Source organism: Coffea arabica, chromosome 8e (assembly GCF_036785885.1).
Source record: "Coffea arabica cultivar ET-39 chromosome 8e, Coffea Arabica ET-39 HiFi, whole genome shotgun sequence".
Classification (NCBI taxonomy): domain Eukaryota; kingdom Viridiplantae; phylum Streptophyta; class Magnoliopsida; order Gentianales; family Rubiaceae; genus Coffea; species Coffea arabica.
In genome coordinates this window covers 14,790,860-14,862,948 of record NC_092324.1, presented here as the reverse complement: position 1 = coordinate 14,862,948, position 72,089 = coordinate 14,790,860, and the positions used below count along the sequence as shown (strand labels likewise).

Here is a 72,089-nt window from a genome sequence, read left to right as displayed (position 1 = left end):
TTATAATGTTACATGGGATACCAGTAAATATAATGTCCGATCGAGACCCTCGATTTGTTTCTTGATTCTGGCAAAAGATGCAAGAGATGCTAGGACTAAGTTGGAGTTTAGTAGTACCTACCACCCACAAACAGATGGACAGTTGGAGAGGACAATTCAAACTCTTAAGAACATGCTCAGATCGTGTATTTTGAATTTTGGAGAAAGTTAGAGTCAGTACTTAACATTAGTGGAGTTTGCTTATAATAATGGCTTTCACTCATCTATTCAAATGGCTCCTTATGAGACTCTTTATGACCGAAAGTGTCGATCTCCGATTTGTTGGGATGAAATAGGAAAAAAAAGGTCTTAGACCCAACTACAGTACCATGGATTGAAGAGGCGTACGAAAAGGTTAAGTTGATATGCCAAAGGATTCAAATGACTCAGAGCCGCCAAAAGAGTTACGCAGATAATCGAATGAAAGATTTGGAATTTGCGATTGGAGACCAAGTTTTCTTTGAAATCACTCCCTTAAAAGCAAGTTTGATGGCAGGAAGAGAAAAGAAGTTGCAACCAAAATTTGTAGGATCCTATAAAATTCTTTAACGTGTGGGGAACGTAGCCTATAGATTAAAGTTACAACCAAATTTGTCTCAAATCCATAACATTTTTCATGTATCTATACTAAAAAAATACCATCCGGATCCATCCCATGTACTTCAGTCAGAGAATATTGAGATTGATGAGGCATTAGCCTATGAGGAGAAACCAATGGAGCTTCTAGACAGAAAAGTGAAAGAACTGAGAAATAAGCAATTTCCTTTGGTAAAAGTCCTATGGAAGAATCACGGAATAGAGGAATCAACTTGGAAGGTAGAAGAAGAGATTCGAAAGAAGTATCCAGACCTATTTTTGAATCAAGGTATGAATTTCGCGGACAAAATTCCTTTTAAGGAGGAGAGGATGTGAGAACTCGCACTTTTATTCTTAATTTCATCTATTTTAAATCATTTGCATTGGCATGTCATTTAATTTTATCATTTTAGCATGAATTTTACTTAAATCATATTTTTATCGCTTACGCGTCAAAAAAAAATTTCTGCAAAAGTCGCAGCAACGCGATTAATTGGTGAATTGGGGAGTTAACCTTGGACTAGTAAGAGTGAGTATTAGTGGAGTAAAAGAAACTATCTTGGGAGATTAGTATTTAAGAGCAAGAAACAAGAGAAAAACTAGTGAATGCATAGCACTATTTGCAACTATTCCTAGTTGACTTCTTAAGCAACTAAAGTGCTAACTTTCATTTCATTTCAAATCATCATCCAAGCATTCATCTTCCTTTCTTCTCCCTCTCCTTGGCCAAATCTTGAGGTTGCAAAAGAGGGGAAGAAAAAAACTCCTTCTCCAACTACAAAATCTTGCTCCAAAATCTCCCAAATCTTCACTCACTTGTGGAAGTTGTTCAAGTTTGAAGAAAGGTTTTGTCTTGTGGTGGTTCTTGGTGGATTTGGTGGTGCAAAACTTGAACTTAGCTAGGGTTAAAGAAGCTTGGAAGAGGTAATTAACTCCACTCTACTTGATTTTTGATTCCATGCAAGAATTAGTAGTAAATGTTGGTTGCTATGAAAGGGTCTCTTGAACCCTAAAAGAAATTTAGGCTAGATGACTTGAGAATCTTTCATGTTTTGTGATGGAAGTTATGGTAGATTTTGATGTTATAAGATTTGATATATGTTGGTTTGTGTTTATTGTGGAAATCTCATACATTTGATGAATATTGGATGTGATTTGTTGGAGGACAAAGTTCTGAAAATTTTTCCTACGTGCTAGCCGATCTGATCAGCTGGTTTCCAGCCTTGATTTTTGAATTTTGAGATGAAATCTAGCTCAATAATCTTTGTTAGATGTTAATTTATGAAAGTGTGAGTGGGTTGAGCAAAAATTTTGGACTTAAGAAATCGAAAGAGAGAAGTTCTTGCTGCCCTATTTTTCTGGAAAATTTTCGCAGGTCTTACTGACTAGTTTAAAAAAATCTCGATATCTTGGTGTAAAAAAATCCAAATCGAGTTCCATTTGTGGTGTGGAGCTAGACATAGAATTCTTTCAACCTTGTAAGTTTCAGACTCAATTTCTACAAGCGCCAGAAATTTCACAAAAGTGACTAAAATTCAAACCTGATTTGCACTTAAACTTGGTAAAGCTGTAACTTGATGCCAAAATTTGACCTACTTGTGGATTGAATCTTACAAAAGTATCTTCGAGACAATTGTAGTGCTTTGAATCTTATTTTCAACGGTATAAATTTTGCAATTTTTGGACTTACAGAACTCAAGATATGATTTTTCAAATAGCGTCGCGCAAAGCTGAATTTTCTGATTTAAAACAAAAATGTTCTTTTAAGAACTTCCACCTTTCCTTTGAAATTGTTAGTCCGTTTTAGGTTTGATTTCAGGGATGGATACAAGGTCTCTTGTGACTTTAATCACTCATTTTGAATGGTGATTTTCGAAGGATTTAGACCTCTCTCGATGTATTGCCTTAGTTGATTAAGTGAATGAATTTTTTCTCCTAGCGTGCTAAGTAACTTAAGGTGTACATGAGTGCTGGTTTAAAGGGGGGGATTTGGCTAAAGATGGTTTGCATTTGGTGATTGTTAGTTGAAATTGCTTCAGGTGTCCAAGAAGATTTTGCAGGGAATCCCTGCACGGAACCGTAAAGGACTTGTTTGCTCGTTTGCTTTTGGTTGTGATGAGTGTCAAGTGCATATTTCTTGATATCTTGATTTGAACGATACCATGTGTTATGTGTTGAATATTGAACTTGATGAGGCGAGGGTGTACTTTATCACACTCGTCCTCCCTTTCTTGAATAATCTTGTACTTGCTTGAACTTGAGTGACCTATACTTGTGCTTGTACTTGTGCTTGACTTGTAAGTACTGAACGGCAGCATATACCACACTCAATTTTAGTGAGAGGTGCCTCTCATCCCGTCTCAGTACCTCTATTTTGATGAAGTCGATTGGAGAGTTATCTCATCGACCACATTTGTTCTTGCTTGGATATTGTAAGTGCTGAACGGCAGCATGTACTATAGGAGGTGCCTCTCATCCCGTCTCAGTACCTTTATCTTGATTAAGTCGATTGGAGAGTTATCTCATCGACTATACTGGTTCTTGCGTGGGTATACTTGAATATTACCAAAATTCTTATGGACGTTCGGGCCCGGTAGAGGGTGAAACGGTGGATTGGGATTCGTGTCAAGTGTATTCTACGGACTTGTTACTTGCTTTGTTGATGGAATGTCAACATTGGGAAATCGTGGTTCACAAGTACCGGCATAGCATGAATTGTGGATTTAGCTCCTGAGAGTTTCTATATCCTTTATTGATAGTGCTTTTGTTTTTCTTGTGAAATTTTACGTCAATATCATTGCTGTCTTTCTTGATTTACACTTTATCAATGCTAGTTGTACTTGTTTGCTTGCATGTTTTTCTTGGCCTCACTGAGCGTTAGTTCTCTCCTTTAAGTTTGATTTTCTTAACAGGATTTTGAAGTGGAGAGACGTTTTGAAGACGCTGGCCTTGACTATATTTTGATCTAGCCATGGATGTAAATGATTTAAGTGATCTTCTGATAGTTGTAATTTGGGACGCTTGATGTATTTTTAGAATATTATGGTGTAGTTAATGAATGACATTTTGAAGGAAGTGACTTCTTCTATATATTAGTAACTTGTTGGTTGGGTAGTTCTAAATTATAAACTTGGCTCGTAGTGAGTTCTAGCGTGAACTAGGCAGGCGGCTCATCGAAACCCTAGGATTCGCCCTAAGGAGAAGTGGGGTCGTCACAAATACACATTAGCATTGACACGTCACTAGCAGCATACATATAGTGGTAGAATAAGAAATAGCTTGTCATCCCAACTGCCTATACCCACATCCTACATCCTTAAGTATCTAACCCAAGTCATTATCGAACCAACTGATTCTATTTCTCCCTCTGCTATATTCACTTGTACTACCTCCTCTACAAGCATCCCATATTCGATTAAAATGTTCTCCATTCGGTCTCTCGAGTTAGTCAAGGTCAATGCTCCAAGGATTTGGTGACAAATGGTCCTCCAAGGTTAATCCTCATCTCTTTGGCTTCAAAAGGCTAAAATATCTAGTCAACCCCTAATTATCCCTTAACATCTTAGAAAATAAAATTCCTTTGCACAAAACTCCTCCTACTCTTCAAAAATTTAATGCATGCAACTCACTAGTGGATCCTACTTCCATAATGCAGTACGAGCTTAACATGTGCTAATTTATACAAGGAAAATAATTTAAAACTTGACTTACTTATAAAAAATATCTAGAAAATTAAGGCAATAATTTAAAGTAAAGACAATGCATTCAAAGAAATAAAATAAAACATAAAATAATTTTTCAGGTCCTCACACTCTCTCTCCCTTAAAAGAATTTTGTTCTCGAAATTCTCACATTCAATGGCCTCAGATGACTTTGGAGCCTGTTGCTTGTCTATGGCATATACCCAGCTAGCACTCTTGATCTATTCCCTCTTTCGTTAGCTTGTTTAGGGGTAGTTTTATTCCCTTGTTGAGCATTATTCTCCCGTTGCTGCTTCTTCGGGCAGTTGCTAATTAGTCCCCTGTTTTGACTCTCGGTCCATGATCTGGTTCAGCCGCTGCTTCTCTTTCATGCCTCGATTCCTGACGATTGCCTAGTCCCACGGCCATGACTAACCCCACGTCCATGACTTTGTCCTCCCTCCATACCCTTCTCTCTCTCTCTTTCTTTTTTTTTTCAAAATAGGCTATGTACTATTGGAGTTTGGGAATTGTTATTATTTTCTGAGATTCGTAAGTGAATCCTGACGAAAGTTGGGCAGGCGATCCGTCAAATTCTTGGGTACTCCTTAGGGTGAGGTGGAGCTGTCACAGCTCCCTCCTCCATGACCACCACTACTGCCACCCCTCCTCTCTCACCTTTTTCCCTCTTTATCCTCCTCCTTTCTTATCCTCCCTCTTCTTTTTTTCCCTTCCCTCCCTTCTTTTCCCTTCTCCCTTTTCCCATCCCTTCCTTTCCCCACTCCCTATCAATCCCTCTTCCCCCTTCCCCCCTTCTTCCCCTTCTGGTTGTGACCATTTCATCATGACTAAAAGGGAAAGATAGAGGGGAAAAGGGTTTGCAGGAGGCTAGAAGAGACAGAGGAAGAGAGAGGCGGGAGGGAGAGGGAGAGGGAGAGAGGAGAGAAGAGAAGGTAAGAGTGGGTGATGGTGGCGATGGAAGAAAGAATAAGGAAGGGTGGCAGGTTATTTTAACAAATTTATAAAAAAATACCCAAAATTTTTAAATTCTAAAACACCTCAGTATACATTTTCAAAAATACCGAATCCAAGTGAACGATCTATGGTAAAAAATTTTCACAACACCGCAATTGTAAAATTTTTGAAAAAAAAGCCTAAGAACACCTAATCAATATGAAGCATTAATTTAAAATATCATCAATTGAAATGTAATAAGATGATAGATGACTTGGGAGAAACACATACACAGGATATCATATTTGAGAGAAGTGTTACACCACGGTTCAACATAGTTATATTGTAACCTTGACTTGATATACTTCATTTTTTAAACATGAATAGACCATCCTAACATGACAAATTTCATTTGGTGTATTCAATTTTGGTGTAGGGCACCAGAGTCATTGGATCATCACCAGTCAAACTATAATTTATATCTCTATTGCACATACACATTTAAATGAACTATAGGTTCAAACTGTACATTGAGCACACATTTGTATTTATTCATAGATTTGGTTTAAAATGTCAATCGTTGAAATGTGGTAAGATCATAGATGACTTGGGAGAATCATATAAACAGGAAATCAGATTTGGGATAAATGTTACCCCATAGTTCATCATAATTATACCGTATGTAGACACCAAATTTTGAGTGAAATTTCATTTACTATTTATTTTTTTAGTTTTTATTTGTCGTGCTAGGTTTATTCACTTTTTTAGTTTTTAGTTTTTATTTTATTATTTTATTTTTAAGTTTTAGCATAGAATTTCTCGGAAAAAAGGAAAAACATTCAAAAATTATGTTTTAGTTGTTTTGATTTAAATTCAATGTTTTCTTGGGAAAAATATGAAAAATGAAAAAAAAAAGGGGGAAACCCGATTGCGGGTTTTGGGATATTTAAGGGAAAAAAAAGGAAAAAAAGGAAAAAAAGAAGGAAAAAGAAAGAAAAATTAGCATTTCATTTCTATCTTTTTATGCCTAGTTCCGCTCATTTTATTCAATCTTTCTTCATTAGTTATTTTTCTTAATTAGTTATTTATATTGTGTTAAATTATTATTAAAAAAAATAAGAAGAAAAGAAACCGCATGCAGCGGCACCTTCAGCAAAAATGTGGTTGGCATCGGAGGGCTCTAAGATGCCCAGTAAAACCTCCACTCTGATCCTCACCTTTTAGGTGAGGGTTTAGGGGTATGATTCCCCATATAAAAAGAAAAGAAAACAGCAGAGAAGGGAGAAGTTTTTGGACGGCTGATGAAAGAAAAAGGAGAGCGGCTGGACAAAAGAAAGGGAGAGGCTTCACGTGAGAAACAGATGGAGATTTCATTGAGACGAAGAGAGAGGGACAACTGAGATAGAGTGAGGGGGGAAGCCAGCGAAAAAGAACAGAGCAAAGGAAAATTGGGGAGCTGGTGTGACGGCGGAAACAAAAAAAAAGAAAGGGAGGGTGGCGGAAAGGAAAATAGAGCAAGAGGAAGAGTGAGAGAGGGCCGAGAAACGGAGAGATTATCGAGAGTTTTCTGGGAAAAGAAAACAAAGGCAACGGGACAAGAAGGAACCAAACGAAAGGGAGTTGCAGCTAAGCAAGAGTTCGGTGACTTCAGGTCAAATCCAACAAAGGAGAGGAGCTTCGCCAGGGTGTATCTCTTCCGGCAAAACCACTGTAAGGTTTCTTTTCAGCCTCTTTCTGTAGATAATTTCTGTTAATAAAAACACAAAACTCTGATGCATCATGGGTTGTTTGGTATTGAATGGTTGTGTGTGTGAGTTATCGTTTGGTTTGAGCCTATGTTAAGAATCGTGATGGCTGTTTCCCTTGCACTAGTGTATGATTATAGCCCAAAGTTGGGATCTTTTGCTGTTTGTATGCATGTTCACTACGTTAATACGGGGGATTTGTTTGGTGCTGTTATTAGACCTTGTTATTAGGTTATGGTTAGCGGCAAAATGTTAACTTTAAACAAGGAAATGACATTTCCATGGCTAGCTCATTCGAGAAGGCATCTGGGTTCATATGTAGCGGAAAGCTCCCATGTTGGTGTTTTTTTTATTATTCTTATTTTTATGCTGAAATCTCAAGGTTTCATATTAACAAAACGGGTAAAAAGCTACAACATCGAGCTTTGGGTCATCTTTGTTGCCTTAGTCTCGCCCATGCAATGCTTTATCATCGGATTTTGTTAAAAATAATAACCTGGAATTCTTGTTTGAAGCTAGAAAAGCTGCATTTCATGTTGCACTGCTGCATTTTAGTGGTTTTTCTCGCTTCTTGGCCTGGTTTCTCTCAGTTGATCAATGAGTGAGGATTATGTGGGTAGGGGCTGATGAGATAACAGGTTGTTAGAGTTTTTATACGGACCCAACCGCATGAAATGCGCTGCAAAGTTCACGGCAGAAATTCTGCTGCAGTTTTTATCTATTCGGCCAGACTGCATTTTTCTTCTTTTTGCTGTTGTTTTTTGAACTACCATGGCTATGGCCGTTTAGTTTAGGAAATGTCTAGTCTTGTGTTACTTTGCATGAATACCTCTGAACTAGGTAAGGAAGAAATGAAACTATTTGTTGCAGAAATTGTTTGTTTGTTGCCCAAGATCTGCATGCTCGAATGTTGAATTTCTGTGGTTTGATGTTTGAAACTATAGTTTTGCTGTTTGGATGAGAAGCTGGACGTGTTTGGATGAAAAGTTACGTCTGATGAACACTATAAGTGTATCTAATCATAGCTGGAAAATTGCAGCAGTTTTTGTTCTTCAAATGTTAACATGTTTTCCAGATCATTTTGTTGCATTCCCTGAGTTCAAAAGCCTACTAGATTTCCTCCCCCTACCTTTGTTTCAATGTCTTTGCATGTTGTGTTTGAATGAATGGGGATGTGTTTGAGTCATTTGCGTGAATGTAGCTAGGCTGGGAAAAGCAGGAACAGCATTGGAATGGTTACCGAGAGCATGCAAGTTTCATTGCCGAAAGTTCCTCCATGACTTTGCATGAAGAAGCTGCATTTCGTTTCATATGTTTTGCTAATTTTCCTTTGCCCAGTAGCAGCCCAAAAGCTGGTTTTCTTTACCTTGTTTGTGATGATCACCATGGGTTTTGCTTATAACTTTGGCCATTTTTTTTTCTGGGTCACTACAAGCTATGAACTTGCAGCAGAAATAGCAGAAGTAAAGAAAGCTTGGCATTCGTTGCATGCATGCAAAAATTTTAGGAAAAGTTACATTACAACCACTCAAGTCTCCCCTTGTTCTACTATGACCCAACCAATTGAATAATCTCCTCAATTTTGTCCTTGATAGTTTTAATTTTACAATTTCATTGCTTGTTTGCTTCAATTGACTACTATGCTTTGTTTCAATTGCACTTAAGTCATGACTTTAGGGGCTTTATGATCAAGTGAGCTTTGTATTTGTGCATTTCTTTTAATTTTTCTCAATTAAAGTGGTACCTTGACCCTTTTATTATTTTGAAGCTATTTTCCCTTCATTTGCTTACCGTTGCGAGGGAGGTACACTCTATCCTTTATTTCTGACTTTATTTGACCCTACGTGCGTATATGTGCCTTATGTGTGCAATTGCATGACTTTAAGTGTTTATTTCATTTTCACTTTATTTATTTCTTTAGTTGCGTAGTTGTTGCTTCAATTTTAGTTCAATTTTATCATTTGGGAGGCACTCGAATGCCAAAATTGTAATAGTTAGGGATTTAATTATTTTATTCCTTCTTATTTCCCCTTTAGATTGTAGTAGGCCTTCCCCCTAAAAATGTAATAGTTAAGGCCTTAATTGCCTTATGTGTCTTGCATGCTTATGTGCTATGTGTTTAATCGCTTTCTTAGGTTTTGGCATCTAGTCGAGCATGCTAAGTGTTATGTGCTACGTGTTTATGGGTGATTGGCATGTCTACTTGCTTTCTATAGTCATAGATGAATGTGTGTATGATGAATGCGTCACCGTGGCTAGTCCAACGCTGGTCATGGTTTTTCCCTCGAGCTCTCGCAAGTCCAATGCTTGTGAGAGAATTTTAGAAAAGGGCTAGTCCAATGCTAGACCCAATAGGCCATCCCCTCTCGTTAGTACATACTTGCATGTTTCACTACATTTCATACATTTTCCTTAGTTTTCTAGCATTTGGCATGCTCCTCCAATCATTTTCCCTTCATTTTAGATTTTTGCATCCTCATACTAGTTATATGGTACATTTGCTTGAGAGTCCCCTTTCGGTAAGGGAAACGAGCGAGTGTGGCTACGAAATAGCCTTAGCACGCTAGTTCTTCCTTCTAATCAAAGGGAAAATTAAAATCACGACGTTAGAAGTCATTCCCGTACCCGACTTGATGCACTCCTCTAGGTTCATGCACCCCCATTTTACCATATCATTTTTTCATCTACATTTTCTCACTACTTATATTTTTACTCCACATGCCATGTTCACACACTTTCTCTTCTGTCCCTATCACTTATTTATTTTCTACCTCACAAATTGCACCCAATTGTACTTAGATGCATTTACTACCATTATACCATATTTTGATCCACTTGCACACATACACCTTCATTTTCTCAATTGGCACACATGCACTTTTCTTACATTTGTACACATGCACTTTTCTTACACTTGCACACATGCACTTTTATTACATTTGCACACTTGCACTTACATTTGTATTTTTATTTTGCATTCCTCTTACATTTTCACACTTGCATTCATGTTTGGGTCTTCATTTGCATTACCCGTGACCTCTATGAGAGTTTTCCTTATTGGCCATCACAACTCATGTGATTGGGACCAAAAAGCCTCATAAGAGACATTTTAGATTTAGGATTGCATTTTTTCCATATCCATTAGTCACATCCACATGCAACACATATTTTGGGTAGAAGAATTAAGAAAAGAAGGGCTAAGTCACGCAACTAGCTTTGGCTAGGGTAAGGGAGTGCCTTAGGCTTTGCCTTTGCCTTCTCCCTTATCAAATGTGACCCCCGATCCCTTTCTTTGGTTACGTAGACCTAAGAGTTCTTTAAAAAGGGTTTGTTTACTTCTTTTTTTTCCAAAAAATCACTTTTTGGGTGACTTGGTACACCCTAACTCTATACCAAGTGGCGACTCCATTTTCCATTCAAAACCCTTTTTGAACTTTGTTTGGCCAAACCGTCGCATTTCACAATCCCACGGCCTTTTACTTTTCATTTTCACACACGTTCACATACATATCCCACACACTACTTTCATATACTCAAAAAGTGGGGCGCGACACCGTAACCTTGATATGGTACACCCCATTTCTTTAGTATGAATAGACTATCCAACAACCACTAGCCCAAACCCCTGCCTCCCACCAATTTGCCACATTTTAAATGTGGCTTTGCTTAAAAAATGTAAGCGGGTGTGTAGTGCACCCGTCTGGTCTGGTGGTGGTTCAGTCCTCTCCGGGTTACCCCAGAACCTCTTTAGGTCCTCCTCCTCCCCATAGTGTTGGGGGCTATCGTATTGACAAAAAAAACAGAATAGACTATCCAACGTGGCAAATGTCAATTGGTGTATTTAATTTCGGTATGGTGCACCACCAACAAACTATAATTTATGTAATCTATTGCACATACATATTAGATGGATTATAAGTTCAAACTATAAATTGTGCACAGATTTATATTTCTTCATAAACTTAGTTTAAAATGCCATCCTTTGAAATATAGCAAGATCATAGATGACTTGGGAGAATTACACACAGAATATCGGATTGAAAGAAGTGTTACATCATAGTTTAGCATAGTTACACTGTGACGACCCCACTTCTCCCAAGGGCGAACCCAAGGGTATCGGCGGGCCGCCTGCCTAGCTCGCGCCAGGACTCAAAACTTAAAGCTAATAAAACTCTTCTAAGCCACAAGAACACGATTCATAATATATACAACCACCAAAAGTCTATTTACATCTTCAAAAGCATCAAGCCAAACCGCTCTAATATACTATAACAAGAACCAGCAAAAGGTAGACCCTAAAAAGGGTCCTTATACAAACCACCAAAACAAAAACAAACATCCTAACTGTTCAACTATTACAAGCCAATCTACCTATACTAGTATACGAGCCAAAAGTCCCCGCGTCGGCCCCTGCTAAGGAAAACAAAAGGAAAGGGGTAAGCTAAATGCTTAGTAAGTAAACAGGGGCGAAAGCATAAATTCACGTAGCAACAATTACACAATAAGAGTAAAGCAAAAGCAGAAAAGAACAACATCATATAATAAGGATACGGGTGGCTCCAAAGCCAATTCATGTGCCATGGATGATCTCCTGCCGACACTCCGTCGACCGCAAATAATAGTCCGTAGAACTTCACTTATACACCCACCGACACCTTATCACCCTCACTGGCCAGTCACCTCACAAACTTGCCCGGGCGAACGAAATCACAAACTTGAGCTTGAGTCACAAGCTCGAGTCACAAACTTGGTCACCTTCTCGGTGAACCGGATTCACAAAATTGGTTCATAACATGAACCTACAAACTTGGTAACCTCAGACTAAGTTGGACTGACTTCGACCAAGCCCTAACCGGCTCGAATAGTCCAAACAGGTCCTAGATCGGGCCCACGAACTCACAAACTTTGCAAACTTCACAAACTTTACTCGAAAGTCACCCCGAGCCACAAGCTCAAGGGTTTTGGCTCCAAAAGGTTCATATACATATGCCAAGTACAATTACACATTCAAATTAGGGTTTAGGTCGAGTGCGATAAAGTACACCCTCGCCTAAGTACCCTTTTCACATATCTCAAACACATAGCAAAGAAAACACACCAAACTGGCCTGAATACTTACTCAGAAACTGAAATAGCAAAAGTACGAAGTCGGATCGAAATGAACAACTAGTAGTGGGCTCCACCAGTTCCGCCCAGCTCACCACCGTCTGAAATAGAAGATTGTGTCACATAATATCGCAAACGGCTACTATCGTGCCTAAAACAAGCAAAAAGGCAAACACGACACGCGCGCACGTAAATATGACGGACGGAAACGGAAACGGCCGTTAGCGGAAACGGCAGATTTGACACTCGTTTCTAGTTTACTCATAAGTTGAGCTAAGAATACCGGATTAAGGCGTATGAGATGCCATATTGAAGCTTAAAGGATGAACAACAACTGTTATGAAGACATCCAGAACTGAAACTGGAGGCTTCAGTCCCAAATGAACCAAACACAATCGCTTACGAAATCTGGCCAATGCACAAATGGTCAGTTTTGAGTGCAAACTGTTTTCTATGCTACACATGGTCAAAAGAGCTGAAAATTGGCAGTTAGATAGTTCATTCCAAATGGAACAACTTTTATGAAGGTCGGAAATCCAAATTTGGAACGGAAATTGGTCATCAGGACCAAAACAGATCTGACCAGAAAATGGTCATTTTCACGGGCAGGCCTTGTTTGTTCGGCTATATCTCAGGTTTTATAAATCCGATTCATGAAATTCCAAGGGCGTTAGAAAGCTCTGATATAGAGCTATAAGTTTGGTGTTTTGGTCGTAAGCCCAAACAGCTTGTAACCTAGTCAAACGTGAAGCCAAAGTTCCAGTCGTAAACTGTCCGGATATAAGAACATAACAGAATTTGACGGTCAAAACAGGTCTGAGTATTTCGTTTATAACTCAGGTTATACCACTCCGTTAATCCTAAAAATTTACAGGGATATCCAGGACTTAAGGGGCTACAACAATGTAGAAGGCCTCTCAATCCAAATCCTAGCACAACTAAGTCAAAAATGCAGAAAACCAACCCAGAACCGTAATTGCAGGTTCCCAAATCACACAAAACTGTAATCAGTCCAAGTCAGTCTATACAGGTCCAAAAGCATTTATTCCAAAGGCATATGAAAGCTACGACATCAAGCTACATTTCATCAGAAGACACCAACAACAAAATCCAAACAAATTCCAGTCAAAACAGACAATTACTATCGCAGTTCGGACATTCTGTTCACCAAAAACAGCAACAGTAAAAACGGCATATCTCACTCTATACTACTCCAAATGCCCTGAAATTTTGCAGGCACTTCAAACTCATCAATACCTACAACTTTCATGTTTTGAGAAAAGTCCAATTCGGCCTATATCTATGACCTAAAATTTCGGACAGAATGTTCAACCAAGAACCCTAATTTTCCAGAAATTCTTCCACATTCAAAATTGATTGCATTTATCAACAATTCACACCTACTAGAGTCAAAGCCCCTTATTACCAATCATCAAAAACAACCACACCATCAAGATCATATGAAACCAGAAAATTCCTCAAAAAATAAAAAACTCAACCAAATCACTTCAAACCAAGAAATAAATCACATATACCATCACTCAAGCTACTTCTAAGCATAACATAAACATCATTAGGTGTAGTAGGGTGTTCAAGCAACACTTACCTAAGAAACAAGAGATGTAGAGATGTTGGCCACCTAAGACCTTCAAACAAACTTCAATAGACCACTCACAAGCACCCAAAGGATAGATTTTATGGAGTAGAATCTAAGTTATGTGGTTGGTTTTGGAAGATTGAGTGAAATGGAAGCTAGAAAGTTGAAGAATTTTGTCTTTCTTCTTGCTAGAGAGGTTCGGCCATCAAGAGGTGAAAATGGTGAATTTTTGTGATTTTTTGAAGATATTAACCACTTAGTCAAAATAGTCAAGAAAATGAATAGTAACTCTTAACTTGGAACCACTAAGAAGGTGACACTTGTCACCTCTTAAATGAAATCTTATCTTTTCTTTTCTCTCTCACATCAATCAAATCACCTCCTCTACTTATCTCCTAACACCCGATAAATTTTTCACAGTATCCGAAATTTACTCTTATTGGCCGAATTTTTCCGAACTTTTCGCACTAGTGGGTCCCACGTCCGAAATCCGTTCTTATTTTCTCAAAATCTAACCGATACTAGAAAAATCATCTAAAAACTATATTTACTCATAAAAATTATCTGGGGAACTTTTCTAATACGAAAATGTGGAAAAGCGGCGATAAATAATCTCCACTGAAACTTTCTAATATTGCAACACTAGAGGTTTGCTAATCATTCAAACTTACTAACCTATGTCAAGGCACACACTAGAATACCGAATATAAATTATAGCTTGAACCTTATAATCATAATACGTAAACTAGGATTTTCCAACTTAACCGAACTAGGGTTTCCTTCCTAGCCATAAAACCCTATTTTTCCAAACCAAATATCAAATAACCCTAATATCGACTTACGATCGGACTGGGGCCTCACATACACCATAACCTTGACATGTTACACGTCAATTGTTAAGTATGAATGAACCATCTCAGAAGGACTGATTTTAATTGGTGTATTTGATTTCGGTGCAGGGGCATTATAAGCATTGGAGTACTACCAGTCGAACTATAATTTATGTATCTATTGCACATATACATTTAAATGAACTATAAATTCAAACTGTAAATTGTGCACACGTTCTTATTCATTCATAGACTTGGTTTAAAATGTCATCTATTGAAAAGTGAGTCAACCCATTTATACCTATTTAATTAGATGGGTATAAATGAGTAAATCAAAAAATGAATTAGGCAACCCAATTACCTATTTATAACCAATTTATTTTACCTTTTTGTAAACTCATTTAAAACTTTTTGTAAGTTACAGCATCCCTTTCTTGCTTTCAACTTAACACCGATTCTTGAGCAAAAAAACCTTGACACCGATTACTTCAACGACCCAACCAGCATAACCACGGACCTTCTACTAACTTGGTTAATCGTTATCAATGATTACAAGGGAACATTTATTATCCAGTTGCCAAGGTACACTGATCAGAATGAAAAGGTTAAGCTTTTTGTGATAAGAAAGTATAGTTTAATAGAGAGAGTGTAGTTAATAAGGCATTAGGGTAAGTGACAGAGAAAAAGATATGCTATTATGGTGGTTCTCTTCAAGTTGGATAAATAAGTGACTTCAAAATTATTTCTCTTTTATTTTAAAATTATGCTATTCGAGCTCATAACTTTTTTGAACTTTTGGTCTTTTATCAAGTTCTGTCCATGAGGCTTAAGAGAAGTTACATTTAAGGGTACTTTTTATTTGGCGAAATCATAGGGTCCATTTGGTAGTTTGGTCTAGGACCGCAAACGAATTGTATCGTTTGCAAACGGTTCAAGCCTGAGTCGAGCTAGGTGTTGACCGATATCGAGTCAAACTTGAGTTAACAAAGTCGAATTCGAGATTGAACTCGAACTTAAAAATACTTAACTCGTTAACTGGCGAGCCGATTCGATTATATATATAATAAAATTACATATATATATTTCTAATATTTTATTATTTATTAAGAAAAATTATTATTTTATTTATTTTTTAAAAATAAATATAAAATAAATATTTTTTATTTTTTTAAACTCGAACTCGACTCGAGTCGAGTCGAGTTCGAACTTTATATTGAGAGTTCGTCGAGTTCGAGTTTTATAAAACTAATTAAACTCGATTCGATTAGGGCAAAACTCTACTCGATTCAGTTTGTTTGTATGACGGCCCCACTTCTCCCTAAGGCGAACCAAAAGGTTCGGCGAACCGCCTGCCCAACTCTCGCCAGGACCCGTTCATCACTTCAAACAAAATAAGATAAAACCTCGAGGAAAATAAAACAAAAACCAATTCCCAAACTTGAAACGCATACTTACATTCATTTCTATCTCAAATTAATATACAACCCAAATATAAAAAAAGTTTTAAGTTCCAATACTTCCAATCCCTATTCGAGCACTAGAGCGAGTACAAATTGCAATAAAATTCAAAAGGACTAGACTATGCTATTCTATACAGGTCTCTCGCCCTTACTTGCATCCTCTGTAAGGAAAACAAAACTAACGGAATGAGCTAAAAGCCCAGTGAGGTCTCGTACGTATAATTAAAGCAATTAAACAAGACATTAATCAGATAATAACAAGTCATTTAGAAAACATTCACAATATAAAGCAATGATAACACATTCATTAAAATGATACATGCTCACATGGAGCCCTTCATTCATTCATTCCACCAATCATTCCTTATTCCTTCAACATTAAAATAATTTCATTTGGAAGTAAAAACTCCTCCATTGTTCCGGCCATTCATTCATTCATTTCATTTTCCCCAACTGGACACTGGCCAGTCTCCATCAGATTTCGTGGTCATACTCGAGTATACCAAACATTAACCCAGGGTTACCAAATCGACCGACCGAGTCCGCTTCTGGCTCAAGTCGATCGGCAACCAAGGGCAAGGGCTCAGTTCAGCCAAAAGGCTTACATTCATTCGCAAGTAGTATTTAATCATTCATTCATTGAAAATTTCATATTCGTTTAGGTCAAGTGCGATAAAGTACACACTCGCCTAGCAAAATTTCATTTTGGCAATCATTAAAACATTCAACATTTAATCAAATATTCACAAATAGTCACAAGTCACAATAATCCACATAGACATAGGAAACATAACGTACGAAGAACACTCACCTATTTAAGCAAAATAACGTCCAAGGTATCCTTCCGGATAACACACTCAATCACCAAGGAACCCTAATAGTAATCAAAAGAACACATTATGTTTCAACCATCAAAAACCTAAGTGATTCAAAGAGAATCCAAATACGTACTAGTGCAATACATAAATATGAGTTTTAAAGTGAAAAGAGTATATTTAGATCAGAGGACATGAGTAACTAAGAGTTTTCCCAAATCAAACACAAAACCATACTAAAAAGGTTTTTAGAAAATTCCATTCAAAAATAAATGAATAGTGCAACGTCAGAATCCCGCCAGAAAGTGGCCGGATTCAAGGCAGTGAGCATTCCAAATTTTTTCTTCTTCCCCTGTCAATCCGGCCAAGAGTTGGCCGGATATACGGCCGGATATGAAAAGTCAATTTTTTCAAATTTTCGTAAAGCTTTTTGTTTGGCTCGAAACTAACACATATTCAAAGAAATAACGTATAACAAGTGTCTTGGGTAAAATCATATGAAAAGGAAGCTAAACAAACCCTAAATGCACACCTAAAACCTCACTTGATAAAATTAGGTTTTGCGGCCGAGAAACCCTAGGCAATTCTTCTTTGTTTCGGAAAGAAAATGAGTAAACATTTGAAGTTCAAAACTTGACATTTGTAACTAAGTATCATAGGTACAAGTTCAAATGGAATCTAGTTCAAGTAACACCATTAAAGTGGACCTAAGTATGTGATACCCCAACTTTTAGGATCATCTTTTGTTTAGTCGAATTTCTCATATTTCAACAGAAACCCTAAATTCAATTTATGGACTTGTAAAACCCCTCACGTTTTTCTTAAAAATGCCCTTTCATTTGAAAATTATTCATTTATTATGGCCCTACTACCCAATCACCCCACAATAAGTGTAAATGAATATAGAAGTAAGGGTTTTCGTTGTCCGTTTTCAAGTTAGAGCGAATTAGGATTTTCACGTTTTTCCGTAGTGTGACTATTCGGTATGGAGTGAGAATCAAATTTGGTAGGTAAGAGTGACTTTTGGATGAGAAAATATTATATAATTAGAAGTGATAATAATAAGTTAGTGATTAGAAGGCAAAAACACTAGTATACGCGATTTAAGAAAATCGGCTCGAACCGACGGATATCGATCATTACCGATTGAACTCACCCCTTGACCACCACTTCCCTACCACCACATACCCTTGATATTTTTGCAAAATATCCCCCTCATCCTCAGCCATATAACCGAAATATGTGGCCAAAATGCAAGGAAAAGAAAACAAAATTTTAGTTGGTTTTGGTGGTGACAAGTGTCAACCACCTATGGTTCCTTGACCAAGCCAAAGTCTCACCTTCTTATCTTCCATTTGAGTTCATCTTTCCTCATTTTTTTTTCTGTTTTGGCCGAGCTTGAGAGAGAGAGAGAGAGAGAGTGAGAGCAAGAGAAACACCTTCAATCCATCTTGAGTTTGAACCATTTGAGTGAAAAGAAGAAAAACTAATCCGATTAATCACTAGTTTGGAAGCTTGGGAAGATTAAGGAACCAAAAATTTCAAGGAGAGGTGGAGGATCATTCTTGAAAGCTCTTATCTTGAGGTATAATGGCTGATCAACCTTTCTTTCTCCATTAATCATGATTAAGTTGGGTATTAATGGTAGTATTGTGCTTGTGATGCTTGTTTCAAGTGATTTTGATGATTGGATGGATGACTTTTGAGTTAGGGTTTCTTGTGGGTTAAGTATTATATGATGTATATATATGGTATATAATCTTGTAAAGGAGAAGTAGTGGTAGTTTTAAGGTAAAAATGAGAAGTATAGCTTGAATATAACAAAATTCCAGATTTCTTCCATTTTAGTATGTTAGAGGCCGAATTAGGCTTACCACAAAACATAAAAGTTGTAGAGAATGACATTGTATGATTGGCTACAAAATTTCAGCTCAATCGGAGCAACGTAACCTGTGAAAAGACAGAAATACCCTGACTGCCATAGGAGTAAAGTCAGTGGACAGTTTTGACAGTACACTAATTTGGTTGCATTTGTTCACCTTGATACGTACTGAACTAGCTTCTAGCCAAAACATGAAAGTTTTTGTACTATGTCTTAGCTTTCCAACGTCTCCAAAAACATCTTAATCGAACTTTGGTAGCTTGAGATATGGCCATTTGAAGGTAATGCGGTTAACTAGCCTGAATGTGAGATTTTGGTTCTGTAATCCGGACTTTTGACTTAGATACATTACAAACTGGACTGAGTTGTCTTCATCAAAATTGTAACCCTCTGTCTTAGCTTCGAAACGATATAAATTGTATCCTAATCTGATAAGCGTAGCTTCGGTTGTGTCCGTTACGCAAAACAACATCAAATCTGTCTTTTGCTAAACTTCATTTCCGCACATGTCGTTAGCTTGATTTTGTACCTGTATGACCTTGAACCTATTGAACGGCTATTGAAATGAGATTATTTTGTATGTAACTTTGGGTTTGTTTGAGAAAAATATTGAAGCCATAAATGGCTGAAAAATGGGTAAACACAAGGGGCATGCCGCCAAATTTTCACGAGAAAGATAAACTAGCCTTTGGAATTCTAGTTCTGTATTTTGCAAATTTAACTTGGATGCACTGAAAAATGGGTTGAGGTATCTTCATGGAAGTTGTAACCTTTTGTCTAAGGTTCGAGACACCATCTAGTACATTTTGATCCGATAACCACAGCTCCAGTTATGGGCAAAATCGTGTAACCCATTTTGTACCATTTTCATTTTCACGGACGCGCACGTGCATTTCTCAACCGTTTTTGCCGTTTTGGACCGTTTAGGTCTACTTTTGGTATTTTGTTACCATTCCGGCCGTTTCGGCCAATTTCAACATTCTTTTGGCCTTAACGTCATTTTTGACCGTTTTTTATTATTTTTGACCGTTTTCGACCGTATTCGATCGTTTAAGTTATAAACTGCTATTGTGTGGTCGTTTCACTTATGTGTGTATATAATCTGTCAATACAGATTGTGAGGCTTTTGACAGTGACGGTCAAGCTCAGTGAATTATATCATTTTTCGTGCCAAGCTTTATCAAGTGAGTAATTGGGTTGTTATTGATGTGAAATTGTTAAATTGCTTTATATATGTTAAATGGGTACTTAGGCGAGGGTGTACTTTATCTCACTCGACCTAAACCCATCTTTGTTTTGATTTCATATTTGAGAATACATGCCTTATGTTGAGTATCACCCTTTTTGCTGTGTGCTGATGGAAGTGATTACATGACCTGAATTAAACCCCTTTTTGCTGTGTGCTGTTGGGGTAAGTACTTTGTTGTGTACTTTGCTGAGAGATATCATCTATTGAGAGATTGAATATCTCAGGGCTTGGTTCCAACCCAGTTCCAAGGGTTAGACGAACTATTCGAGCCAGTTGGGGCTTGGTCGAAGATAGTTTCATGCTAAACTTGGGATTTAGTTCCTTGTTAAAGCTTTGACGAAAGCTAAGTTATTTTGTTTCGATCGAGCTGCTGTGTGCTGTTGACTGGCCAGCGGGGGTTGATAAGGTGAACGGAAAAAGTTAAGTGGAGTCTACGGTCTATGAGTACTTTGGTTGACGGAGTGTCAACAGGCGTTCAAGCTCGGGGAATTGAACTGGCTTTGGAGCCACCTGTATCCTACCATTGTGTTGTTACTTTTTTGTTATTGATGTGAAATAACCTGATTACTTGTTATTTGGATGTGAGTTTACATTTATACCCCTGATTATTCACTAAGCATATAGTTTACCCCATTCCATTTGTTTTCCTTAGCAGGGGGCCGACGCAGGGATCGCTCGGGAAGGTGTTTATTCTTTTGATTAGAGAATAGTTGATTTTATCCTTGTTATAAGTTGACTAGTAAAATGCATATAGTTATCGTGGTGGTTGTAGTTATCAGCTTTTTTAGGGTTTACTTTCTGATACTCGTGGTATGTATGACTTGATGTACTAATTTATGCAACCTTTGAAGCTATAATAGAGTACATAGAACTTATTTTTGGCATGAACTTTATTTTCTAGTTTTAGAGTATCGAGTCCTGGCGCGAGTTGGGCAGGCGGTCCGCCGAACTCTCTGGTTCGCCTTAGGGGGAGGTGGGGCCGTCACAAAGTAAGTCTAAGAAAAGTAAGTCCAACGCATCCCCAAATCATATTTCAAATCTCACATTTACTTATTCAAACTTCAAGAAAATAAACAGACAGCATTTCTCCTTAATTTCTTCACTTTCCATCCTACAATCAAATACCAAATCTCATCCCAAATCAAATACAATTTCACATACAAATCATAGGCGATAAAACACCTTTCGGCATAACAACCACAACCGAAGCTATACTTATCGGATTGAAATGAATCTTATGGCGTTTCGAAGTCAAGACATATACCTACATTCCTTATGAAGGCCTCCAAAGCCAAAACAGGCATTTTCAAGGTCAAAAATTGAAATCACAGAGAGGACAGAAAACTGTCCGTGAAACAAGGCTTGTGGGCAGTCAAGGGTATTTCGATCATTTCATAGGCTACAGTACTCCGATTGAGCTAAAATTTTACCAGTAGCTAGATAACTCAAATACCAACAACTTTTATGTTTTGGGAAAGAGCTGATTCGGTCTCTCTAAAGGTCGAATATACCGTACAAAAACAGGGCAGATTACTACCAAAATTGGAAACCCTAATCTGGAATTTATGCATATAAACCAGAAATTTCTTTAGGCAAATGAAATTAACACCAAAACACTAGATTTTTAACATATCAAAGCTAGTAAATCATGGCCAACCATTAATCATCACATGTGAGCAAAAATTACACCATAAAACTGAAAATTCCTCAATCACCACTTCTAACCAAGAAATATTGCATAAAACTTCCAAAGTGGCAACCACAAGCCACTAATTTACAACTACTAGGAACAAAGGAAGGTGTTCTTATCAATTTACCTTAGAATCTCAAGGAAAATGGTAGCTTAGTCTTTCCTCCTCCAAAACAACTCCACCAACTCCTTTAAGCTTTCCTAGTGATCACTTGTATGGAGTAGATTCAAGTTTGGTTGGCTAGAACACAAGATTTGAGTAAGTTTGGAAGCTAAAATTGAAGAGCTCTCTCTTTTGTTTTCTCCTCAAGAGCAGCCGGCCAAGACAAAGAAAATTTGAGAGAAAATTGGTCAAAAATTGGTTTTAGTAAAGGTGATGAATAGTAAGTCAAAAGCTATCCTCCAATGGTATCATGACACTTGGCCTTTCTAGTGTTTTCCCTAATCCTTTGGCTTCCAATGGTTACATCATATAACAAACCTCTAATTATCCTCTAGTACCTTGTAAAATAATAACACTTAGCACAAAACTCACTTAGTCACCAAAATTATATCGCACTTACCGCACTAGCGGGTCCCACATCTATAATGCACTTCAAATTAACGTACACTAACTCATACTAGGAAAATGATTTTAAAACTGTACTTACTTATAAAAATGCATAGAAAATTTAATATTTCCAAAGAAAGTATAAAATGTAGGTAAAGAAATAAAATAATGCTGAGAAAATGTTAAAATTTTTGGGTTCTCACACTCTCTCCCCCTTAAGAAATTTCGTCCTAAAAATTTTTACCTTCCGTTGCCTCAGATGACCCCGGAACTTGTTGCTGGTCTATGGCATAAACCTGTGCTGGTACTTTTGTTTGATTTCCTCTTTCATTAGTTTGTTTCGGTTTGGTTCCTTTCACTTTTTGAGTACTACTCTCTTGTGGCTGTTTTTTCGGGCAATTGTTAAGTTGATGATTGCTACTCCCACAAATCAAACACTTTCCCCCTTTTTGCCAGCAATCATTGTCAGTATGATTTGTCTTTCCACAGTATCCACAGGCCAATCAAAGAGCTACTATTTGACCTTCTCGAGAAATTTCCTTTGATCAGATCTGACTTCCTTTCGTAGACCCTTCATCTAATGCTCCTAATGTCCAAGGTGGGCGAGGTAAATGGTTCACTTTTTGCACTTTGGAGGGCATTATCTTTTCTCCAGATTCCTCAGGTATGCTGCTAGATGTACCTCTTTTCCGCATTTGAAAGGCTTTTACTTGTACTTTCGCATCCTCAATTCTTTGACCCTTCTCAAAAGCCTCCGTAAAAGTATTAACTTGAACCGCCGCTAGAGCTTCCTGGATTTCCAAATTTAAGCCTTGTATGAACCGCCTTATTCTCCTTCGCTCCGTACCCACCAATTCGGAAGCGAATTTAGACAGTCTGGTAAATTTGGTCTCATATTCGGCCACACTCAGGGTTCCCTGACGCAACCCAATAAACTCATCTTCTCTCCTTTCTTGAACCAAAGGTGGGAGGTACTTCTCGTTAAATTCTCTTATAAAGTTCACCCATGTCCATGTAGTCTGTTCTCTCTTCCACTTTGCCCTAATAGCGTTCCACCATGCTCGGGCCGGTCCTTCGAATTGGAATACAGTAAAGTTTACTTTTCTTTGCTTCGTGCAGTTCAAGGCCGCGAAAATATTAATCATTGCCTCTAACCACTGTTCAGCTACATCTGGATCAGGTCCTCCAAGGAATTTAGGAGGTACAAATTTTTGAAAACGCTCCAGAGCCCTATCCTCTCCTATCTCGGGATTCTGGGGTTGATTCACTGGCATTTGGCCTTGTTGATCTACCAATCGCACCAAAATATTTGTCATTTGCTGTATCGCCGTCGCTACTTGGTCTCCGACCTCAACCCTCGGCCCACGTTCTTGCTCAGCTACTGTCTCTCTTTCTTTTCTCAGTTCTTGAGCTTGCCTAGCCCCACGGCCACGACTAGCTCCACGTCCACGATTACGTCTCCCTTCCATATCCTTTTCTCTCTCTCTTTTTTTTTCAAAAGGTGATTTAGTATGTGAGCAAAGTAAATCGACTAAAACGGTAAAATATAACACACCAAATTCACAAAGAGACATATATCAAGTAGACAAAATCAAGTGCAACAAATATTATACATGAAAGGATGGACATACCACAAGCAATATACACATAGTAGCAGTACAGAGGCAAAACAAGAAGAAAACGCAACATGCCGTTCCACACATGGTTAAAGTATCCCCCGTCCGATCTCTCACTTCTCTTACTATCCGAACTAGACGTCCGTTGACCCCTTGCACTTGCTTTCACCAAACGTTAGCCCATTCCTATTTCCCGAAATAAAGATCACAAGTCCTTAATATCACCCTCAACTCCCGCATACTCGAGTACAGGAATCTGAGATAATTCACCATTCGAGCTAGCCAGTCCCAAGAGTAAATTATCTACAATCGAGATTCCTACCTGACGTACATATCTATCGTCCTCAAGTACCATGAGAAAGATTTAAGACCTATAATAATTCATGATTCATAGCTTATGCTCAAAAGAGCACTTAGTCCTTCTTACTTATTCACGAAATCAGGACCATAACACCACTTGGCCCAAGCTCACTCCGCGTAGAGACCGCGCGAAGTGGCTCTGATACCAACTGTGACGGCTCCACTTCCCCCTAAGGGAAACCAAAGGGTTCGGCGGACTGCCTGCCCAACTCTCGCCAGGACTCGTTCATCACTTCAAACAAAATAAGATAAAACCTCGAGGAAAATAAAACAAAAACCAATTCCCAAACTTGAAACGCATACTTACATTCATTTCTATCTCAAATTAATATACAACCCAAATATAACAAAAGTTTTAAGTTCCAATACTTCCAATCCCTATTCGAGCACTAGAGCGAGTACAAATTGCAATAAAATTCAAAAGGACTAGACTATGCTATTCTATACAGGTCTCTCGCCCTTGCTTGCATCCTCTGTAAGGAAAACAAAACTAACGGAATGAGCTAAAAGCCCAGTGAGGTCTCGTACGTATAATTAAAGCAATTAAACAAGACATTAATCAGATAATAACAAGTCATTTAGAAAACATTCACAATATAAAGCAATGATAACACATTCATTAAAATGATACATGCTCACATGGAGCCCTTCATTCATTCATTCCACCAATCATTCCTTATTCCTTCAACATTAAAATAATTTCATTTGGAAGTAAAAACTCCTCCATTGTTCCGGCCATTCATTCATTCATTTCATTTTCCCCAACTGGACACTGGCCAGTCTCCATCAGATTTCGTGGTCATACTCGAGTATACCAAACATTAACCCAGGGTTACCAAATCGACCGACCGAGTCCGCTTCTGGCTCAAGTCGATCGGCAACCAAGGGCAAGGGCTCAGTTCAGCCAAAAGGCTTACATTCATTCGCAAGTAGTATTTAATCATTCATTCATTGAAAATTTCATATTCGTTTAGGTCAAGTGCGATAAAGTACACACTCGCCTAGCAAAATTTCATTTTGGCAATCATTAAAACATTCAACATTTAATCAAATATTCACAAATAGTCACAAGTCACAATAATCCACATAGACATAGGAAACATAACGTACGAAGAACACTCACCTATTTAAGCAAAATAACGTCCAAGGTATCCTTCCGGATAACACACTCAATCACCAAGGAACCCTAATAGTAATCAAAAGAACACATTATGTTTCAACCATCAAAAACCTAAGTGATTCAAAGAGAATCCAAATACGTACTAGTGCAATACATAAATATGAGTTTTAAAGTGAAAAGAGTATATTTAGATCAGAGGACATGAGTAACTAAGAGTTTTCCCAAATCAAACACAAAACCATACTAAAAAGGTTTTTAGAAAATTCCATTCAAAAATAAATGAATAGTGCAACGTCAGAATCCCGCCAGAAAGTGGCCGGATTCAAGGCAGTGAGCATTCCAAATTTTTTCTTCTTCCCCTGTCAATCCGGCCAAGAGTTGGCCGGATATACGGCCGGATATGAAAAGTCAATTTTTTCAAATTTTCGTAAAGCTTTTTGTTTGGCTCGAAACTAACACATATTCAAAGAAATAACGTATAACAAGTGTCTTGGGTAAAATCATATGAAAAGGAAGCTAAACAAACCCTAAATGCACACCTAAAACCTCACTTGATAAAATTAGGTTTTGCGGCCGAGAAACCCTAGGCAATTCTTCTTTGTTTCGGAAAGAAAATGAGTAAACATTTGAAGTTCAAAACTTGACATTTGTAACTAAGTATCATAGGTACAAGTTCAAATGGAATCTAGTTCAAGTAACACCATTAAAGTGGACCTAAGTATGTGATACCCCAACTTTTAGGATCATCTTTTGTTTAGTCGAATTTCTCATATTTCAACAGAAACCCTAAATTCAATTTATGGACTTGTAAAACCCCTCACGTTTTTCTTAAAAATGCCCTTTCATTTGAAAATTATTCATTTATTATGGCCCTACTACCCAATCACCCCACAATAAGTGTAAATGAATATAGAAGTAAGGGTTTTCGTTGTCCGTTTTCAAGTTAGAGCGAATTAGGATTTTCACGTTTTTCCGTAGTGTGACTATTCGGTACGGAGTGAGAATCAAATTTGGTAGGTAAGAGTGACTTTTGGATGAGAAAATATTATATAACTAGAAGTAATAATAATAAGTTAGTGATTAGAAGGCAAAAACCCTAGTATACGCGATTTAAGAAAATCGGCTCGAACCGACGGATATCGATCATTACCGATTGAACCCACCCCTTGACCACCACATACCCTTGATATTTTTGCAAAATATCCCCCTCATCCTCAGCCATATAACCGAAATATGTGGCCAAAATGCATGGAAAAGAAAACAAAAATATCCCCCTCGCCTTAGGGGGAGGTGGGGCCGTCACAAAGTAAGTCTAAGAAAAGTAAGTCCAACGCATCCCCAAATCATATTTCAAATCTCACATTTACTTATTCAAACTTCAAGAAAATAAACAGACATCATTTCTCCTTAATTTCTTCACTTTCCATCCTACAATCAAATACCAAATCTCATCCCAAATCAAATACAATTTCACATACAAATCATAGGTGATAAAACACCTTTCGGCATAACAACCACAATCGAAACTATACTTATCGGATTGAAACGAATATTATGGCGTTTCGAAGTCAAGACATATACCTACATTCCTTATGAAGGCCTCCAAAGCCAAAACAGGCATTTTCAAGGTCAAAAATTGAAATCACAGAGAGGACAGAAAACTGTCCGTGAAACAAGGCTTGTGGGCAGTCAAGGGTATTTCGATCATTTCATAGGCTACAGTACTCCGATTGAGCTAAAATTTTACCAGTAGCTAGATAACTCAAATACCAACAACTTTTATGTTTTGGGAAAGAGCTGATTCGGTCTCTCTCAAGGTCGAATATACCGTGCAAAAACAGGGCAGATTACTACCAAAATTGGAAACCCTAATCTGGAATTTATGCATATAAACCAGAAATTTCTTTAGGCAAATGAAATTAACACCAAAACACTAGATTTTTAACATATCAAAGCTAGTAAATCATGGCCAACCATTAATCATCACATGTGAGCAAAAATTACACCATAAAACTGAAAATTCCTCAATCACCACTTCTAACCAAGAAATATTGTATAAAGCTTCCAAAGTGGCAACCACAAGCCACTAATTTACAACTACTAGGAACAAAGGAAGGTGTTTTTATTAATTTACCTTAGAATCTGATACGAACGGCACCAACCATGTGATGCAACCCGTACAAAAGACTTGGATCTAGAAGGTAGGGACTCACGTTGAAGGCGACGAACACAGCGGATCACCTAAACCCGTTGATCACGTGGTCAACGAACCTCGGTATTGTAGAAGACGTCACAATCTAGCGCGGTCCTAGATTGATAAGTCAATTGAATACCTAAGATACAAATCTAAGATATTCAAGGTGCTTCAATGAAGCTTGAGAGAACTCTCAATGTAATTTTTATTAATCGTCAAAAAGCTGAATGTAAACAACGACTTAAGGCTATTTGTAGCCGTAACTAAAAAGGTGGCCCCCGTAACAGCTCAGCGTAGGGACTACAAAGGTGGCCGACATGGCCTATCCTGTGACGCCCCGAAAAGAATGAGTGCGAGAACCCGAAAATTTTTTAATTTTCTAGGGTTTCTTTTATTTAATCGCCCGCCTTTTCTACATTTTCTTTATTAGAAAATTCCCCAGATAATTTTTATTGAGTAAATATAGTTTTTAGATGATTTTTCTAGTATCGGTTAGTTTTTGAGAAATTAAGAGCGTATTTTGGACGTGGGACCCGCTAGTGCGGTAAATGCATTATATTTTTGACAACTTGTTGGAATTTTGTATTAAGTGATATTATTTTACAAGGTGTTAAGATATTTGTATTGGAGAGACAAAAAGATAAGTTTTAAACCAAAAGGTGACATGTGTCACCTTCTTATTCAAAGTTGGACTTTGACTAATTTGCATCACCTTTACTAAACCTCAAAAATTGACCAATTTCTCTCCATTTTAAGCTTGTCTTGGCCGAACCTCTTGGAGCAAAAATACAAGAGAAGCCTTTCTTGTCTACTTTTATTTCTTGCTCAATCTTCAAATCCAACCAATAAAACTCCAAATCATTCCATAAAATCTCTTTGCTAAGTGGTCTTGAGGTGTTTTGTGGAGTTGTTTGGAAAGCTAAGGTGGCTAGTTGCTCTATCTCTTGTTTCTAAGGTGAGTTGTGAAGAACCACCCTCCTCCTTTAATTGATGCTTAAATCATGCTTAGTGATAGTATGAGATGCAATATTATGGGTTATTTCTTGATTTGTGGTTGAAGTGATGAAGTTTTATTATTTTTGGGGATTTTTCTGTTTTAATATAAGCATGATTGTGTGGCTATCTATGATGATTGGAAATGGTATATAATGACACTAGGAGGTGGAAAAAGTGATTAATTGCAACCAATTTCTGGTTTGGAAGAAATTTCAGAAAATTAGGGTTCTTGTGGGAGCATTCTGCCCGAATTTTTAGCTCCTAGTTAGAGGCCGAATTGGCCTTGGCTTAAAACATGAAAATTGTATGGAATGACATTTTAGAGGTGCTTACTAAATTTCAGGTCAATCGGAGTAGTGTAGGATGAGAAAAGTCGAAATTACTATTGCTGTCCTGGTTTTATCCGAATGTAAGAATTGCGCCTGTAATTGATTGTTTTGGCTGGAATTGCTTCCGAATTGGTTGTTGTGGTCTTCTGATGAAATGTATCCCTGTTTCTTAGCTTTCAGCCGGTTTTGGAATTTCTGGATTCGGACTTGGATAGCCTGATTTATCATGTTTCCGCTAGAATACGTTCTGTGAGCCTGTTTTTACGGTTCTGGGGTAGTATATGCAATTTTGACCTAGTTGCAATCGAAACTGGACTGAGTAGCCTTCTTCAATATTGTAGCCTCTTAAGTCCTGAATATATCTACAAAATTTCCGGTCAAACGGATCTATGTAGCTCGAGTTATAACCAAAACACTCGCACCTATTTTGTACACTGAAATTGTGTACGTTTTGAATTTCAGCCTCTGACCGTGCATTTTTCCGTTTTGATCCCGTATGATCTGGGTGTTAACTCCTTCATAAGAAATATAGATCTTGGTTTTAGCTTCGAAACGGTATAAAGTGCGTCGACATCCGAGTTCCGTAACTTCCGTTATGACCAAAACAAGATTTATCGTCAGAACTGCCTTTGATCTGGACAGTTCTGACGGGTACTTTGGCACTCAATTTTCGTTCTGTTCTGAATGGATTCAGGTCTTGGCCAAAACATCAAAGTTTTATCCTTATGTCTCAGCTTTCTAATGCCTTTGGAATTTCCTGATTTGGATTTGTGAGCTGGGATTTATGGTCCAGCAAACATACCCTGTCCGTCACTCTAAAGTGCGAATTCCTAGAACGATTTTCCATACTTTCGACCTATTTCTGTTCAGATCCGGATTTAGGTGTCTTCATGAAAATTGTAGCCCTTCCTCTTAGCTTCGCAACGGTACCTCATGTACCTTGATCCGACATTCCTAGTCTAACTTTTGATCAAAACGGTTTGAGAAGGCAGATTTGGCCATTTCCGTTTGCCGTTCCGCGCGGGCGCGTGCGCCCGTTTTGCCGTTTCCGCACTTGCATGTGCCGATTTTGCCGTTTTGCTTGTTTTAAGTATGTTAGTAGCCGTTTGTGATATATTGTGACACAATCTTCAATTTCAGACGTTGGTGAGCTAGGTGGAGCCGGTGGGGCCTACTAGCTACTGCTCGCGGCACGAATTTCGTACTTTTGCTCTTTTGTTCGTTGTGTAAGTATTCAGGCCGCTCTTATGTGTTAGTTGCTTATGTGTTTCGGTATGTATGAAAAGGGTACCTAGGCGAGGGTGTACTTTATCGCACTCGACCTAAACCCTAATTTACGCACATATTTGTACATGGCACATGTATATGAATCATTTTGGAACTAAACCCCTTGAACTTGTGGCTCGGGGTGACTTTTGAGTAAATTTTGTGAAGTTTGTGAGTTTGGGACCCGATCTCATGACCTAGATGGACTATTCGAGCCGGTTAGGGATTGGTCGAAGTCAGTCCAACCTGGTTTGAGGTCACCAAGTTTGTGAATCCGGTTCACCGAGTATGTGGACCAAGTTTGTGACCCGAGCTTGTGAACCAATCTCAATTTCGTTCGCTCGAGTAAGTTTGTGAGGTGTCTGGCCAGAGAGGGTGATAAGGTGTACGATGGGAGAACAAGTGGAGTTCTACGGACCATTATTTGTGGTCGACAGAGTGTCGGCAGGAGATCATACATGGCACATGAATTGGCTTTGGAGCCACCTGTATCCTTATTATGTGATGTTACTTTTCTGCTTTTGCTTTACTCTTACTGTGTAACTGTTGTTACGTGAAATTTACGCTTTTGCCCCTGTTTACTTACTAAGCATATAACTTACCCCCTTTCCTTTGTTTTCCTTAGCAGGGGACGACACGGGGAACTCTTTGGCACATTCACTAGTATAGTTAGGTTTGCTTGTAATAGTTGGACAATTAAGATTGTTATTTTTGTTTTGGTGGTTTGTAGAAGGAACCTCCTTAGGGTCTACTTTCTGCTAGTTGTTATCACAATGTAATATAGTCGATTGACTAGTTGTTTTTGGGGATGTAAATAGAATTTTTTTTTGGAGTTGGCTATTGTGAATAGTACGCTTTTGGTATATCTAGGTTTTATTGCTTTGAAATTTCGAGTCCTGGCGCGAGCTAGGCAGGCGTCCCGCCGATACCCTAGGGTTCGCTCTTGGGAGAAGCGGGGGCGTTACATATCTTATGGCCAAATTTATTCCTAGCAAATAAAATAGAAAAGTAGAAAATAAACTACTAACTATTACTAAAAGATTCAATCTCTTGCAGCCTAAACATGGCCCATAAGCGGCCCATATTTCGTATCAGAATCTCAAGGAAAATGGTAGCTTAGTCTTTACTCCTCTAAAACAACTCCACCAACACCTTTAAGCTTTCCTAGTGATCACTTGTATGGAGTAGATTCAAGTTTGGTTGGCTAGAACACAAGATTTGAGCAAGTTTGGAAGCTAAAATTGAAGAGCTCTCTCTTTTGTTTTCTCCTCAAGAGCAGCCGGCCAAGACAAAGAAAATTTGAGAGAAAATTGGTCAAAAATTGGTTTTAGTAAAGGTGATGAATAGTAAGTCAAAAGCCATCCTCCAATGGTATCATGACACTTGGCCTTTCTAGTGTTTTCCCTAATCCTTTGGCTTCCAATGGTTACATCATATAACAAACCTCTAATTATTCTCTAGCACCTTGTAAACTAATAACACTTAGCACAAAACTCACTTAGTCACCAAAATTATATCGCACTTACCGCATTAGCGGGTCCCACGTCTATAATGCACTTCAAATTAACGTACACTAACTCATACTAGGAAAATGATTTTAAAACTGTACTTACTTATAAAAATGCGTAGAAAATTTAATATTTCTAAAGAAAATATAAAATGTAGGCAAAGAAATAAAATAATATTGAGAAAATGTAAAAATTGTTGGATTCTCACAGTTTGCACCTTCTTTGGCGTAACCACGGGGAGGTAGATTTAAGTAACCCTGATATTAATTTTGACTTCTTAAAATAACATAATTCAAAAAAAAAATCGGAATTGAATTAAATCTGGATAACCAATTTGAGTTATCTGCCCGTTTCACACGCCTTCATTTCTGTCACAATTTCTCAACAGTTTTGAAACAATAATATGTCAATTTCAATCTGCCACAGTTCCTTAACCCCTAATTCCACGGTTCTTCTAATTCCCACAAAAAATCCCCAATTGCAATCTCTCCGCAATCAGTGCCTCCGGCTCTCAATTCTTAAAGTTTCAGCCGCTTCACGTGACCGGAATCTGACGTCTTCCTCGCCGCCGCTGCCGACTACGACGAGCACTGGAGATATTCTTCAGAACCTCGCCGTCTCCTTTGTTCTCTTCCTGGGGTTAGGCTTCGGCATTCGGGCCTTGCCGGCATCCGCCTGTACCAGGCTTCCTCCTGTTATTGCTTCCGTTGTGAACTGCCAATTCCAGGGTACAATCTTACCTTTGATCGGTTGGACGTTGTGCTTAGATTGATGTCCTTTTACTGATTGATTGTATTTAGCACTCTAATTAACATATTTAATGGGTGCCAAACGAGAACAGTTTAGACTTATGTGGGCATACTGAAACTTGGTATTTGATTGGTATTTGAAACAGTTTAGACTTATGTGGTGTTGTTTTGTTCTTTGCTTTTTACTGTTGCAGTTGTAGTTGATATTGAAACATCCGAGGAATATGCTTAATGATTATGCTTGTATTGAAACATCCGAGGAATATGCTTAATGATTATGCTTGTTCTAGTGTCAGCAGTTTTTCATACTTAGTAATATAAGTGCTCTCTGTTTATGTTGGTCTAATAACAGGAGGAAATACTTGAGAATAATGTGCTTATTATTTTACTTTCTATGAAATGTAGGTTTTATAACTAGATGATCCAAGAGTTGGTAATTTAATGATTCTGTTGCTAAGCATTTCTTCATTTCTGTTGTTAGAGTGCGTGCAAAGGTGAGAGCATTATTTGTGGGGCCTTTCGCATGCCTAGATACCATGTTGAAAACTGAAAGAAGTCAATGAAAAAGATAAGTTGGCTATATCTTATACTACCATATGAAGATTGAAGTTAAGAGTTCTCCAGATTCTAAGAGTGAGGTGAAAAAAACGTTCTTGTTCAGTGTTGTGCAGCTGGTCCAGCCCAAATTCCACTCAACTTTTTGCCCCGATAGGTGCCTTGTCAGCGGTAAAATTTTTCATATTTTTATCTGGAGTACTGTCTCAAGGATTTTGTATGTGTTCTATTTTGATTCTTCTGGGAATTGTTGAGTAGAGGGTAATTTTTGAGAACAACAATCAGATGGTTTTTTGTTTATTAAGAATGACAAAGAATGAAGGCGAGTACTTATGAAGAAGGTGAAGAGGATGGAGGATTATAGAGTAGTAGAAAAAGAATTTAAGTTCTAGGATTAGGTGAGTTACAAGAGGGGAGGAGGAAATTTTGGAAGTTCTGCACCTAGTCTAAGTGCTAGCCCTGATTTAAGCAACCTAGTTTTTCTCCTTATAAGGAATGAGTGCAACTTGATCTCGAGTATGCCAAATGTTCAAAACTCTACAGTAATTCACGTAAATTTTGTTCTCCTCAATGTCCTAATTGGATATTTGAGTCGACTAGGAAATATTGATATTGTATTTAGTCATGAAGTAACCCATGCACATTGAAATGCTGTTCTCAACTGTTATTTACAAGATGCATCCACACCTTTGTTAGTCTTGGGGGGCGTTTGACCAAACTGAAAACTGAAGATTGAAACTTAATGGCTGAAATCTTAATTTACTGAATCCATAAAGTCAAATCTGTTTGATAACCAGCTGAATGCAAGCATGGAATTGAAATATTTATTTCATGTGTACTATATAGTTGAATAGTATGCTATATTTTTGTATTATATAATGTTTTAAATATTACTTTTTGATACTAATAAACTGCATATTAATATGGAAAGTGTGCTTTTGTTGCGTGTGATAGAAAAAGAGTGTTTTTAGTGTGAAAATGTGTGTTTTTGAGAGAATATTAGTATATATTTTGTGTGTTTGATGGAGAGATTACATTTAAAAGTACGTGTTATTGAAGAAAATACATGTAGGAGAGAGAGACTGTGTGTGAGAGAGAGAGTGTGTATGTATGAATTGTGTGTCTGTGGGGAAGAGAGAGAGCAGGATGTGTGTAGGTGTAAGAGAGAGAGAGAGAGAGAGTGTGTGTGTGTATTTGTGTATGGGTGTGAAAGTGTCTGTGTTTATCTATGAAAGTGTGTTTGGGTGTTAGAGATTGTCTGTGTGTGTGTGTGAGAGAGAGAGAGAGAAAGAGAATGTATAAAAGTGTACGTGTGAGAGAGAGTGTGTGTGTGAGAAAATTTATATGCATGAAAAAATAATAAAAAAATTCAGCCAATAAGTGATACATCTTTCACTTAAAATTTTGTATACAAATTAAAGTCTTAATGTATTAATATGCAAGAAAACTAACGGGGTTATCAAACACCCCCTTAGAATGCTTATCCTTTTCATGGTTGATGGAAGATAATTGGTTAGTTGAAACAAAAGAAGTTTTGGCTGTAAGTAGCACAGCTAGGTTTTTTAACCTGATCAATTGCTTCTTTCTTGTTTCCTGGGTAATGGGCAATTCCCCTACTATAGTTTGACTAACTAAGTGATATTCTGCTAATGTTGTCCAACTAAGACAAGCACAAGATAGACCAACAGAGGTAATTGAGCTTCATTATTTGCCTTGGAATGATATCTTTGGAATGTAGTGATATAGCCTATTTGGGGCGAAAATGATAATTTTGATATCAAAATGCGTACTCGTTCTTCTTTTTGTGTATACCTTTCTGAAGCTGTTATTTATCGTGAAGCAAAATCCATACTCGTTTCTCCTTATATTTATTGTGAAGAGACAACTGATTTATTCTTTTGTGAGGCTGTTCTGACTTTTGAAGCAAGCTGTCTCCTCCACTGTATCGTAATTAGAGATATCTTTACATGGTTGCTTTGGAAATATGGAGTTTTGAAAGAATATATGGGCTTCATTTAGGAATAAACCCTCAGAGAAATCTCTGAAGTCCTTATCCTGTTTGAAGTTTTCATGATCACTATTATTAACTTACCATCTTTGGTGCAAATCAGCCAAAGATAAATTATGGATGTACGAGTTTTTACTGGAGAGTATTGGAAAGTTGAATCCAGCACTCTGTTTCTTAGAGAATTGTTGGGAGGTTGAGCGGGATAACTGATACTGAAATAATCTGAAAATTCAAGTTTCTATGAGTTTCATGCTTTATATGTATGATTTTAAAGTAAAATACCATTGGAACCCAAATAGTTATGAGGCTTGTTTTTGGTAAATTGGATTACCATCCAAGTACCTTGGTGATGCAGCACCACAGGTGATGGTAAATCAACGAATGCTTAGAAAAGTTTATCAGGGCTTTGAACTCAAAGAAAATCACAATCTTATCAGCAAAAATTGTAGAAACAAAGATCCCAATAAATCAGAACCAGAATCATAGATAACTGCTGGGAACTAGTGATTACCAAGAAAATTAAATTAGGAAACTCCAGGAATGACTCCTAGAAACTTTTAAGAATCACAGCTAAGGAAAGATTGTGTTAAGCAATCTCAAGATGACAACAAGTGTGCAGGAATTTTATGAATCTAATAAACCCGTCTTCCCTTTGTGGAGAAGCACAATCTATACTCCGAAATCAAATTGTATTGCATTTAGGATTCACTAATTTGGTGAGAATATAAACAAGTTCCTCTCTTAATACTAATGCCTAATCAGAAAAGATTCCTTAGCTTCTTACTAACTAGTAAAATACTAACTACGAGAACAGAGATATAACAAAAACCAAAAGTTCCTGCCAAAGCTAAATTCCTAATTACCACCTGTAATCACCCAAAATTAGATCTCAAAACTCATAAAAGTTAAAAACCAAGTTAGGTAAGCTGGAAAAAAAGATTCCTTTCAGACTCAAACCAAGTCTCAGATAATACTGTTTCTCCATGATGTTGTGCCGAATTGAAGTTTGAGCAAAATTCTGGAAAACCTCAATCCTGGAATTCCTTGAGCCATTTGTTGTCTGCATCACTCATTTCTTGAATATTTGCCATTATTTGGTGTTGATACAGACCTTGGTGATGTAAAAAAGTCAGAGAATTTGGAAGAAGCTGAAGCTGATGAATTGAAGGCAGCTTTTGAGAGATGGAAGTCCAAAACATATGCTTTGTCAGTTCCTTTAAGAGTTGTTGCTTTACGCAACTCACTCCCTTCTATATGGTTCCAGGTGTGCTTTCATATCCTATTTTTGCTGTTTGCCTCCCCCCCCCTCTCTTCTTTTTCCCTCCTCAACTGTCAAACGAATAGAAATCCACCCGTTGAGTTGATTTTGGCCTGTCTATTGCTAGCAGTCACTGCAGCTATGATGTGGTACCTAGATGCCTTTTTCCCCCTTGCCATTTCTAGTGTTTAGACATGCGATAACTGATTATGGTTTCTCATTATTTTTCTTAAATCTTTTTCATGAGTATGTAGACTACGTTATGTAGATTGCCAGTTGATGTACTTTATGCTCTCATTAATGCACTGTGATTTTTCACTTATTCTTTTCTTCCTTGTTGCTAATTATTACAGCACAATTTTAGATTTTCATCTTGAATTTTTTTTTTGAAGGAGTTCATACAATCCCAAGGAAAGAGAGTGAAGTTACAGCCAGAGTTTCGTCAAAACCTTATGGACATCTTTTCTGAACTTTGCCAGTCAAATAACAAAGTAGCTGTTAGCCCAAAATCTGCAATGGCAGCTGATGTTGTTACACTGGGTGATTCTTGGCTCAGTTTTGCCATAAAAGAGGGTTTGATTCAGCCCATCCAAGGGGTGGAAGAACAAGATTGGTTTCGAGATTTGACTGAGGACTGGAAGGTAGACATAGATTTACATATTGTCATTTTGGGCTTTACTTTACCACTGAAGCAGTGAAATGGGCCCTTGTGATGTGCTCATGTTTCGTTTCAAGTGTGAGACTTGAAAAAAATTGTCATCACAGCTTTTTTAGCTTGTTTCTGCAGGAAAAAGAAAATAGAATATGGAAAACTCTCAATATTAAGTTGTACTTGCTGCTTATTTGGACCATCAGTATGCTTCTTATGCCAGGCCATAAAATACTGAAACTCCCTAATCTCTGTGTGTTTGTGTCTTTGTTTACCTCTCTTCATGTGTATGTGTGTGTGCTTGCTTGTCTGTTTACCTGCCTGGCTGCGTTTTCTTTTCTGTCCATGGTAAGTAACTCCCAGTTAGCTCATTAATTTGACAGTTGGCTCTCTATTAATTTTACTCATTATGATGGGAAAAGGAAATCACAAATATCTTACTTTGAATTCTTTTTTTTTTTTTAAGGTTTTAGAAAGAATTGATTCAGTTTCTCAATTGTCTATAAACTTTTTTTTTCCCACAAGTTCTGAGAGTTGCTAAAAGTTTTTATTTTCTCTGTAGAGATGCGTGTTTGTGTATGTAGATAGAAGAAGATGCGTACATATGTATGTTGTTTTTTCAGCATTCCGCCGAATGCTGTTAAGCCTTGTACAAGATATTGACCAATCTGAACAACTTGCTGTCATTGCTTAAAGTTTTCTATTATTTTTCTGTTTGCAAAAGAAGCCTGTATGAAATTAGGTAGAAGCTTTTACCTATTAATTGCTATCGCAAATGAAGAACTAATTTGTGGTTCTACTTGTCGTATAAGAAAATTACTTTGTTTTATTGATTATTCACTTTTCACTGTCCTCTCTCCCAAGTAGTGATATACTCTTTTAACATAGGGATGTGTTTTCAGAGCTACTTTATATAATCTCAGGGATATTTGCACAGGAGTACTGATGGAAATTTGGATCCTCAAGGCAAAATATGGGCCGTTCCGTACAGATGGGGAAGCCTGGTTATAGCTTATAAGAAAAGCAAATTTCTAAAGCATAAATTGGCTCCCATAGTGGTAAGTCAGATCTTCCGACTTTTGTTCAACCCATTATATTAAAACGAGTAAAGATTTCTGGAGCTCAATGCTTTGTGTTAATTGTGAATGGTTTGCTAATTTTGTTTAATCATTGTTGGGGCGGTGGTGTGCTGGAAATATGTGATTGCTTAGGCAAGATGTCGAAGTATATAGAAACATTATGGAGATTTGATTTCTGACATTGTGTTCAGACTTGTTAAATCTGGAAAAGTTCATGACCCAATTGTGTTATTTCGTTGTTGGTATTACTCTAAATAGCATTTGTCCATTGGTGAATTATCAGCTGCTCTAAATTGTTCTATAGTTGTCCAGAGGTTAGAGTAAATTTACGTTTTTGCCCCTTATCATTGAAGAATTAAAGCGATCCTTTCCAAATTCACATTCGTTCATTTTGGGATATTTAAGAGTAGAAGAGTTTCTAGAATATCTTTTGACATATTTTTTAAAATTTTAAAAAAATTTAAACTAATTTTTAGATTACCTTTTAGAGTACTTTTTAAAATTTTTTATTGTATTTGAAAAACTAGTTTTTGAAAAACACTCCCATCCTACAATAGATTTGTAAGAATGTATTATGCAATTTTACCTCAATTTAACAGAAAAGTAGATCACCTATGATTAGTTTCCATAAATGAGCTAGAGGCAGTTCAAAGTGGCAATACCAAAAGAAAAAAAGGTCAAACAATAGTTGCGAAATTTGCATTTCTAGATAAAGCTATCATTAAGTAGTTGTAAAACAAATTTTGTAAATAAAGAGGCAAGTTGTAAATTTTGGAAATCTTGAGTCTCATAGTATTTGGCTATATGAAGAACTTTAAATGAGGAAATTAATTCCTGTATTCCGGCCAGTGATTAAGTTGTAGAGAGTATGAGGGCACAAATTAGTTATAAACTATGAAACTATCTGTGGCAATAGGCCAATTGGTATAATATATGTTAGGACACGGTACTTATTATACTCCTAATGCAATAAGGTTGGAGAACTTGTGAAAAGCCCACATGAAAGTCATCCAACATGGACATTAAGTGTTGGCATTGAAGAGAGGGATGTCCTTCACGATCTGACTTGGTGTGTCTTTTGATGCTATTTGAAACGGGAAGAAGTTGTGGGGAGTGAGAGGTTGTTGAGAGGGGCGATATGCGTCTTTTCTGTGAATTTATAGCTCGAGGATTTTGATTACCATAAAATGTGTTGTTTCCTGTATTATGCTACTATTTTCCTGGTTTTAATAGATATGTTTTCCTTTCCTTCAAATTTCAAACTTACTGAGCTATTGAATAAGAATTTGAGGAAATAGGTCAGTTTCCAATTGACCTCCTGCCAACCATGTGATGCAATATCTCATTCTTGGTGTAGTTTTCAACTGCAAAACTCATACTTGGATGCCAGAGTGTGTATCCAAGCGTTGGATTCTCTATGCTGTGAAATTAAAAGCTCCATGAACAAGGCTATGGTAATTCATGCTAAATGGAGGATATTTGAGATTCAAAATTTGTTAGAATCATTAGGAGCATGATAAAGAAAAGTGCAATTATTTCCACATTTTAAAAATAAAATGTGTGTGATATACTTTAGTATAATTATATGGGTTAAGCCACAAGTACTATGATAAGGTTGTGCCCTTTTTCAGAGATTTGGGAGTTTAGAATGGAAAAATAATCTACAGTACAAATATCTCAGCTCCTCTACCGTTAGCCAGCTCTGTCTTCTATCCAAAACCTCCTTCCCTTCCCTTCCCCTCCCCTCAAAAAAAACACCAAACAAAAAGAAAAGGTAGAAAAAAGCAGTCCAACCAGCCTAATCCTCCTGTCCATTGATCTTCTTCCTTGAGCAACCATTTTGGCAGCTTTTTTAAAACCATTGTCTTTATCTTGCCACATACTGGACAAGTCATGAGTTTTCTCTTCTTTTGAACAACACGTTAACCTCTATTTTTCTCCTCCTTCACGTCTGGTGACACCAGCTGTTTCATATGAGTGTCCTGCACCCATACCCATGATGTATTGTCTCGACATGGTTATGTTAGGGCAAAGACAATTTCTGGTAAAACATAGGTTGTCAGCACATTTAGATGGGTACGTGTTAGTTCAAAATTCTTCTTCCTTTTTCTGTTTGGCCATATCAAAGTAGCTGAATGATCTGCAGGATTGGGCTGATTTATGGCGGCCTGAGCTAGCTGGGAAGATTTCAATGGTTGATTCACCACGAGAGATTGTTGGTGCAGTGTTAAAGTACATGGGGGCTTCATATAATACACACAACATCACTTCTCAGGTTGCTGGTGGAAAATCTGCTTTGAAAGAGAAGCTTGCATTGTTTGCTAAACAGGTAAAATTTTGAGGTGAAAGGTATAAATTATTCCATAAGGAATGCTGAAGTCCTTGATTTTTTTCTCTGGGAAGAATTGACAGCTATAAGCTAGGATTATAATGCTTTAAACTTCAAGGCAGCTCATTATCTTATACTTATGATCAAGATTTAGTCAGATCAACATTGAATCTCCTTCCTGAGCTGTTAGTTAAAAAACATTGGGATGTTCTTGGCTTGAATGTATGCAGTATCCAAGTGCTTTGCTTTGAACATTTTCAGTCATTAGTAATCCAAGTTCTGATCCATTTAGGTTCATATACCCAGTTTGATGCTTGTTATGATGCCATATGAGATAAAATTAAAATAGTAAAAGAACAGAGTGTATACTTTCTCAATACCTAAATAAGAAACTTCACAATGAGGGCTGCAACTGAGTTCAGTAGATGGTAAATAAGGGTTCTGTTTGTTTGGATGTAAAGCATTTTCTGGAAGTTTTTTTCAAAATCTTCCAATGTTTGGTTGCAGATTGAAGTTAGGCTAAAACAAATTGGTGTGCACTTAATATTACCTATTATTATGATGGATTACAACAGGTTGTATTTGCAAAACGCTTGGGTGTCGGAGCTGATTAAAAACTTGATTAGGTGACTGATGGGTAATCATTTAGTTTGGTACTGCATAGGATTTATTGATGGGTAATCTGATTTGGTTTGTAAGAGGCAGCCAAATACTCAAAGCCAGATTGTGTGTGTATGTTTACATTTTACTTAAATCAGTTTGAAGCTGAGTCAAATGTTTGATTTTAAACATCATTAACTTATTAAATAACCAATGAATTGAAAGGAAAAGAAAAAGACATTGTGTAATGGGGAATTTATTATTACATACGAGACAAGGAAATCTATAATGTGACTTACTAATTATTTAACTCATCAAATAATATGATTAAATTGCCAGATGCCCTTTCTGAAAATAAGTTCTCTGCAAACAAATGACTCGAATATTGTTCAGCTCTTAGGAGATTTAAATGGTCAAATGAGGAACAAAAAGATTTTAACCTAACTTCCTCTGTTGGTAGTAGATATTAATAGGTATACAGTTTTCTTGATTTAGTAACATAAGATTTCATGATTCATTATATTTTAAGTTGTTAGGCTTCCAGTGCATGAAACCTTATTTTCTCACCCTTGGATTTCTGCTATATTAGTATCACATGAATAATTTGAAGGCCCCCTTGGAATTTGATTTCCATTGATAAAGAGCACTATTTGTTTGTTTAACATAGTGATATTCTTGATGGTGAGTGACCTAAATTGTAATTTGGTTTTTCCTGGTTGATTCCCAGTTGGCTTAACAATTAACAAATGAATTGTGTGCATCACAATTAGTTGGTAACGGGTTGGATATATACATATCAAAACTTGACATTCGATGAGTTCAGTAAGCACATCTTAAACTGATAATGGGTAATGGGTTTCATGTAAGCAACTTAGACTGGTAGCCGAGCCACTGTAGTCTTAATTATTAGGGTCACTTTCACTTTGCCCCGTTATAACAATCTAGTTATCATTTTGCCACCTTAGGCTTAATGAATGCTTAGTTTGACTGCTAGTTAATGGTGCTAAACCACTAAAACTGCCTTGGATAAAATAGTTGATAGACTGTTTTATGATTTAGGATTAAAAAATAGGCACACTCTTGTTTTATTGTTACCACGCTATTGGACATAAAACTGATGTGACGTGCAACTTGAAAAAAAAAGAAAAAATAGTTTCCTGTTTAAATGGTAAAAAGCAAGCTCAAAGTGAAAGAAAAAAACCCCCAAGCTAAATAGGTTAGTATTCAGAAAAGAGTGGGTTTGTTTGGATTCACTTGATTTCAGATAAAATAATTTACTTCACAAATTTCAACAACCTTTTTATCTTTCCAATCACCTTTTTATCTTACATACATTACATCACAAAAAGTGCTACATTAATTATCTCAAATAAATCATCCAAATAAACTCCTATCCAAACAAACTCATTGTGTTTTGATGAATTTCTACTTCATAATATGGCAAAATAAAGCTATACACCTTCACCATTTTATAATAAGCAACAGCAGTATGACAGCCAAAGGGTTAAGGTTAAGCCTTCTTTTAAGCTTTAGAGTTTTCTTTTTTTTGGTTTTTCTTTTCCTTTGAACAACAACAATTTTAATCCTTATTCTTTTGTTTTTTTTTTTCCTTTTTATTCAAGTCACATGCCATGCACATATTATTTCTTTCCTCTAGTGGAAAGGTAAGAATGGAAAACAAAATTTTTGTTTGACACGGAATTGGTAAAATGCTTTTATTGACTAAATGTTGGAGGCTATTCAATTCATTCTGCTCTCTTTGACTAATGGTCAAACCAACTGTTCCTTTTGACCTGTAGTCAAAGGGGAAAAGTGATAAATTAAATGTTTACTGGGGGCAAAGTGAAACAATGACCCTATTTTGATCCCATAACCCCCATACAGGCTATTGACAAATATATCTTACAGTGGCACTTGGATAGACTGGAAATGGAACAAGTATGTAATGAATTTTATTGATGAATATGAGGGTTTGGGTTTTCCAACGCATCTTGCAGGCATCATCTTTACATGGTTATGAGTTTATCAATTATAATTATTTAAGAGATGTCTACACCATTCCAGCAAATGATAAAAGAAACCTGTCGAGTTTGATTGTGGAAAACCAGTTGTATTGGCCCATAAACTTTTCAACGAACTTCTCCTAGTCTCTAAATTTAGAGTAGAATCAAATTACCCTTTTTTTTTCTTCAAACTTCCAGAAATTGACTTCAATAGTCCGCAGATTTTGACCTCATTAATCTCTAGTATGATTTTCTTCTTAAGTCCAAGTGAAAATTGATTATCTCTCTCCAAAGTGAGCTCTCATGCATAGCAAAAATTAAGGATTTTATTTTTTTGGATCTTTGTTTTTGGGGGCGTGTTTAGTAAACTTTTACTTATAGAAGTTTTTATATAATTCTGTTTCCTGAAGTAGCACAAATAGTAGCATGAGAGCATTTAGGTTTTTCACCAATGGCCCATTAATATTACAAGGTTTTAAACCATACAACAGTTTAGGACAAGCATTGGAGGACTAGCAGAGGTCAGTTTATTACATGATAGGTGAATAACCATAGAGTCAAATTTTCTCCTTTGTGTCAGCTTTCGAGTAGATCTGCCCAAAAAACTATTGGACAACCATCGGAGGACTAGCTGAGGATTTGTTTAAGTGAAGAACTTATTGAGTCCCTTCAAAGGTTAGAGAATTTGGGACTGATGAAAATGTAAATGTGATTGATAAAATTTGAAGTGTTCTAATTTTTGTTAATCAATCTGTTCTTGGACTCCATATATTAAAAGTTTTTGCATTAATGAGTGCATCTTGTTTGGACTTATTTCTCTAGGTGACTTGTGGTTCAGCAATTGTACGTGGTCAATTAATCATTCTCTTATTTGTTCTTGGACTGATGTAGAACACCTTGCAAAACTTCAATTACCTGTTCATGGATGGATGGTAACTGTATTAACAAGTTTCCATTACACGGTTGGCTATAGGTTCGACTTTTTGACAGCCAGTACTATCTTAAAGCTTTCGGAGTTGGTGATGTTTGGGTGGCTGTTGGGTGGAGTAGTGATATTCTTCCTGCTGCTAAAAGGATGTCAAATGTTGCAGTTGTTGTTCCAAAGTCTGGTGCTAGTTTATGGGCAGACTTTTGGGTATGTATGTGTATCTTCTTAAACCACTTTCACCAAATTTTTTTCTATTACTAAACTATAATTCTATTCGGACATGTGCAAATGTATGAACTTCGGATTGTCTTGATAGTTTAGCACGTTTAATGCCTGACCCAAAAAAGTATGTGGAATTCTCTTTTCATGTAGCATAACTTTGATTAAAGAAGGATTCCATCTATCATCTTTACTATCTGTATGAAAGATTCTATCCTCTTAACTGCCGATGCAGAAAAGCATTATCTTGCTTTTGTGAGTTAGTTTTGAATTCCACCATGTAATAATTTCTGTACAGATGGATAACAAATTTGTGGTGATGGTGATATATTTACTTAACATATAGAGAGTTTGAAAGTTTTTTTTTTTAAAAGAAAAGGAAATAAACAAGAAACTCTGCTTTTCTTTATTTTCCCGCACAAATAATATGCTTACAAGGTAGGCATTTATAGGACAACCCTATCATAGTTCTGCCACAACTTAAGGTAATAGAACCATGATTTTAGGGATTACATAATCAACTCATATCCTATCTTCTATTCAAACTTGATTGATCATAAGCAATAAAATCCCATAATCATGGGAGATAATATCTCTCATAATCATGAGAGATAATCATGGGAGATAATATCTCCCATAATCATAGGAGATAATATCTTCGACACCCCCTCAAGTTCGTGCATATATATTTATCATGCCCAACTTGCTTGTAAGAAGTTCAAAATTTGGTCTAAAGAGTCCTTTGGTGAGAATGTCAGCTATTTGCTGAGTTGATGGAACGAATGGCATGCAGATAATTCCTCCTTCAAGTTTCTCTTTTATGAAGTGGCGGTCAATCTCAATATGTTTGGTTCTATAATGTTGCACAGGATTGTGAGCTATGCTAATTGCTGCCTGATTATCACAATAGAGCCTCATTGGAAGTTCAATAGGTCTTTTCAGCTCCTCTAAAACTCTCTTCAGCCATAACATCTCATAGACACCATGAGCCATAGCTCGGTACTTTGTCTCTGCACTACTATGAGCTACAACACTTTGTTTCTTACTTCTCCAAGTAACCAAATTGCCCCATACAAAGGTACAATACCCCTAGGTTGATCTTCTATCAATGACTGATCCTGCCCAATCAGCATCTGTATAAGCTTCAATGGTCTTTCGATCTCCCCTTTTAAAGAACAATCCCTTTCCTGGAGTACTTTTTAAGTACCTCAGAAGTCGATATACTGCATCAAGGTGCTCTTCATATGGAGAATGCATAAACTGGCTCACAACACTCACTGAAAAGGCTATATCAGGATGAGTGTGAGCCAAGTAAATTAGCTTGCCTACTAACTTTTGGTATCGAGCAGTATCAACTGGTGTTCCATCTTTTATATCTGCTAACTTGTGATTCGGATCCATAGGAGTGTCTGCAGGTCGACATCCATTCATCCCTGTTTCCTTTAAAAGATCCAGAACATACTTGCGTTGGGACACAACTATGCCCTTCTTGGACCGAGCTACCTCCATCCCTAAGAAATATCGTAGTGTTCCCAAATCTTTGATTTCAAAGCTAGAAGCAAGACTTTTCTTCAACCGTTCCATCTCAATTAAGTCATCTCCTGTGAGAATGATATCATCCACGTACACAATGAGTACTGCTATCTTCCCGTCCTTGGAGTGTTTAACAAACATGGTGTGATCACTCTGAGCTTGGGTATAGCCTTGATCTTTTACCGACCTAGTAAATTTGTCAAACCAGGCCCTAGGAGATTGTTTGAGACCATATAACGATTTTTTTAGCTTGCAAACTCTAGACTGAAACTTCCCTTCAAATCCAGGGGGAGAATCCATGTACACCTCTTCCTCCAGATCTCCATTTAAAAATGCATTCTTGACATCAAGTTGTTGGAGTGGCCAATCAAGGTTTACTGCTTTTGAGAGAAGCACCCTAATAGTGTTTAATTTTGTCACTGGAGCAAAAGTTTCAAGATAATCGATCCCGTAGGTTTGAGTAAACCCTTTAGCCACCAATCGAGCTTTGTACCGTTCCAATGTCCCATCGGAATTATACTTGATGGTAAAGGCCCATTTACATCCTACCGTCTTTTTCCCTGGTTTGTTACTTCCCATGTTTGATTCTTCTCAAGAGCATACATCTCCTCTTCAATAGCCTTTCTCCACTCTGGAACTTGTAATGCTTCCTGTACATTCTTTGGAATTTTCACAGAAGAAAGTTGTGAAGTAAATGTTAAGAAAGTAGGGGATAACTTTTCATAAGAGACATAGTTAGTTATGGAGTGTTTCATACAAGAACGCACTCCCTTTCGAAGTGCAATAGGAAGATCCAAATCAGCAATCTTTGAATCAGAGGAAACTTTATCTGAGGACTCAAATACATCAAATTCTGCCCTAGGTTCGGATTCCTTGTTGTGAAGAGAAGGGGGAGCTTTATCTTTTCCTCAATGATTTTTCCTGACATAGGTTTTCAGGTTTTTTTCAGTTACATTCCCATCTCTTTCACTAAGAGAATTCGACTCTGTTATTGGCACTAAAGACGAGATCCTCTTCTAATCCCTGATCAATTTTTTCAAGTTTTTCAAAATCCTTTTGACGGGCAAATTGAAGAGTGCCATTTGATTTTTCAGGATTATTATCTTGAAAAGATTCTTGTTGAGGAAATTGTGCTGTAGATTCTTCTAAAAAATCGGAAAAATCGATTCTCCTATCAACAAAATTTTGATCAGGAATCTGATTTTCAATATGAAAAACATCATTATCTTCTACAAGTTCTTCTACATGCCGAGTCCCCCCCTGAAGAGGATCTCCAAAAAAACGTTTATCTTCAAAAAATGTTACATCCATGGTTACAAATATTTTTTTCGAAATGGGATCAAAGCATTTATACCCCTTTTGCGTGGGTGCATATCCAACAAAAATGCATTTTTTTGCTCGAGGGTCTAACTTACTTCGACCTTGTTCATGATTGTGAACAAAGGCTATGCACCCAAACACCTTTAATGAGACTTCATATGTTAATCGAGAAATGGAATAAAGTGTTTTGAAAAAATTCAGAGGAGTTTGGAAATTCAAGGTTCTTGAAGGCATTCTGTTTATGAGATATGTAGCAGTTAAAATTGTTTCGCCCCATAGATATTTAGGAACATTTCTTGAAAAAAGTAATGCCCTCGCCACTTCCAAAAGATGTTTATTTTTTCTTTTAGCTACCCCATTCTGTTGTGGGGTATCATTGCAGGAGCTTTGATGCACAATCCCTTTTTCAAGAAAAAACTTCCCAAAATTTTATTGAAATATTCTTTTCCATTGTCACTACGAACAATTTTGATTTTTTCTTGAAATTGGGTCAAAACCATGCTGTAGAAATTTTGAAACACACTTGCAACCTCTGATTTCTCTCTTAACAAATACACCCAACAAACTCTTGTGTGATCATCGATGAATGTAACAAACCATTTTTTTCCAGATGGAGTTGAAATTCTAGAGGGACCCCAAACATCAGTATGTAATAGCAAAAAATGGTTTTGAGGGTTGATAAGGCTGTATAGAAAATGTAGACCGATAATGTTTAGCCAATTCGCAGATTTCACATTGAAAGGAAGATGAATTTTTATTCTTAAACAAATCTGGCAATAAATATTTCATGTAATAAAAATTAGGATGTCCTAGTCTAAAGTGCCATAACATAATTTCTTTATTACTAGTAATAGAGACAGACCCGTAACATGTGTTTTTTATTGGTGTTGTCATATTTGATCCATCTTCAAGGAAGTAAAGTCCCCCATTTTCTCTAGCACATCCAATCATCCTCCCTGTGCTCAGTTCCTGAAACTCACAAAAAGAGGGGAAAAAATTAATCCGACTCTTGAGATCCCTAGTTAATTTACTTATGGACAGCAAATTGCATGATAAATTTGGAACATGAAGAACTCTATAAAGTGTTAAGAGTAGGAGAGATGACAACGGAACCTATGCCAGCTATGACGGATAATGATCCGTCAGCAACCTTGACTCTTTTATTGCCTGCACATGGACTGTAGGTAGAAAATAATTGTGACGAACTGGTCATATGGTCAGTGGCCCCAGAATCAATAACCCATACAATCCGTGGGCAAGATGCATTTGATGTTTTACATGAAAGAGCAACAGTAAAAAGATTACCATTTTTAGCAAAAGAACAGAAATGAGTGAAGCTTTTTGGCTCAGTGACTGAAAATTGTGGAGACTTAAAGAGTTTGTACAGTTGGCTTAATTGTTCCTTTGTGAAGGCCGGTGTCTCAGAGTCAGTTTGTTGCTTTTGAGAATCCTCATTCACAGTCTGCAACACCTTGTTATAACCTCCATTTTTCTTCTTGAAATTCGATGGTTTCCCATGTAATTTCCAGCACATGTCCTTTGTGTGCCACGGCTTTTTACAGTGTTCACACCAAGGCTTCCTTCGTTTATCTCCGTCCAAATCTGTCCCCCTTAGAAACCAATGCTGAAGTCTCAACTTCACACTCTGCCTTGGACTTTAGCATCACTTTACGCCTTGATTCTTCTCTTCTGACCTCAAAAAATACGTCACGAATGGAGGGAAGAGGCTTCCTGTCCAAAATACAACCTCGCACCTCATCAAGTTCTTGATTTAGTCCGGCCAGGAAGACATAGACTCTGTCGTTCTCCTTCCGTTTCTTGTATCGAACACTGTCTGCACGGCAGTCCCATTTATCTTCATAACAAAGATCCAATTCCTGCCATAAAGTTACCATCTGATTGTAATAGGTTGTGACATCTCTATCTTCTTGTCTTGATTTCCACAATTTCGTCTTGAGATTGAAAATTTGAGACGAATTCTCTATACCGGAATACATATCCCGGACAGCGTCCCACACATCTTTGGCTGTGGGCAGAAATAAGTGTGGCTTTCCTATCGCTGGTTCCATAGAGTTTATCAACCAAGCGATAACTGGAGAGTTCTCTGAATGCCATCTCTTCAAATTGGGATCTTCAGCAGCTGGTTGTTGAATTTCTCCAGTAAGATGGCCGAGTTTACCTCTGCCATCAATAGCCAGTTTTACGGATTGAGCCCATTCCAGATGATAATTGGAACCATTTAATTTATAAACGGTTATTTGTAGGGAAGGAGAATTTGAAGCAGAGTAATCTGTAGTTTGGATAACTACTGAAGACGAGGATGAGTCTTCTCTTGTGTGAGCAGTAGATCCAGTCATGGCTGCTCGGTAGTTCATGGCAGGAATTGGTACAGAGCCGGAGCTCTGATACCATGAAAGTTTTTTTTTAAAAAAGAAAAGGAAATAAATAAGAAACTCTGCTTTTCTTTATTTTCCCACACACATAATATGCTTACAAGTAGGCATTTATAGGACAACCCTATCATAGTTCTGTCACAACATAAGGTAATAGAACCATGATTTTAGGGATTACATAATCAACTCATATCCTATCTTCTATTCAAACTTGATTGATCATAAGCAATAAAATCCCATAATCATGGGAGATAATATCTCCCATAATCATGAGAGATAATATCTTCGACAGAGTTCATAAGCTAAAACTTAACTAATGATGCTCCTGTACTTGTATTAATTGCTTGATATTGAATTGGAGTTGGTCCATGAAAATCTGGTTAAATTTTAACCAGATTTATGTCGAGAAGCATTAACCAGATTTATCTGGAGAATATTACTAATGGGGAGCAGTTACTGTAGCAATCAAGTTGTGGGTTAAGCAATAATTTCTTGACTAGAATACTGTTTGGGGAAATTCAATCTGTTTCAAATGGAAAGTAGTTGCATATTTTGAACACTTTGAGATTTTCAGCAGTCTTACAATTAGTTTCTGGCTCTCGTAGTAGTGCTGCTGCTGTAGTTCATTTATGGCTAGTCTTGCCTGTTTGAATTAGCGACTCCCCTAAATGGTTTAGGGAAGCATATAGTTGTAGAATCCCAGTTTGTAAGAGAAATTGTAGAATCTCTGATCATTATGCATGTCATATTACAAATCAAGTGGCAAAAGTTATGCAAAAAACAAGATACTGTTATTTCCACGTTCTAGGATGTGTTTATCAGCTGTAAGTCATATGCTGAAGAATGATTTGCAATCCTCAAGAAGAAACTTATATTCTTGCTGCAGGCAATACCTGCCACTTCCAGAGTTAAAACAGGTAATGTTGGAGGACGAGTTAGAGGACCATCTCCTTTGGTGTCTCAATGGATTGAATTCTGTTTGCAATCTGCAAGGGCACTATCATTTAAAGAAGAGGCTATCCCAGGCGCATTGCCTATTGTCTTTCAAGATCCTGTTCAAGGGTCTGGAAACCTTCATAAAGGGCAGCCAAAGCTCGAAACAAACCTCGTTGCTTGCATGCCTCCACCTGATATTTTGGCAAGGTGTGAATTCTTGGAGCCGTTACCAGAAGACACAATGGCTGATTATCAATGGCTAATTGCCAATATTAAGAAACCTAAACAATCTGTGATGCAAACATTGCAGCATTACATCCTTTTGATAGTTCGATCTTTGCTGGCTATTGTGCAGTCTAAGGGTGGTATAACAAGCTGATGCTCATTACAGTATATTTGGTTTTTGCATCATATTTTCAAGCAGTGTAAATTGATTTCTGCAAAATGTTACAACACATTCTTGTAGAGAGAATATTAAATCTGAATCACTTATCTCTAGTTATAATCTTGAATTTGGACAATTCATGCAAATATTAGTCCCAGAATTTGGACAATAAGACGTTATAATTTGGTATTGGTGAATTGTACTAAGCCTGAAGTTGAGCGCTGATCGTGTACTAGTACGCTGGAGGAGTAGAGTGGTATGCTACATGTCTAATTCTGCACTCAATATGCTTATTGAGAACTGTACTTACCACAGGAGGGAGAGATTATTTTTGCTCATAGAGATGACTTCCTGTTCCCATGTAATGAAAGCTCTCTGCTGGAGGGACCAAGCTCAACGAACAAAGCCTATATCAAGTCCATCTGGACCATTAGAATTTAGTACAGTATTAGTTTAGGACAGAGGTCGGAGGGTCTATTCACTAAGCTTATATCCTAGCCTGATCGTCCAGATGCTAATGGTCCAGGAATATAATCATTTAGGAGATGCTTTTTGAGCATTTGCAAGACAGTTTTCCTTGGGTGGAGACATGCTAATTGTGCTGATATTAGTTTCGGATACTAGTATTGATGAGAAGTGTGATGACATTTTCCATTTTATGATGGTCTAACACAATCTACTAGCTAATACTGGGCATTTATTTTAGATCTTGTTTTGAATTAAGGTCGTACTTTTCCAAGCAGGGCTCAAGCATAGACCTATTTCAAGTTCTAATTGAAGAAATGGTATCAGCATTTGCTATCCAAGGAAGTTCAGAGTTTCTGAAGAGATTACAGGACGGACTGAATCCATACCTATACTCAAATCATTAACCAATTATATGATTTCACTCAGCTTACGTATATTGCCTGCCACAAAATAAGGAAACCAATTTCAGATTGACGGACTGAATCCATACCTATACTCAAATCATTAACCAGTTACCAAGTATATGATTTCACTCAGCTTACGTATATTGCCTGCCACAAAATAAGGAAACCAATTTCAGATTAACAGCAAAAGCAGAAGTTGACTATCTATGCGGTATAAGCCAGTCATCAATGCCGCATTTTTTCCTCCACGTAAATATCAACTTTGCCCCTAACCAGGTGCAATAATGACTTTAAGAGTAGCAAATTGCACTTTGTTATTACCGGCAACTGCAAAGAGATTGGAGGTTGCCAATACTACAAATTTGGAAACTTGTTCTATGTACTCCAGTGATAGCCTAAAGTGTTTAGCCACAAACATATACAAATTAGCATCCACGGACTGTCGACTCCGAAGCAATGTTCAAGATAAAGCAAAAAGAAAAATGAAATGTTAGCCAAACATTATCCAAATATCCATTTTATATACGTCAAAAAAAAGAAAACAGACCACTAGACGTGGTTAAGCAGTAGGAAGGGTTGGGAACCCTTCCAATTGCAGCGATCCGCTTTGTTCCGTTAGGAAGGTACAAGCTAAGCTTACTTAGCGATAACCGGCGCACCTATTCAACTCTCAAAGAATCTCCTAATGTCAGAACTCGCTGTAGCTCTTCCTTTTCCTTTAGTGAGTAATCCTTGAGTAAGGAGCACAAATGAGCTAATAGGAGTTCTTTAGTAGTGGAATTTTTAACGTACCGGTATGCAATCATCAACATTTTTTTCTCCTCTTATTCTGACTCCTAACTTCCTCTCATTATCTTTTAAGTGAACTTAGGCTTGGGAGGCCTAAGAAACGAGCTTAAAGAGTTCATGAGGAAGTCCTTTGTTATAAGTGAAAAAACAGGTCAAGCACCGGTTCTACCACTAGTGAGCCGACCCCTTCACCCCGACATGCCGCCCTATTCGCTGGCGAAGGAGAAGCGTACCCTGGGCTTTTAGTTCTGGGATCTTCTCCCTTAAGTTACAGCCGTCTCGTCTATGACCCAATAAGTGGAAAACTACACTCAATTAGAAAAGCCCATTAACCCAAAGAATAGCTTCCAAGCAAGGTGCCCATCCAACACAAACTTGCACACAATTTAGACCTATAATCACCTAATCAAAAAATCAGTTTTATATTTGATAAAAGCTTTATTACAAGACCGAACAGAAAAACCACAAACCCAAACACCAATTTACAATTTACAGCACCAACCACCACCAAAGAACTAAAAGCTTAGTATGAAATCCTCGCCACTAATCTTGTCAGTAACCTGATTTCAGCACCATCACCAATCGGCCAAAATGCCTCTCAGAACAACTTTGATGACACGTTCGACAAGATCATTTCCATCGTCATACAGCCCTAAGTTCTGTATGCAATAGTGCTCAAAACTTTTTCCTACTATGCAGCAAGGACTATGATCACAATTAGGAGCACAATACCAAAAATCACCAGCAGCAAGCATGTCTGCAATTTGTAGAAAACAAAGAGGAATAAGATTAAAGTAAAAAATGTAACACAAAATATATTGAAAAGAAGCAAGAAGTGGTATCAATGGCCTTAATACAGTGATATTTTTTATGAAAAATGAAGTTGATGGAAATCATTCTCATTGGAGCACACCAAGCGCAGACATAAAACTAAATCTGGGAAGAATTATTTTTGAACTTTCATTTGTGTAGATAACAAAGGCAAAAGAAATTCAACTTGAAAACCCAGCCATTCCCTTTAATATGGATGAAACATGTGTCTACTGTAAAATAAACAGATGTAGTTGGTAGTTTACATAACTTTTTAGAGTCAACACGGAATGGAAAAAAGGTACAAAGCTTATATAATATTACCAGAGATGTGTTCGATTTTTGGGTTTTTGCCGCCTTGGCAAGTTGTGATTTGCCCTGTGCAGTTGCAGCATGAGCGTTCTCAACATTGGAACCAATATCGTCTGCAAATAATGCCCAACAATTAGCTAATATTTCACCAAAAAGATCAGAATACGACTATCAATAATCTACATGAATTTACCAATCATAGTTCCCTGTTCGTGAACCAGCACCGCAAGATCTTTAAAGATCTCATTCACTTCACCAATTTGTTGCTGTATTTCTTGTATACCCTGTTCTCTTTCCTCTACTATAGCCTTATTGAAGGCAATCTCATTATCTAAAAATAGAACCTCCTGTCTGCAGCAGCTACAAAACTAAGACATATGCTAATCCTCTTGATATACTTAGTTATTTAGCAAGTGCAGTGTCGACATGCACACCTTCTAGATTCTACAAGGAGAGCTCGCTGTTCTGGACTCTTGTCTGAACTTGCATCTATCTCACTGGCTGTGTAGCTGCTGATGCAATACCACGATTTCAGAAAGCCAAGCAACAGAGAAAATAGACCTAATATTGAGTATAATCACTACTTTGATAAAAACTAATCCAACTTCTAAACAGGTTGCACAAATTATATAAAACGAGGAACATTATATAGTTAGCATACTGCAGATTTTCCTCCAGACGGAAGATCTTTCAACAATGAATTCATACAACTTCGTACTTTCCTTAGTGATTACCTAGAAGGTAGAACTGCTTGGGGAACAAAAGGTGTATATGCTGTCTCCCTCTCAGCTGCAAGCCGTTGAGCTTTCTGAAACTCTTTTAGTACTACCTGGAAATCTTTAGCAAGTTTAGCATCTGTAATTTTCTTGCTGGCCTGCAAGTGGACAAGCACTTCAGTGCAACAAACAAATACAGACAGCACTAAGAGAAAAGAAAAGGATGGAGGGAATAAGGAAGCAATGGACAAAAAGAATAAATCAATAATGTCCAAAGTTTTACTCTCAAAAGAGACAAATGGTCATTAATATATGAAAAGCATCTCATATATATGATCGACATGAGCCCAAGGACGAACAATCAAATGCAACCATACTAGAGAAGATATGAAAAGAGAAGCATATAGTGAGGCTCAGAGAAGATTGTCACTTTAGCATTTTACATCAGTGCAGATACAAATAAAGAGAATGTCTGCGGAGTAGAATGAATGTAGGAAGGAAGGGAAAGATACAAAGTTGGTCCCAACATGAATAAGAGACTCACAGACTTATAGTACACTTACACTGACTTCAACTCGATGGTCTGTTTCACTAGCAAGCTTCAGTTTTGCTGACGTATCTTTAACCAACTGTCCAATATGTAGTCTTGTCTTGTGCCTATATTTTGAGTAAAATGAGGTCAGTAATCCTAAAAGCATAAAGTTGTACTAACACAAATGAATTTGAATCAAGTAACAAGACCACAACCGGTTTTAGTTCTTACTTAAGAGTAGTCTGAAAATGAGCAGACAAGCTCATGTATATTGGTGCAATAAGTGATAGATGTCAAATGCTCAAGTTACACAGATGTCAGCTCAAACTTCAACCAGGGTGGATAGCAATTATGGAAGTAGTGCTAGAAGTCAAAAAATCACTAATTATTTAGCCAATAGCAATAACCTGACTATTTTTAATACTTGGCAACCTAACAATTTCATTTGGTTTTCCTCTCTCTTGTCCTTGGATAGAAGGCAGGTTGATTGGATCCCATCAAATCAGCAGTCAGCTTTCAGTTCTGCCAGTTCTCTGAAAAGGCTTGGCGCCTAGACTACTGCCAGGCCAAATAGTGCGAGCACTAAGCCTGTGGGCTCTCTAGGTATGATGTAAACCATGAACAAGATTAATTACATGTTAATCATTGCATCAGTCAAGCTGTATCACTCTTTGAACTATCATCTATGACTCCAAACAACATTCTCTCTCAAAGGCCAAGTCGACTCACTCATCCATTCTCTTAAAAGAGCACTTCTCCTGAGGAATTGTAAAACTTGTCTAAGCCTAGAACTGAATGCAATGGATAACATATAATACTACTTCTCATAGCCTCTCCCAGTCCCAACCTTCTAGATGTAGAAGCATTGATCACCTTCTAGCTACCATTTTGGCTCACTATGACTTGTTGGGATGAAAAGCGAACCCTGAACAAAATTTTCACATAGCACCTCATTAATTTTTATAATCCTTATTCAAATCAATTCTATGAATATTTCTGAATTTTTTGGTCCTGTCCATGCCTCAGGAATCAGGAAGGACACCTCAATACTTGGGGCTTTGACCAAGTGTTTACCCAAAAGGACCTAAACCTCCACCTAATGCCCTGCAGCAAACTCACCTCTCTTCACATTGTCATGCCTTTGAAATAGCCTTTTCAAACAAATGTTTTTTGCTACTGAAATAGACTGTTTGTCACCCCGATAAAACAACTTTCCAGGAAATCATTCATATTTGACCATGTTCCCTAAAAAGGCCAATTACCCTCCCACTTAAGTAAACTTCTACACCACGAAAGGTGAACAACTTTCCTGAACCTTGATGAATTGATAAACTATAATCATAACTCTCCCCTTTCTGCCCACTGCTACAACAACTTAATTTTGGCATGCAACATTAAGTCCTCAACTAGTTCCTTCCTGTAGTACCATGCCCATAAAAGCTTTTCTTTCTTCATGCTTAATCAAATCAAGTCTATTTTTTTAAGTACGAATTCAGATATTATCTTCATTATCCATCAATTTACTAGATAAGCCATCAATTACACCGCGAACAATCAGTATATCATAGATATTAATACATCAAAATCATGCAGAAGAGCAGTAAGAAATGCATCATTTAAAACAAATTACTTAACCTCTGCTATACAAACTAGAATTTACTGGGAACGTGAAAAAAAAAAAAAAAGGAAAAAAGGCTAACTGAAAACAAACACGACAGTTGTAAAGAAAGATTTTTATTTTTTCTAAAAAATTAACACCATGAATGCTATCAAAACCCGCTACAGAAAAATGTAAATTGAACGAAATTAAATGACATCCAAATCCAACTCATCATGATTACACTCAAAATTAAACAAAAGATTAAAATAACCAAATAAACTTACAGCTTCTCACGGAGTTCAGGGGTATCTCTAGGGGTTCCGAGGGTATTAACTAGCCTTTGGAAAGTGGAGACGGCTGTATTGATCTGAAAAATCCCAGAAGCCACTGCTTGGGTGGGATCTTGTTTCCCATTGATCAAGTCTCGGGCCGCCCGCCACCCAATTGCCCGACCCGATTCAAGATCTTGAAAACTCATACCTCAAACCCCAAGAGAATTCCACAACAATGAAAACGTGTGTCACCTAAAGACTATCGCTTTCTGATATTGGGGATGTATGGAGTCAATTTGAGATTCTGAAACAAGATGGAAACCCTTGGATTCGGGGCTCCGTCCAAGAACTTTTCACGGGGTAGATGATGTGGGCCCATCATCTACGGCCGAAAACACGGGGAACAAATATTGCAGGCGGTGACGTATGAATTAGGGAAGTTGGGCAAAAAAAGGAAATGAATTTCTTTAGTAACTCTGTTCCAATTGGCGTTAAGGGTATTCATAAATTTAAAATCAAAATTTGGTAGGATTAGGGCGGGATTAAAAACTTTTTCAACTTAAAAAAGTTGGGAGAAATTGGCAATAGTGAATTTTCTAATAACAAAATAGAATATCAAAGAATCACAGTCAAAAATTCATTCAGTATGCATATATTGTCGCCATATATCCTTGTAATCCATTCCTTCAACAAAATTCCCCTGCATAGCACAGTCATAAATCTCTGTCGTCCTTTCCTTTGACTCTTAAACAAACTCTATCGTAATTGGCAACTACTATGAGATGTGCACTAATACAGGTTGATTTAACTTGTCAATAACTGAGACAAATATTTATCGACTGACAAATGCATAGTTAGGACTTGTGAGTGGTTCATCTAAAATCCACTATATGGACAACTCTATCTAAGGTAAATGCTAATATTATAGGTAATTTGATTATAATATATATGTTATCTAGTGGAGTATGATTTGAAAATTACAAGGAGTATGTTATTACCCTTTTATAGAGAACATACATATTTGAAAAATTATTTTACAAACTGATGTAAAGTATGTAATATGTGAGGACCCGAATTTTAATTTTTCTTACTTTTATTTCATTTTACTGGCTTATTTAATTATTTATTTATCCGTTTATTCCGAATAATTTATTTCATTCATTTTAAATCCGTTTGTACGCAAAAATGCCTCATTTATATTTTTAAAACGTTTCATTAGCGAATTTAATTTTTCTACAGCTCGTTTAGCGAGAAATAGTGAATGCACGTTTTTCGAGATAAATTTCGATCCGAAAGTGCATTAATCTTGGAGAACTAAGGATGATTAATATTAGACTAAGGAAAGTTAATCGAGGGATTAGATGTGAGTAAGTTAAGTTAAGTTCAATTAAGAGCATTAATTACTCAGTAATATGATTTTTGAGCACTAAAACCACCATTATGTCATTCCTCTTGTCATTCAATCAACTCACCACCTACCAACCAAAACCCCTTCCTTCCTCCTCTTGCTTGGCCGACTTTCCCCTTCTCATTTCCCCTAAAAAATTTCAGCTTTTATCTTCCATTTTTGCTCCACAAAAGCTCTCCAAATTTGCTTCTTGTCTTGGGTCTTCATACAAGCTTGGAAGGTGACTTGATCAAGGAAGAAACTTGGTGATTTCAGAGCTCAAATCCTAGTATTTAGTCTTCATTTTGGCAGCAAGGTAATCATCCAAGAAACCCTCAACTTTTCCTCTCAAATCTTAGTAGTAAGTTAGTTTAGTTGTTGGGTTGTTGATGGGTTCACAAGAACCTTGACATTAGGTAGTGGACTTGAGGTGGCTTTATAGGTAGAGGCCTTGAGGATTTTGTATGTTTAATTGCTTGTTTGTTACTTGTTTTGATGAGATATGGTGTAGTTCTAGATGGAAAGTTGAAAAAGAAAGCTAGAGGATGAGAAATGCTTGCTGGCCAAAATTTGCTGGTTGTTCCTCTCTTGTTAATTTCAAATTTTCAATGTTATTTTGGTACGATAATGCTTGATATATGATGGTAGTTTTGTGTGTTGAATACCATCCAAAAAGCTTTCCAATTGGTTGTGTTAAAGTAAGGTTAAAGTGAGGTTGAATTCTGGAAAAATTTCTGATCAGGTGACCCCAACCAATGTTCATGTTTTGGTCATAACTTTCTGTCTGAGAGTTGAAATTGAGTGCCATTTGTGGCATCCGAAACTAGACTCCGAGAGATTTCCGTCGGTATAAAATGCACCTCCTAATTCGTTTCCTATGAGCTGTAGTGAACCGGCAAAGATGACTGAAATTCTTCACTGCATTCATCCGAGAAACAGTTTTAGCTGCAGTTTGTAGCTCAATTTTACCTATCTTGCAAAACGAATTTTATGACAGTTCCTTCTAGTGAATTATGGAATTTTGAATCTATTTTTCAATGCCACAAACCGCACTAAATTTTGAGTTGCGTAGCTCTAGTTATAATCAGATTCTTAAACTCTGTCAAGTATATCAGAACTAGAATTTCATAAAACAAGTCCTAAAAATCAGTTTTCTTAGAACTATTGTATCTTGGTGTAGAAAGGTCTGAATTGAGTTTTGTTTGTTGCATTTGAAACTAGGTTTGGATTTTTAATTGTGGTATAAATTTCAAGGGCTGATTCCATTTTTACGAATTTTGGCGAATTTCCAAACTTCACTGAATTTGCAAGCCTGTTTTGCTCTGTCCTGTCTAGAACAGTGACTTTGAGCTAAAATTTGAATGACTTTGAATTGGAGTCTGAGAAAAGTATCTTCTAGGAAGTTTTAGTTCTTTGAGTCTAGTTTCCAAGAGTATAAATTTTACAATTTTTGGACTTACGAAACTCGAGATACGATTTTTCCAAGTAGTGTCGCACCAACCTGGAAATTTTCTGTTTTCAAACAAATACTCATTTTAAGAACTTTCCGTCTTCCTTTGCGATTATTGGACTGTTTTAGGTGTAATTTTGTGGTTGAATACATGGTTCCTTTGGAACTTTAAACTTTCATTTCAAATCTTGGTTTTCGAATGTTAAACCTCTCTTGATGCATTTTCTTAGTCATATAACTCCCTTGATTTATAGCACCTCTCTTCATACTTGAATTAGGGACTTCAACCCCTATTCTTATGGCCTCGATTTCCATGAGCATGAACTCTCAAAAGGGAGCGTTTTGAGTAGAGTAATTCTTGGTGAATTTTACTAGTTTTATACTTGAACCCTGGGAACCTTAGCCTTGACATTTGCTATGAAGTGAGTGGAGTTTTGGATGAGATTTGACTCCATTAATTTGAAAATGTGAACGCTCTTTATGTTTTAAAGTTGGACACGAGATTTGTAGTTTTGGAAGATGAAAACCATTTACATTTTTTCTTGATTTTCGTGCCGAAGGTGAAAACGGTACTTTCTCTTGGATTGAGATTTACTTACCACGACTTGAATAAAAAACGACCTTCGAGCTCTCTTTGAACATTATTCTAATGTTTTAGCTAGAAAAGTTTCTTTAACTTGACTCGAACTTGTGGCCTTGAGAGTAGCTAGCGAGAAAATGCTTTTCTTTTTAATCTTGGTCGAGCACCAAGGTAATTATGATTGTACATGTCTCAAGTGGTCACGAGGACGCCGAAGAGCTCGTCTGACTTCTCGCTTCACTCTTATTTTGCCTTGACTTGTGGTGAGTGTTAATTACATGTTAAATGCTGATGTAATTTAAATGTTATTTGTACAAGTACTATACATGATACGTAAACTTGCCGAAGCGAGAGTGTACTTTATCGCTCTTGTCATCTCTCTTTCCGATTACATGATACTTGTTACATGAATATATATGACTTGCACTTGTACATGAACATGTTTTAAGTCGCGAGTACTAAGCAGCTAGAAGTATCACACCCTATTCGGGTAGGAGGTACCGCTCACCCCGACTCAGTGCTATGATCGACTCAAAGTCGATTGGAGCGTTGTATCGTCGACCAAATACACGTATGGGGATGCCCCAACCCATTGGCTAACCTTGTAATTCGAACCGGCAAGGACTTGGTCGAGGAGCTTGGTGAACCTTGGGAAATAATATAGTTTGATCTTTTGAGATCACGCTAGGCATACTCAAATAGTATAGTCACTTTATACATGTTTGGTTCCGGATCCGAGTAGGTGTTAGGTGGGTGGAGAAAGTAAGTGGAGCACTACGGTCGTGTTACTACGTGGGTTGACGGAGGGTCAACCCCAGAAAGCTCAAATTGATCGAAACGTGGAAATAGCTCCTAAGATCTCCTGTATCCTCCTTGTGTGTTAAATTCCTATTTGTGCACTTAAATGAAATGTTATATTTAAAAGTTGTTTAAAGCATGTTATTTGATTGATTGGTATTATTTGCTTGCCTGTTTATTTTCTTGACCTCGCTGAGTGTTCGCTCATCCCATTAAGTTTGTTTTCTTTAACAGACTTTGGAGGTGGATTGGTGGTTCTAGACTAGCGACTTGGTGGACGCTAGTATACCTTTTGTATGAACTTTTAATGGCTCTTTAAGTGTAATTTTATTATTGTTGGTGGGTGGATTGTAATCATAACTTTTAGCTTTGAAGTTATAGTTTGTATATTCGAAATACTTTTATTTAAGTCGATGGTTGTTCCATGGCTCGATATTAAGCTTGAACGAGTGCGTAAGTCCTGACGACAGTTGGGCAGGCGTCCATCTGATACCCTAGGATTCGCCCTAGGGAGAGGTGGGGGCGTCACATAATATGCTTGTTCAATTTCTACACACGACTATATAGACGATTATTTTGTATGTAGAGGGGCCAATCCTCTACGGACACGTGTCAGTCCTACTTGCCTGTTCGGTCAAACGGACTAGCCTGTTCAGACCTCAACCTTAAAGCCTTCCCGGGGCCAAACTAGTTAGGAGTTCCTGATCAATCAGGATAAGGCCGTAGTTGGAGTCCAAGAGGGACTCCACTTCTAGTAACCTAGTAGGACTCATAGTTGAGAATGGGATAACTACTACAAGTAGAGGGATAATTTCGGACTCCTTCATGGCTAACCCAAAGAACTCTATAAATAATGAATGAGAGAACCAGAAAAGATATGCAACACAATACTATTACTTTCTCTGTTCCCTCTTACTTCTCAACTGAGTTGAGCGTCAGACACACAACAGGGAGCCAGTCCCTGTGAGGACCCGAAAATTATTTTATTTGATCTTATTTCTTTGAGTACATTTTCTTTACTTTACTTTATTTCCTTAATTTCTCATATATTTTTATAAGTGAGTCAAGTTTTAAATCATTTTCTATATATAAGTTAGTGCATGTTAGTTCCCAAGTTGTGAGTCACTTTTTGAGTACGTGTCCTCTTTTTCTAAAAGACCACACAATGAAGCAATTAATGAGAAAGCACAAGTGCTTGTGAGTAGAAAAGACGTGCAATTTATATAGCAAGACAGTAAGTAAAAAGAGAAAGAATATCAAAACAAATGCCAAACTCCTCTTGAGTTTGAATATCACTTTAGTGAGCAACCTTCTTCAAGTTGATCAACTTACAACCAATCTTTATGTACAAAGGAAGGATCACTTCCTCATTGCCCCAAGCCACACTTGATCAAGCAAGGAAGTTTTGCTATCACTCGGATACCCTCACAAAGCTACACTATTGAAGTAATTGAATCACACTAGAAAAGTTTCTCGAAATTTTCACAACTAAGATTACAAATCTTCTTTGAAGAGTATTTTCTTACTAAAATCACTCTTGATCTGATGTAGTCTTAATGTGCAAAGTTATTTGAAATAGTTGACTTTGTTCTAATTATATGAGACCAAAAAGTTCTTCAACTAATGCTCCCAACGGATAGAAAGCAGTTGAAGAGTCAACTAGCCGTTGTCAGTGTCGGATGCCCGATAGACTAATTTCTTGCGTCCGACCGTGGACAGTGAGCTCAAGAAATCTTGTTGAGTTGTTTCGGACGTCCGGTGCCTTCAGTGTATGCGTCCGAAAGCATGAAGTGAAACTGAGAATTCTTCTTCAATTCTTTCGGACGTCCGATGCCTCCAAAGCTTTGCGTCTGAAGTGTCGCAATGTTTGTCGGACGTCCGGTGCTCTGATGATATGCGTCCGATCGAGATCAGTGAGTTTAGAAGGAATGACTTAATATCTTCGGACGTCCGAGGGTGGAGTTCTTCATGCCTCCGAAGTTGCGCAATGGTTGTCGGACGTTCGATCCAGTCTTCTTGTGTGTCTGACAGCAGCTTCAGCATCCTTTGTGCTTAACTTTTGAACCTGTTATGCTCCATTTCTGAAAAGGTCTATTGAGAGATCATTAGTAATATCCATTTGTTTTATAATCATCAAAAGCTACGGACTGAGATTAACAATCTCCCCCTTTTTGATGATGACAAAACAATGGATGGAGGAAAGTAATTGAGACACAGCTCCCTCTTACTTAATGCATCAAAGAGTGAATACTCCCCCTCAGAATGATATCCCTTTATCACACTTATCACCAGATTGACATTCTTAGAAATTAGTATCCATTTCTCCCCCTGTCGCGCCCCACTTTTTGATGTGTAGTGAAAGTAGTGTGTGGAATATGTATGTGAATGTGTGCGAAAATGAAAATAAAAGGCCGTGGGACTTGAAAATGCGACGATTTGGCCAAACAGAGTTCAAAAAGGGTTTTTTTTTTTTGCATAGAAAATGGAGTCGCCACTTGGTATAGAGTTAGGGTGTACCAAGTCACCCAAAAATGAATTTTTTGAAAAGTAAAGTAAACAAACCCCTTTTTAAGAACTTTTAGGTCTACGTAACCAAAGAAAGGGATCGGGGGTCACATTTGATAAGGGAGAAGGCAAAGGCAAAGCCTAAGGCACTCCCTTACCCTAGCCAAAGCTAGTTGCGCGATTTAGCCCCACGTTTCCTAATTCTTCTACCCAAAATGTACGTTGCATGTTGGATGTGACTAATGGATATGAAAAAGAAATGCAATCCTAAATCTAAAATGTCTCTTACGAGGCTTTTTGGTCCCAACCACATGAGTTGTGGTGGCCAATAAGGAAAGTCCTCATAGAGGTCGCGAATGATGCAAATGAAGACTCAAATACGAGTGCAAGTGTGAAAATGTAAGAAAATGTGCATGTGTGCGAATGTAAGACAAGTGCATGTGTGTAAATTGGGAAAATAAAGGTGTTTGTGTGCAAATGGATGAAAATATGATAGTAGATACATATAAGTGCAATTGGGTGCAATTTGTGAGGTAGAAAAACAAGTGACAAGAAGAAAAATGTGTGAACATGGCATTTGTATTGAGAAGGATATAAGTAGTGAGAAAATGTGGATAAGAGAGTGAGGGAGTGACATGATGAGAATGAAAGTGTATGACCCTATAGGAATGCATCAAGTCAGGTACGGGAATGACTCCTAACTTCATGACTTTAATTTTCCCTTTGATTAGAAGGAAGAACTAGCGTGCTAAGGCTATTTTGTAGCCACACTCGCTCGTTTCCCTTATCTAAAGGGGACCCTCAAGCAAATGTACCCTATAACTAGCATGAAGATGCAAGAGCCTAAAATGAAGGGGAAAGGATTGGAGTAGCATGCCAAATGCTAGAAAACTAAGAAAAATGCATGAAATGTAGTGAAACATGCAAGTATGAACTAGAGAGGGAAATTCCTAAGGGTTTAGCGTTGGACTAGCCCATATTTATGAATTCCTACTAGCGTTGGACTAGTGGAAAACGGGACAATGAGCCACAACTAGCGTTGGACTAGTGTGGTGACGTGCATTCATCCATTACATTCATCTATGACTATAGAAAGCAAGTAGACATGCCAATCACCTATAAACACGTAGCACATAACACTTAGCATGCTCGACTAAATGCAAGAGCCTAATAAAGCAAATTAACACGTAGCAACAAAAACAAGCAATCAATCTAATGAACCTATTACATTTGCTAACTAAAACAAAAGGGGAAGGGGAAAAATGGACAAAAATGCTCGCCGTGCCCTATCTATTACAAGCCAAGAGGTGTACACATACCCCATAAAAGCATAATTTAATAAAATCAAAAGGAAATGAAATAAATGAAAGGAATTAAGGAAAGGCAAGGAAAGCAAAGTAGACATGTAATTGTCACTTAGCACGTTGGATCACATATAGGAGAGACAAAAAAGATAAGAGAAATCATACCTCCCCATTCTTTTCATATTTCATATTTTCCCCAAGAAAACATTGAATTTAAATCAAAACAACTAAAGCATAATTTTTGAATGCTTTTCCTTTTTTCCGAGAAATTCTATGCTAAAACTTGAATGATGTGCGACGGATCTAGACGAACACCAAGTTGGGATGATTTGCGGAACTTTGACCCTTCTAGAATCACGAGCCACGAACTAAGGAGATTCCTTAACCCAAGACTAGCAAATTTAGTGAACCAAAAGTAAAGATAGAAGAACGCCACAATCAAGGAGACTACTTGATTGATAAGTTCAATGAACAGCTTGAGATTGATTCTCAAGTATTCAAAGGAAATTCTCTTGAGGCAAGAGAGAGTGAATAAACTCACGAATATTTTATAAAATCTGAATTGTCTTTAATGAATGAAAACCTAGGCTATATATAGCCTTACAGGACTCAAACCCTAGAATGTCCAATGGATGACCTTGCCCTTCATTTAGGGTGAAAATATCTAACTACTAATGGACTAAAATTAAGACTCTGAATTCGGCCAAAGTGAAGTAAAATTGACCGAAATTATTAATGCTAACAACAACTAATAATGGTAACTAAAAAACCCTAATTAGCAAGCTAGTATTCCATGAACTAGTCTTCATTTGGTTCTTCCATTTGAAGGAAAGTGTAGAGAGTAGTTTCTCCATTATGTAATCCTTCAATGGTCCTCAAGTCATCACCAACTCGTTCTTGAATCGTGCAAACAAGAGCTTGAAGTGAATCTTGAATTCTCCTAGCACGCGCTCTTGTAATTGGACCACTGGGTATTTGCATGACCTGAGCACTAGAAGTTTGAGCAGCCTTGAGCCCCTCCTCATTAGTCCCCTCCTCTTGAAGGCGATTTGTCCTCAAATCAAACTCATCGTCTGCATGAAAAGGACTCAAGTCAGATACATTAAAAGTAGCATGTACCCCATACTCACCTGGAAGTTCAAGTTTGTAGGCATTGTCATTTATACGCTCCAAGACTTGGAATGGTCCATCTCCCCGTGGAAGTAGCTTACTACGCCTTTTGACTGGGAACCTCTCTTTGCGCATGTGTATCCATACCCAATCGCCAGGCTCAAAGATCATCTTGCGGCGCCCCTTGTTGGCACTTTGGATGTATTGAAGTGTACGCTTCTCGATGTTGGCTCGCACCTTAGTGTGTAATGTGACGCCCCGAAAAAAAAAGAGTTTGAGAACCCGGAAAATTTTCTAATTTTCTAGGGTTTATTTTTTTAACGCCCGCCTTTTCTACATTTTCTTGATTAGAAAAATTCCCAGATAAAGTTTATGAGCAAAAATAGTTTTAAAATGATTTTTCTAGTATCGGTTAGTTTTTGAGAAATTAAAAGCGTATTTTGGACGTGGGACCCGCAAGTGCGGTAAATGCATTATATTTTTGACAACTTGTTGGAATTTGGTATTAAGTGATATTATTTTACAAGGTGTTAAGATATTTGTAATTGGAGAGACAAAAAGATAAGTTTTAAACCTAAGGGTGACAAGTGTCACCATAAGATTAAGTCTTGGACTTTGACTTACTATTCAACCTTTTACCATTTACCATAATAACTTCAAAAATTGACCAAAATATCTTCATTTCTAAGCTTCATATGGCCGGCCACCTTCAAGCAATAAGGGAAGAAAAGCTCTCCAATTTCTTTGCTCCAAGCTTGCTTAATCTTCACTTTTAACCGTTTAATTTTAGTTTTACTCCATAAAAACTCTTCTCTTGGTAGGATTAAGGTTCTTGGTGAAGTGATTTGGAAGATTTAAGTGCAAGGTTGCTCCATATCTTTGGTTACTAAGGTGAGTTGAGAAGGACCCCTCTCCTCCCTCTAATGATGTGTAATTCATGATTGGTGGTTGTATAAGATGCAAATTTATAGATTAAATCTTGATTTTGGTTGAATTGGTGAAGTTTTATAATTATTGGGGGATTTTTCTGTTTTCATATGAGTATGAGTATGTGGTTATGTATGATGATTGGAAATGATGTTTAATGATTCTAGAAGGTGGAAAAAGTGGAAGATTGCAAGTAAATTCTGTTTTGGAAGAAATCTGGAAAATTAGGGTTCTTGGTTCTTCATTCTGTCCGAAATTTTTAGTCCTAGATAGAGGCCGAATTGGCCTTAGATCAAAACATGAAAGTTGTAGGGAATCACATTTTAAAGGTGCCTACAAAATTTCAGGTCAATCGGAGTACCGTAGAGTGAGAAAATTCGAAATTACTATTGCTGTTCTGGTTTACCCGAAATTGGGATTTGCGACTGTAATTGGTTGTTTTGGTCAGGATTGCTTCCGAATTGGTTGTTGAGGTCTTCTGATGAAATGTATCCCTGTTTCTTAGCTTTCAGCTGGTTTTGGAATTTCTGGATTTGGACTTGGAGAGCCTGATTTATGATGTTTCCGCTAGAATGCGTTTTGTGAATCTGTTTTTGTGATTCTGGTGTAGTTTCTTGCATTTTTGACCTGGTTACACTCGAAACTGGGTTGAGTGACCTTCTGAAATATTGTAGTCCTATCTCTTAGGTTCGAAACGGTGGGTCTTTCACCTTCATCCGACAATCGTAGTGCCTTTGGTGCCATTACCGCAAAATGATGTCAAAACCTGTTTTTCTGGTTTTGAGCTTAACTTTCATTTCCGGACTTTTCCCTAACTTGACTTGTACTAGTACTACTTGGAGCTTGCTGAATGGCTATTGGATGAACTTGTTGTTGTGTGTGTACCTTTGGGTTGGAATGAGGAAATAATGAAGCCATGATGGCTGGAAAAGTTAGCAAATTCAGGGGAAGTGCTGTCCGAACTTTGAAGGGATTTGTTTGCATTGAGTTTGTGATCTAAGACTTGGATTTGAGCAAGGCGCAAGGCAATGTTATATGCTGGATGATTCTGAGCCGTGGAGGTGAGTGACCCTAAACTATTTCCAAAGTACTTGTGAAATGTTTCTTGCATTAACTATTCGATTGCATATCATGCGTGCTTGCATGTGAATTCATGACATGATTTGGCTTCAATGAGTTCTGGGAAAGTCTTGTGCTGGACACCAACGTCTCCACCTTGTTTATGGTTCATGTTCATGGTTATCTGGAGCACCGATGTTGCTCCCACTTTCGTGAGTTTGTGAGTTAATGTTAAATGAAATATTTGAGCGTTGGGTGTTCAAGTGCTATGATTTCACCGGCTCACGAGAGCACTAAACGGACATTTGATCTCTGAATCATGACATCATCGAAATCATCGAAATGCAACATTGTGAAATATATTTGCTTAATGATTTTGCTGGTTACTCGCTGAGCTTCTAGCTCACCCCAAAAATATTTTATTCCCCTCCACAGGGCTCAAGGCGAAGGAAGGGCTTGTAGTGCTTAATCATGGATTATCTCATGTATGGACTGAATTTGAATTTCCTTTTGTGAAATCATTCATATTGGGATGGTAGTGAACGTTTAGAATTGATTGGATGTGTAATAGTCTAGTTTTGGACTTCCTACTGTATACCAATTGTGATCAAGGATCAGAGTGGCGCTGCGGAAGCGTGGACGCTTCGCGTTTGATATGTAAAGTTTGGGAACCTTTGATGTATATTTGATATATATATCTTGAAATTCAATTGAGGATTGTAGTGAACGACTGAGTCCCGGCGAGAGCTGGGCAAGCGGCCCGCCGAACCCTCTGGTTCGCCTCAGGGGGAGGTGGGGCCGTGACATGTAACTCACGTACATATGCAGCTTTGTTCTTACCATCCAAGTTAACTCTCTCATGAACAGGTAAAGGAGTTAAATCCAAAGGTGTGAGAGGGTTAAAGCCATACACAATTTCAAACGGCGAATAATGTGTGTCACGGCCCCACCTCCCCCTAAGGCGAACCAGAGGGTTTGGCGGGCCGCCTGCCCGGCTCTCGCCGGGACTCAGTCGTTCGCTATATTTCTCAAATAGATTACATGATAAAATCTCAAATATTACATCAAATTCTCCAATAATTACATGTCAAAAGCGAAGCGGAAATAATTCTCAACTATACATAAAATGATTCCAAATCCAAATTGTACAACATAAAGGCCATCCATTCACGTGAATAAGCACAACAAGTCCTGCCTTCGCCTTGAGCCCTGTGGAGGGGAATAAAATATTTTTGGGGTGAGCTAGAAGCTCAGCGAGTAACCAGCAAAATCATTAAGCAAATATATTTCACAATGTTGCATTTCGATGATTTCGATGATGTCATGATTCAGAGATCAAATGTCCGTTTAGTGCTCTCGTGAGCCGGTGAAATCATAGCACTTGAACACCCAACGCTCAAATATTTCATTTAACATTAACTCACGAACTCACGAAAGTGGGAGCAACATCGGTGCTCCAGATAACCATGAACATGAACCATAAACAAGGTGGAGACGTTGGTGTCCAGCACAAGACTTTCCCAGAACTCATTGAAGCCAAAATCATATCATGAATTCACATGCAAGCACGCATGATATGCAATCGAATAAATAATGCAAGAAAATTTCACAAGTACTTTGGAAATAGTTTAGGGTCACTCACCTCCACAGCTCCGAAACCATCCATCATGTATCATTGCCTTGCTCAAATCCAAGTCTTAGATCACAAACTCAATGCAAACAAATCCCTTCAAAGTTCGGACAGCACTCCCCTGAATTTGCTAACTTTTCCAGCCATCACGGCTTCATTATTTTCCTCATACCAACCCAAAGGTACACATACAACAACAAGCTCATCCAATAGCCATTCAGCAAGCTCCAAGTAGTACTAGTACAAGTCAAGCGAGGGAAAAGTCCGGAAATGAAAGTTAAGCTCAAAACCAGAAAAACAGTTTTGACGTCATTTTGCGGTAATGGCACAAATTGCACTACGATTATTGGATTAGGGTGTAAGACCCACCATCTCGAAGCTAAAAGACAGGGCTACAACAATTTAGAAGGCCACTCAGTCCAAATCCTAGCACAACTAGGTCAAAAATGCAGAATACCAAACCAGAACCGTAATTGCAGGTTTACAAATCACACTATTCTGTAATTAGTCCAACTCAGTCTATACAGGTCCAAATGCATAAATTCCAAAGGAATATGGTAGCTATGACATCAAGCTACATTTCATCAGAAGACCTCAACACCCAAATCCAAAACAATTCCAGTCAAAACAACCCATTTCAGACGCAGTTCTAACATCCGGATGAACCCAGAACAGCAATAGTAATTTCGGCTTATCTCATTCTACACTACTCTAAATGACCTGAAATTTTACAGGCACTTCAAACACATCAATACCTACAACTTTCATGTTTTAAGCCAAGGCCAATTCGGCCTTTATCTAGGACCTAAAATTTCGGACAGAATGAAGAACCAAGAACCCTAATTTTCCAGAATTTCTTCCAAAACAGAAATTGATTGCAATTGCCAATCATTTACACTTACTAGAGTCATTCTAGGCCATTTCCAATCATCATACAAGGCCACAACAACATGATCACATTAAACCAGAAAATTCATCAATAAATTGAAAACTTCACCAATTCATCCAAAAACAAGAATTAAATCACAAAATTCATCACTTTAGCTTCCACTAAGCACAACTCAAGCTTCATTAAGTGTAGGGGAAAGTTCATATACCACTCACCTAGTAAACAAGAGAGGGAGAGTTGTAGGACACCTTAGCTTTTCCAAAAAACTACACCAAATCACTCACTAGCACCAAATGGAGGGATTTTATGGAGTAGAAACTAGATCAAGCAAGTGTTTTGGAGGATTTGAGCTAGATAATTGCCAAACTTTGAAGAGGTTTTTCTTCCTTCTTTGCTAGAGAGAGAATCGGCCAAGAGGTTGAAGACAAGAATGAATTTTGTGTGATTTTTGAGATATTTAAGCAATTGGTCAAAAAGTCAAGAAAATGAATAGTAAGTCATAAGCTATTTCCAATACAATGGTGACACTTGTCACCTTCATTAATGCAATCCTGTCCTTTTTTTTCTCTCACATCAATCAAATCTCACCCTCTACTTATCTCTTAACATCCGATAAATTTCCACCAGTATCCGGAATTTAACCTAATTGGCCGAATTTTTCCGAACTTTTCGCACTAGTGGGTCCCACGTCCATTATATATTCTTAATTTCTCAAAAACTCTCCAATACTAGAAAAATCATTTGAAAACGATATTTGCTCATAAACTTTATTTGGGAAATTTTTCTAATCAAGAAAATGTAGAAAATGCGAGCGTTTAAAAAATAAACCCTAGAAAATTAGAAAATTTTCCGGGTTCTCAAACTCTTTTTTTTTCGGGGCGTCACAATCTCCCCTCCTTAAAAGAATGTCGTCCTCGACATTCCCTCTTGTACCAATCAAGTCAAGACATCCCGTAAAAATCTCTCAAGAGTCAAATCAAACCCACAGTCCGGCATCCTAAACTTCAAGCCTAGGATACACTACAAAGATCTGAAGCCTAAGCTCTGATACCAACTGTCACGGCCCCATCTCCCCCTAAGGCGAACCAGAGGGTTCGGCGGGCCGCCTGCCCAGTTCTGACGGGTACTTTGGTACTCAATTTTCGTTCTGTTCTGAGTGGATTCAGGTCTTGGCCAAAACATCAAAGTTTTAGTCTTATGTCTCAGCTTTCTAATGCCTTTGGAATTTCCTGATTTGGCCTTGTGAGCTAGAAGTTATGGTCCAGTAAACAGACCCTGTCTGTCATGCAAAGTGCAAACTTCTGGTACCGTTTTCCATGATTTCGACTTGTGTTGATTCGGATCTAGTTTAAGGTGTCTTCATGAGAATCGTAGGCCTTCCTCATAGCTTCGAAACGGTGTCTCGCTCACCTTGATCCGATATTCCTAGCCTAATCTTTGATCAAAACGGTTTGAGATGGCCGATTTGGCCGTTTCCGTTTGCCGTTCTGCGCGAGCGCGTGTGCCGATTTTTGCCGTTTTGCTTGTTTTGGATCTGTTTGTAGCCGTTAGTGATATAATGTGATAAAATCTTCTATTTCAGATAGTGGCGAGCTAGGCAGGCGGCCCGCCGATACCCTTGGGTTCGCCCTTGGGAGAGGTGGGGTCGTTACAATGTGTAGCAGAATGAACAGTGCGATTGTATGCAAATTCCACATGTGGTAAGCAATCTTCCCAAGATTTAATGTTTTTCTTAATAATTGCGCGCAATAGGGTAGATAAAGTCCTATTAACAACCTCGGTTTGTGGGTGGCTAGAAGTAGAAAATAGCAATTTAGTACCTAGTTTACACCACAAAGTTTTCCAAAAATAGCTAAGGAATTTGGCGTCCCTATCAGAAACAATAGTGCGTGGCATGCCATGTAATCTAACTATCTCACGGAAGAATAAATCTGCAACATGCTTAGCATCATCTGTTTTAAGACAAGGAATAAAATGGGCCATTTTGGAGAAACGGTCAACTACCACATAGATTGAATCATGTCCTTTTCTAGTCCTAGGT

At 37.6% G+C, this 72,089-nt stretch overlaps 2 protein-coding genes across 8 annotated transcripts; one reads left to right on the top strand and one right to left on the bottom strand.

The window, feature by feature from the left end:
* Positions 1-31,874: 31,874 nt before the first annotated feature.
* LOC113704002 (uncharacterized) lies at positions 31,875-50,652 on the top strand. 4 transcript variants are annotated; one of them, XM_027225584.2, is made up of 8 exons: positions 32,045-32,290; positions 32,793-33,037; positions 35,984-36,138; positions 36,525-36,773; positions 37,705-37,839; positions 40,007-40,189; positions 43,766-43,927; positions 50,072-50,652. In XM_027225584.2, the coding sequence occupies exons 2-8, from the start codon at positions 32,908-32,910 to the stop codon at positions 50,498-50,500; spliced, it is 1,443 nt and encodes a 480-aa protein (XP_027081385.1). In that variant the 5' UTR covers positions 32,045-32,290; positions 32,793-32,907; the 3' UTR covers positions 50,501-50,652. The 4 variants fall into 4 exon arrangements, with proteins under 4 accessions (XP_071917530.1, XP_027081384.1, XP_027081386.1 ...); XM_027225583.2 differs by lacking the exon at positions 32,793-33,037 and having other exon boundaries at positions 31,877-32,290; XM_027225585.2 differs by lacking the exon at positions 32,793-33,037 and having other exon boundaries at positions 31,877-32,290; positions 43,766-43,931; positions 50,072-50,391.
* Positions 50,653-52,565: 1,913 nt separating this feature from the next.
* On the bottom strand, positions 52,566-57,216 carry LOC113703067 (syntaxin-22-like). Of its 4 annotated transcripts, none has more exons than XM_027224282.2 (7): positions 56,422-57,216; positions 54,569-54,662; positions 54,024-54,163; positions 53,724-53,801; positions 53,483-53,649; positions 53,302-53,402; positions 52,566-52,924 (listed from the first exon to the last, which is right to left on the bottom strand). In XM_027224282.2, the coding sequence occupies exons 1-7, from the start codon at positions 56,613-56,615 to the stop codon at positions 52,859-52,861; spliced, it is 840 nt and encodes a 279-aa protein (XP_027080083.1). In that variant the 5' UTR covers positions 56,616-57,216; the 3' UTR covers positions 52,566-52,858. The 4 variants fall into 4 exon arrangements, with proteins under 4 accessions (XP_027080083.1, XP_027080085.1, XP_027080084.1 ...); XM_027224284.2 differs by having other exon boundaries at positions 53,483-53,640; positions 56,422-57,214; XM_027224283.2 differs by having other exon boundaries at positions 53,724-53,798; positions 56,422-57,212.
* Between the last annotated feature and the right edge of the window lie 14,873 nt (positions 57,217-72,089).

What these genes read in the sequence shown, in the direction of transcription:
- LOC113703067 (XM_027224282.2), bottom strand. Translation starts at nt 56,615, where the DNA reads ATGAGTTTTCAAGATCTTGAATCGGGTCGGGCAATTGGGTGGCGGGCG. An exon ending in CCTGAACTCCGTGAGAAGCT is followed by an intron (nt 54,663 to 56,421) that starts GTAAGTTTATTT and finishes CTCAAAATATAG; the next exon opens with GCACAAGACAAGACTACATA. An exon ending in ACCATCGAGTTGAAGTCAGT is followed by an intron (nt 54,164 to 54,568) that starts GTAAGTGTACTA and finishes GTCCACTTGCAG; the next exon opens with GCCAGCAAGAAAATTACAGA.
- LOC113704002 (XM_027225583.2), top strand. Translation starts at nt 31,966, where the DNA reads ATGTCAATTTCAATCTGCCACAGTTCCTTAACCCCTAATTCCACGGTT. An exon ending in TGTGAACTGCCAATTCCAGG is followed by an intron (nt 32,291 to 35,983) that starts GTACAATCTTAC and finishes GTGTTGATACAG; the next exon opens with ACCTTGGTGATGTAAAAAAG. An exon ending in ATAAATTGGCTCCCATAGTG is followed by an intron (nt 37,840 to 40,006) that starts GTAAGTCAGATC and finishes AATGATCTGCAG; the next exon opens with GATTGGGCTGATTTATGGCG.